This window comes from Pristiophorus japonicus, chromosome 23 (assembly GCF_044704955.1).
Source record: "Pristiophorus japonicus isolate sPriJap1 chromosome 23, sPriJap1.hap1, whole genome shotgun sequence".
Lineage (NCBI taxonomy): Eukaryota > Metazoa > Chordata > Chondrichthyes > Pristiophoridae > Pristiophorus > Pristiophorus japonicus.
The window spans coordinates 57,062,714-57,134,802 of NC_091999.1; the positions used below are offsets into that span (position 1 = coordinate 57,062,714).

The 72,089-nt window shown below is 42.0% G+C and overlaps 1 gene segment (V, D, J or C); it reads left to right on the forward strand.

The window, feature by feature from the left end:
- The first annotated feature begins 6,160 nt into the window (after nucleotides 1-6,160).
- On the forward strand, nucleotides 6,161-41,550 carry LOC139235552 (Ig heavy chain C region-like). The segment is given in 7 exon segments: nucleotides 6,161-6,254; nucleotides 28,579-28,905; nucleotides 29,376-29,420; nucleotides 36,722-37,021; nucleotides 37,668-37,985; nucleotides 39,937-40,245; nucleotides 41,159-41,550. Coding segments are annotated over 7 exon segments (1,785 nt in total).
- Nucleotides 41,551-72,089: the final 30,539 nt, after the last annotated feature.

Genomic DNA, 72,089 nt, shown 5'->3' on the forward strand with positions numbered 1-72,089 from the left:
TGATATAATGGAAAGAATGGGGAAATACTCCTTCTCGTCAGCATGTACAGCAACATCACTAATGTGATACTGGAGGTTTATGCTTAAAGGTATACCTGCCCTGGGAGTGTGTAATGGGACATAGTACAGTGAGCGTTACTCTGTATCTAACACGTGCTATACCTGCCATGGGAGTATGTGTTGGGGCAGAATAGAGGGCACTTTACTCTGTACCTGACACATGCTGTCCCTGGCCTGGGAATGTTTGATGGTGCAGTGTAGAGGGCGCTTTATTATGTAGCTAACACATGCTGAACCTGGCCTGGAAGTTACAAAGTTTAGTGCAGTAATAACTGAGACAGGGTCCAGTGGAATATAAACAGAGATATGGTCTTGTTTAATAATGTAAAAGGATGGGGCTAGTGTAATACAATCCATGTCCTGGTCTAGTTTAATATAAACAGAGACAGGGTCTTGTGTAATAGGAACAAAGACATGATATATTCCAGTAATATCTGCTCCCGGGCCGAGTACAATATTAATAGTTCTAGTGCAGTAATAACTGAGATAGGGCCCCGTGCAGGATTACTGATACAGGGACATTTCTTTATTCGCTCCTTGCATATGGGTGTGGGTGTCGCTGACAAGGCAAACATTGATGGTCCATCCCGAATTGGCCGAGCTGCCACCTTGAACCGCTGCAGTCCATGTGGTGATGGAACCCCCCACATTGTTCGGGAGGGGGTTCCACGAATTTGACCCAGCGACTATGAAGGAACGGTAATAATTTTCCAAGTCAGGTTGATGTGTGATTTGGAGGGATACATGGAGATGATGGTGTTCCCATGACCACGCTACCCTTGCCCTTCCAGGTGGAAGAGGTCGCAGGTCTGGAAAGGGTTGTCGAGGATGTCTTGGGGAGTTGCTGCAAAGCATCTTGGCGATTTTAATCATTGCAGGCATGCTGCACCGTTGGAGGAGGGAGGGAATATTTAACGTGATGGATAGGGTAAAATAAACTTGAGAATGGTCTACTGAGATGTAGTGGAGTATTTTTGTGTCCTCGTCACACATTGCTTTTTCTCCCATCTTTGTATCATCATAAAACTTGGCTATGTTACTCTCGATCCCTTCTTCAAAGTTGGTAGATTGTATACAGATGGGTTCCCAGCACTGATCCCTGCAGCACCCCAATATTTACTGATTGCCAACCCTAGAATGAACCATTGATCCTGACTCTCTGTTTTCTGTCAGTTAGCTAATCCTCTATCCTTGCTATAATTTCAGCCCCAACCCCGTCAATGTTTATCTTGTGCAGTAACCTTTTATGTGGCACCTTGTCAAATGCCTTCTAAAAGCCCAAACACATCACATCCACTGGTTCCTCTTTATCCACCCTGTGTGTTACATCCTCAAAGATTTCCAGAAAATGTGTCAAACATGACTTCCCCTTCATAAATCCATGCCAACTCTGCCTGACCGAATTTTTATTTTCCAAATATTCTGCCACTGCTTCTTTAATAATGGATTCCAACATTTTCCCAAGCACAGCTGTTAGACTAACTGGTTTATAGTTTCCAGCTTTTAGCCTGTCAATAGGTGCATTATATTTGCAGTTTTCCAATCTGCTAATCACCGTAAATCTGTGCCCTTTGTTCTCGATCTTTCCACCAATGGGAACAGTTTCTCGATATCTACTCTGTCTCGTCCCATTATGTTCTGAACACCTCTATGAAATCTCATCTCAACCTTCCTGCTCCAAGGAGAACAATTCCATCTTCTCCAGACTATCCACTTAAACGAAGTACCGTGTCACTGGAACCACAATTGTAAATATTTTCTGAATCCTCTCTAAGGCCTTATATCCTTCCTAAAGAATTGGACACAATACTCCAGGTGAGGCTTAACCAGTGTTTTATAAACGTTCATCATAACTTCCTTTCTTTTGTACTTTATGTGTGTATTTTTGATGCCTAGGATCATGTAAGCTTTTTTGACCATTTTCTCAACCGGCCCTGCCACCTTCAATGATTTGTGCACATATACCATCAGGTCACTGTGTTCATGCAACTCCTTTAGAATTGTACGCTTTGGTTTATTTTTCCTCTCCTCATTCGTCTTATAAAAGTGATTAATTGCATACTTTTCTCCGTTTCATTTGCCACGAGTGCACCCCTTTCATCAGCATGTCTATGTCCTCTTGAAGTCATCACTATCCTCCTCACTGTTCACTGTATTTGCAAGTTTTGTATCATCTGCAAATTTCGAAATTTTACCCTGTACTCCTAAGTCTAAGTCATGAATATAAATGAAGAAACGCAGTGTTCCTTGTACCAAACGCTGCAGAATATCACAGTATACCTTCCCCCAGTCCAGCAAAAAATAACTGGTAACCACTACTCTGTCATATATCATGCTGTCACTGTCCACTTTATTCTATGGGTTTAAATTTTTATGGCACTTTATCAAACAACTTTTAGAAGTCCACCACATAAACCGTATAAACTGAGACTGGGTCTAGTGCACTAAAACCTGCGACGGGGTCGGGATCTGGTGTAATGAGAGAAATAATGCCAGATAATTACGGATTTATTAACCTCCTGCCAGGTACAGGTGCACTAATCATAGAAGTATAGAAACATAGAAAATATGTGTAAGAGCAGGCCATTCGGCCCTTCGAGCCTGCAGCACCATTCAATATGATCATGGCTGATCATATATCTTCAGTACTCCACTCCAGTCTTCTCTCCATACCCCCTGATCCCTTTAGCCGTAAGGGCCACATCTAACTCCCTTTTGAATATATCCAACTAACTGTACTCAAAAACTTTCTGTGGCAGAGAATTCCATCGGTTCACATTTCTCTGGGTGAAGAAGATTCTCCTCATCTCTGTCCTAAATGGCTTACCCCTTATCCTTAGACTGTGACTCCTAGTTCTAGACTTCCCCAACATCGGGAACATTCTTCCTACTTCTAACCTGTCCAATCCCGTCAGAATTGTATATGATTCTATGAGATCCCCTCTCATTCTTCTAAATTCCAGCGAATATAAGGCTAGTCAATCCAATCTTTTTTCATAGGTCAATCCTGCCATCCCGCGAATCAGTTTTGTGAACTTTGGCTGCGCTCCCTCAAGGAGTACATCAGTGTTTTCTGGGTGATGATGAGGTGATTACAAGACGATAAAGCGCAGAGACTGGCGTCTGCATGCTCATTATCCTAGGTGTGATTTAATCCCGTTTCACACTGAATACTGCTGACAGAAATGGTCACCTGGTAACAGAATGGTCAGATTGACATTATTTTCTAAACAAGATCAAGCAAGAGAATGGGTTATCAATACATTTTAAAGCTATTAACCGACCTGTGATTGCATTTTGAATAAAGTAAAATGCTGGAAAATATTGGCTGAAGCTAATCATTTATCTTTGTGGAATGCACTTGCACACATTATGAATGTCTGCAATTGTTTTGTACACACTCACATACATCACACACACACACGCACACACACACACACACACACATTCATAAACACACAAACGTACATATACACAAACACACATACACATATACCAAACACTTTTTGTGTTCTCTTTTCAGTTGTTCATTTCACTAGGTGAGAATTTTTTTCCGGTGAATATTAGGACCCTGCGGCCGCCCATCCGGCGGTGCTCTGAGGTCACGGTTCCAGGCTCTGTCTGACACACTCAGTGGGTCACGTCACAGCTAAATAGAAAATACTGGATGAAAAACAATCGTTAATGTTAAAGAACTTGGAGAAATGGACACAGGAAAACACATTGTGATTTAGTAACCTCCAACACACGGATGTTGCCAGTAGTTCAAAGTGCACACCTTCCGTCCTGTCCCTCAATTCCAGTCCATCTCTGGGAGATTGTTACAAGGTTCACCCCATCCTCGCAACGCAAATATTACCGTCATAATACCAGATCAATTAGAGATTGCACACACGTGTTGATAGCTGTTAACAAATCTAAACATATACTTCCAAACAAAAAAGTATTGCATCCTCACACCTACACATATACACATCTTTATTTATATTAATATCTATCGATCTCTCTTCATATCGTCTGCTTATGTAACAGACGCATGTGCAAGTGCAGTAATAACTGAGGCAGGTTCTATGGTATAAGAAATAGAGACAGGATCCAGCGCACTAATAGTTTAGACAAGATCCAAAGTAACATGAAGAGAGACAGGAATTTATTATAATATATTTCAGCCATGGTCTATGGCAGGAATAACTGAGACAGTGCCTAGTATAATATAAACAGAGCCATGGTCCAGTGTAATATAAATAAGGAACGAGTCTAGTGTAATATACACTGAGATAGGGACGAGTGTAATATAAATAGAGACAGGGCCTAGTGTAACATAAACAGAGACAGGGGCTTGTGTAATATAAACCATGACTGGGTCTAGTGTAATATAAACAGAGACTGGGTAGAGTGTAATATAAACAGAGACAGGTTCTGGTGCAATATAAACAGGGGCAGGTTCTAATGTAATATAAATAGAGACAAGGTCTAGTATAATATAAATAGAGATAGGGACGTGTGTTAATTAAACAGAGACAGGGTCCAGTGTAATATAAACAGAGACTGGGTCTAGTGCAGTAATAACTGTGACAGGGTCCAGGGTATCGATAACCAAGAGAGGGACTGCTGGGAGGATGAGTAAACTGACCACAACACGGAGTTAATGGGGCCATTCAAGTGGTTGGGTAAAAATACATTTTGGGTGCAATAGCAAATTGTGATGAAGACACTAAAAAAATCTGCAAGGTGATATAGACAGGCTAATTGAGTGGACAAAAATTTGGCAGATGGATTATAACGGTGAAAATCTCAGATTATCTACTTTGGCAGAAAAAAATGAGAAAGCAAATTATAATTTAAATGGAAATAAATTGCAAAGTGCTGCGGTACAGAGGGACCTGGGTGTACTTGTGCATGAAACGCAAAATATTACTATGCAGGTAAAGCAAGTAATCAGGAAGACAAATGGAATGTTGGCCTTTATTGCAAATGGAATTGAGTACAAAAGCAGAAACGTCCTGCTACAACTCGACAGGGTATTGGTGAGGCCACAGCTGGAGTACTGCGTAAAGTTTTGTTCTCCGAATGTAAGGAAGGTTATACATGCATTGGAGACTTTTCAGAGGAGGTTCATTAGGTTGATTCCGGAGAAGAGCGGATTGATGTATGAAGAAAAGTTGAGTAGGTTGGGCCTATACATGTTGGAGTTCAGAAGAATGTGAGATGATCTTATCGAAACTTATAACATAATGAAGGGGCTCGAGAAGGTTGATGCAGAGAGGACATTTCCACTCACAGGGGAAACTAAAATTAGGAGGCTTAATCTCAGAATAAGGTGCTGCCATTTAAAACTGAGATGAGGAGGAATTTCTTCTCTCAGAGACTTGTAAATCTGTGTAATTTTCTGCAACAGAGAGGTGTGAAGGCTGGGTCATTGAATGTATGTGAGGCAGAGATGGACAGATTTTTGAGCAATAAGTGATTAAAGGGTTAGGAGGAGCGGGCAGGGCATTGGAGCTGTGTCCATGATCAGACCAGCCATGAACTTATTAAATGGCAGAGCAGGCTTGAGGGGACAAATGGCCTACTCCTGCTCCTATTTCTTATATTCTTATGTTCTTGTGTTCTAAAGTCTTAGCGTGATATATAAAAAATGCCTTGACTAGTGCAATAATAACTGCGGCAGGAACAAGTGTTTTATAAACCGAGAGGGGCCTTAGTGTAATATGAACCGAGAGATGATGTAGATATAGAATCGCAGAATGGAAGAATGATACAGCACACACCGTGCACATTCAGCTCTCTGGTGCCTATCCCTGACTGAGTTGAAACAGCTAACCAATTGGTCCCACTACCCCTGCTATTTCCCAATAACCCTGCATTATTTCCAGTTCAACTATTTATCCAATTCACTTTTGAAATTTATTACCGAAAGCAGCAGCCTATCAGATAGAGTATTCTAGATCATAACAGCACATTGTGTATTTCTTTTTCCTCATTTCGCCTCGGGCTCTTTTGCCAATTCCTTAAATGTGTGTCATCTTGTTACAGACCCGTCAGCCACTGCAAAATTGTCTTCTTATTTCAAGTGTCAGAATCATTCACGGTCTTGAACATGTTTGTAAAAGCTCCTTTTAACCTTCTCCGCTCTAATGACAACAATCTCAATGCCCCGAGTGTCTTCACTGAATTGAAGTATTTTATCCAAGGTACTATTCTAGTAAATTCCCCAAGCACCCTTTCCAAGGCCGTTCAATCTTTCCTAAATGTGGCTCTCAGAATTAAACACAATACTCCAGCTGGACTATAACCAATATTTTACAGATGCTTAGCTGTATGTTCCTTGCATTTGCACCCTATATCTCTATTCATAAAAACGAACGATAGTGTATATCTTCTGCATTCCAGATCAGAACCACTTGCTACATTAAAACATCTCCACATCTCCCTTCTGTTTTTTTGTTGCAAATGATCTTAAATATGTATCCTCTGGTTACCGACACTCCTGTCAGTGTAAACACTGTCTCACTTTTAACCGTATCAAATCCCTTCATAAAGGGAAGGCTATAACAGGCAGAGGCATTATTTTCTAATTGCTGCCAGAGATTGATTGGTAGATTTTGGTTCGGTTAGGAGATTACGGGTGACGGAACCAAAGCTGGTCGATGGAGTTAAGATGTCGATCATCCGTCATCTAATTGAATAGAGGCATGGCATAGTTCAGTACTAATTGAGAAAGTGTATCGTGTAATTTAAAGAGAAGAATGGTCTAATGCATTATTAACAGAGACAAAACCTACAGCAATATAAAGAGGAGACGTCGTTTCGTGTAGTATTAACTGTGACAGTGCCGAATGTCATATAACTAGAGAGATGGTATCGATTGTAATAACGGAGAGTACCCAGTGTAGTATAAACATAGACATTGCTTAGTGCATTATAACTGAGGCAAGGTTTCATGTAATATGAGAGATACATACCAGAGGGCAGCAACAAATGAGATAGTATTTAATATAAGACTATATGAAAAGGGGCACAGCGCAGTGCTGTAATAACTGAGACAGGGCCTAATGTATTATGAAGAGAGACGTGTTCTCATGCAGTATAACAGAGAGAACATTGTGTAATATAAACAGAGACATGGTTTAGTGCAGTAATAACTGAGGCATGGCCCAGTGTAATATGAACAGATGCAGGGCATAATGCAATATAACTAGACACCGGGTCAAGAGCAATAATAAATGAGGCAGGGCACTGTGCAATATTAACATAAGCAGAGTCTAGTACAGTACCAATAAAGGTCAACATACCATTTGTCTTCCTGATTATCTGCGGTAACTGCATGCTAACCTTTTGTGTTTCATGCACAAGGACACCCAGGTCCCTCTGTATTGCAGCACTTTGCAATTTTTCTTCATTTATATTAGAATTTGCTTTGCTATTTTTTCTGCCAAAATGGATAACATCACATTTGCCCACATTATATTCCATCTGCCAAATTTTGACCACTCACTTAGCCTGGCTATATCGCTTTGCAGATCTTTTGTATTCTCCTCATAGTTTGCTTTCCCATCCATCTTTCTATCATCAGCAAATTTGGCTATATTACACTCAGTCCCTTCATCCATGTCATTAATATAGAATGTAAATAGTTGAGGCCACAGCACGATCCCTGCGGCACCACACAACACTATTTGCCAACCGGAAAATGACCCATTTAAGTCAGTTCTCTGTTTTCTGTTATTTAACCAATACTCTATCTATGCTAATATATCACCCCCAAACCCTGTGAAATTTTATCATGTGCAGGAACCTTTTATGTAGCAGCTAATCGATTGCCTTCTGGAAATGCAAATACACTGCATTCACTTGTTCTACTTTATCCAGCCTGCTCGTTACAACCTTAAAGACATCCAACAAATTTGTCAAACATTATTTCCCTTTCATAAAACCATGTTGACTCTGCTTGATTGAATTATACTTTTCCAAATGCCCGTTCCTGCTTCCTTAATAATGGACTACAGCATTTTCCCAACGACAGATGTTAGCCAAACTGGTCTATCGTTTACTGCTTTTGTCTACGTCCTTTTTTAGATGGCGACAGGATCTAGCATGAAATAAACAGTGACAACTTCTAGTGTAATATAAACAGAGACAGGCGTTGTGTAATATAAACATAGGCAGGGTCTAGTGTAAGATAAACAGGGAAATGGGCTCGTGTAATATATAGCAAAAGACAGGGTCTAGTGCAGTAATAACTAAGACAGGGCCCTACTTTATATAAACAGAAATACCGTTGAATGTAATGTAAAAAGAAACATGGTTTAGCAGAATGGTAACTTAGACAGGGCCTAGAGGCCTTTAAAAAGAGACAGGTTCTAATTTAACATAAACAGAGACAGATTTGAGTGTAATATAAAAAGGGACATGGTCTAGTGTACTGTAAACAGGGACAGGGCCTAATGTAACATAAACAGAGACAGGGTGTAATGTAATATAAGCAGAGGCAGCGTCTAGTGTAAAATAAACGGAGGCAGGTTCGAGTTTAATACAAACAGAGGCAGGGTCTAATGTGACATAAACCGAGAGAGGATCTAGTGTAATATAAACAGAGATATGTTCTCGTGTAATATAAATACGGACAGTATCTAGTGCATTATAAACAGAGACGTGGTCTAGTGTAATATAAACAGAGACAGAAAGTCTAGTGTAATATAACCAGAAACAGGGTCGAGTGTATTATAAACAGAGACATGGTCTAGTGTAATAAAAACTGAGACAGGGTCGAGTGTAATATATACAGAGACAGGTTGTAGTATAATGGAAACTGAGACAGCATCTCTTGTAATATAAACAGAGACGTGGTCTAGTGTAATATAAACAGAGACATGATATAGTGCAATATAAACAGTAACATGATCTAGCGTAGTATAAACAGAGACAGGGTCTAGTGTAATATAAACAGAGGCAGGATGTAGAGTAATATAAACAGTGACATGGTCGAGCATAGTATAAACAGAGACAGGATCTAGTTTAATATAAACGAGACAGGGTCTAGTGTAATATAAACAGAGACAGGATCTAGTGTAATTTAACAGAGATCGGTTCTAGTAGAATAGAAACAGAAAGATCTTGTGTAATTTTTAAAAAACGGGCCTAGTACAGTCAATACTAAGAGAGGGCCCAATGTAATATAAACAGAGACACTGTTGAATGTAATATAAAGAGAAACATTGTTTAGCAGAAAGGTAACTGCGTCCGTGCCTACAGCCCTGAAATCAGAGAAAGGTTCTGTGTAATGTAAACAGAGACTGGACTAGTGCAGTAATAACTGAGACAGGGTTTAATATAATAAAAAGAGAAACAGGCTCTGATCTAATATAAACAAAGACAGAGTCTAGTGCAGAAATAACTGTGACAGGGTCTAATATAATATCAACGGAGTCAGGGCCCTGTGCAGTAATAAATGAGACAGGTCTTAATAAAATCAAAACAAAGACAGTGCCTAGTACAATATAACCTGAGGCATGGTCTTGGGCAGTAATAGCTGTGTCCTCCGGATAATAGCCCTCCTGCAAGTGTAAACATTGTCATAGAATCGTAAGAACATAAGAACATAAGAAATAGGAGCAGGTGTAGGCTGACCTAATCATGGACAGAGCTGCACTTCCCTGCCCGCTCCCCATAACCGTTCATTCCCTTATCGCTCAAAAATCTGCTGATCTCCGCCTTAAATATAATCAATGATCCTGCCTCCACAGATCTCTGGGACAGCGAATTACACAGATTTGCAATCCTCTGAGAGAAGAAATTCCTCCTCATATCAGCTTTAAATCGGCAGTCCCTTATTCTAAAACTATGTCCCAAATTTTATTTTCCCCGATGAGTGCAAATATCCTCTCTGCATCCACCCTGTCGAGGCCCACATTACCTTATGCGTTTCGATAAGATCCCTTCCCATTGTACTTAAATCCAATGTGTATATGCCCAACCTACTCAACCTATCTTCATAAGTCATCCGCATCATATCCGGAATCAACTTAGTGAATCTTCTCTGAACAGCCTCCAATGCACGTATATCCTTCCTTCAATACAGGGACGAAAACTGTACGCTGTGCATCAGGTGTGGCCTCACCTATACCCTGTACAGTTGCAGCAGGCCTCCTTTGCTTACATACTTTATGCCCCTTGCAATAAAGGCCAGAATTCCATTTGCCTTCCTGATTACTTGCAGTACGTGCATACTAACGTTTTGTGTTTCAAGCACAAGGACACACAGGTCTCTCTGTCCTGCAGCACTTAGCAATTTTTCTCCATTTAAATTAAAATTTGCTTTTCTAATTTTTCCAGCAAAAGTGGATAACCTCACATTTTCCCACATTATATTCCATCTGCCAAACTTTTGCCCACTCACTTAGCCTGTATATATCCCTTTGCCGATATTTTGTGTCCTCCTCACAATTTGTTTTCCCACCCATCTTTTTATCATCAGCAAACTTGGCTACATTACACTCTGTCCCTTCATCCAAGACATTAAAATAGATTGTAAAATTTGAGGACACAGCACCGATCCCTGCGGCACCACACTAGTCACTGTTTCCCTACCGGAAAATGACCCATTTATCCCGACTCTCTGTTTTCTGTTAGTTATCCAAAGCTCTATCTATGCTAAGACTTTCGCCCCAACCCCTTGAACTTTTATCTTGTGCAGGAACCTTTTATGTGGCACCTAATCGATTGCTTTCTGGAAATCCAAATATAACACATCCACTGGTTCTCCCTTATCTACCCTAATCGTTACATCCTCAATGAACACAAGCAAATATGTCAAACATGAATTCCTTTTCATAAAACCATGCTGACTTTGCTTAATTGAATTATGCATTTCCAAATATCTCGCTACTGCTTCCTTAATAATGGAGTCCTGTATTTTCCCAACGACAGATGTTAGGCTAACTTGCCTATAGTTTCCTGCTTTTTGCAGTCTCCTTTTTAAAATCGCACAGGATCTCGTGTATTATAAACAGAGATAGGGTCTAGGGTAATTTAAACAGTGAAAATGTCTAGTGTAATATAAAAAGAAACAGGATCCAGTGCAATATAAATCGAGACAGGATCCAGTGCAATATAAACACAGACAGGATCTGGTGTAAAATAAACAGAGACAGGGTCTCGTGTAATATATAAAGAGACATGGTCCAGTCTAATATAACAGATACAGGGTCTAGTATAATGTAAACAGAGACAGGCTCTACTGTAATATATAAAGAGACATGGACTAGGGTAATATAAACAGAGACAGGGCCTGGTGTAAAAGAAACAGAGGTAGGGTCTCATGCAATGTATACAGAGGCATGGTATATAAACAGAGTTAGGCTCTGGTATATTATATACACAGACAGGATCCAGTGTAGCATGAGCAGAGACAGGGTCTAGTGTAAAGTAAACAGAGACAGGGTCGAGGGTAATGTAGACAGACACAGGGTCTAATGAAATATAAACAGAGATAGGGTCTCGTGTAATATAAACAGAGACATGATCTGGTGTAATATAAACAGAGACGGGGTCTAATTATAATATAAACAGAGGCAGGGTCTGGTGTAATATAAACAGAGACAGGGTCTGGTGTAATATAAACAGAGACAGGGTCTAGTGTCATTATTACAGCGAGAGCATCTAGCGTAATATAAACAGAGACAGGGTTTGGTGTAATATAAACAGAGACAGGGTCTGGTGCAATATAAACAGAGACAGGGTCTAGTGTAACATAAACAGCGAGAGGGTCTAGCGTAATATAAACAGAGACAGGGCCTAGTGTAATATAAAGAGCGACAGGGTCCAGTGTAATATAAACAGAGACATGGTGTAGTGGAGTAAAAACTGAGAAACAATCTGCCGTGATTTCATAGTGTCACAGACAATTATAGCTTAAAGGAAGCTATTCGGTCCATCGTGCCTCTGCTGACCCTGAGTGAAAACCAATTCTGCACTTCTCGGCTCCTGATCTTATGCCAATGCTATAAAATCTAGGACCTCTGCTTAGTGGGAGCCGATATAATATATCATAGAATCTTAGAAATTGACAGCATGGAAGGAGGCCATTTCAGCTCATTATATAGCGCCAGCCAACCAAGAGCTATCCTGCCGTGTTCAGTAGCCTGTAGGTTACGACACGTTAACTGAACATTCAAGAATCTTTTATATATGGTGAGATTTCCTGCCTCTACCAATATTTCATATAGTGCGTTTCAGACTCCACCACCCTCTCGGTGAAGACATGTCCCCTCATATCTCCTCTACATTAGAAAACTAGTTATCATGTTGAAGACATCTATTAGGTCGCTAGTTAAACTTCTCTGTTACAAGGAGAACAGTTCTAACTTTTGAACTCTCTAATTGAAGTCCCTCATCGCTGGTAACAACCGGTTAAACCTCTTCAGTACCCTTTTTAGTGTCTGTACATCGTTATGGAAATGTGGTGCTCAAAACTGTCCATAATATTCCATCTGAGGTCTAAGGCCTAATATAAGCAGAGATAAGTTGCAATGAATTAATAACTGAGACAGCGTCTAGAGTGATTTAAATAGAGACTGGGCCTAGTGCAAGATATAGAGAGACAGGCTCTAGTGTAACATAAAAAGAGACAGGTTCTAGTGTGAAATAAATAGATATATGGGCGAGTGTAACATAACCAACGAAAGGGTCTAGTGTAATATAAACAGAGACAGGGTCGTGTAATATAAACTGAGACAGGTTCTAGGGTAATATAAACTGAGACAGGGTCTAGTGTAATATAAACAGAGACAGGGTCTGGTGTAATATAAACAGTGACAGGGTCTGGTGCAATATAAACAGAGACAGGGTCTAGTGTAACATAAACAGCGAGAGGGTCTAGCGTAATATAAAGAGAGACAGGGTCTAGCGTAATATAAACAGAGACAGGGTCTAGTATAATATAAACAGAGACATGGTGTAGTTGAGTAAAAGCTGAGAAACAATCTGCTTTGATTTTATAGTGTCACAGACAATTACAGCTTAAAGGAAGCTATTCGGTCCATCGTGCCTCTGCTGACCCTGAGTGAAAACCAATTCTGCTTTTCTCCGCTCCTGATCTTATGCCAATGCTTTTAAATCTAGGACCTCTGCTTAGTGGGAGCCGATATAATATATCATAGAATCTTAGAAATTGACAGCGTGGAAGGAGGCCATTTCAGCTCATTGTATAGTGCCAGTCGACCAAGAGCTATCTTGCCAAATCCCACTTTCCAGCTCGTGTTCAGTAGCCTGCAGGTTACGACACATTAACTGAACATTCAAGAATCTTTTATATATGGTGAGAATTCCTGCCTCTACCAATATTTCATATCGTGCTTTTCACCACCCTCTCGGTGAAGACATGCCCCATCATATTGCCTCTACATTAGAAAACTAGTTATCATGTTGAAGACATCTATTAGGTCGCTAGATAAACTTCTCTTTTACAGGAGAACAGCTCTAACTTTTGAACTCTCTAATTGAAGTCCCTCATCGCTGGTAACAACCAGTTAAACCTCTTCAGTACCCTTTTTAATGTCTGTACATCGTTATGGAAATGTGGTGCACAAAATTGCCCATAATATTCCATCTGAGATGTAAGGCCTAATATAAGCATAGATAAGTTGCAATGAATTATAACTGAGCCAGCGTCTAGAGTGATTTAAATAGAGACTGGGCCGAGTGCAAGATAAACAGAGACATGGCCTTGTCTAACATAAAAAGAAACAGGTTCTAGTGTAATATAAAGAGATATATGGGCGAGTGTAACTTAACCAGCGAAAGGGTCTAGTGTAATATAAACAGAGACAGGGTCGTGTAATATAAACTGAGACAGGTTCTAGGGTAATATAAACAGAGACAGGGTCTAGTGTAATATAAACAGAGACAGGGTCTGGTGAAATATAAACAGAGACAGGGTCTAGTGTAACATAAACAGCGAGAGGTTCTAGCGTAATATAAACAGAGACAGGGTCTAGTGTAATATAAACAGAGACATGGTGTAGTGGAGTAGAAACTGAGACAGAGTCTCGTGAAATATTAACGGAGAAAGGGTCTCGTGTAATATAAACAGAAACAGGGCCTGGTGTACTATAAACAGAGACAATATCTAGTGTAATATAAAGAGAGATGGGGTCCAAGTTAATATAAACAGAGACAGGGTCTCGAGTAATGTAAACAGGGATAGGATCTAGTGTAATCTCAGCAGGGACAGGATCTAGTGCAGTAATACATATTAAATCTCTGGCTTGTGGTTAATGTACGTCCTACCAGTGGAAAAGATTTCTAACTATTTACTCGATTAAAGCTCCTCATAATTTTGATCACCCCTATTAAATCACCCTAAACATTCTCGGATCTAAGGAGCACCGTCCCAGTTTCCTGCTGCTCGACTGATGCACCTCACGGACATCCAGATGCGAAGTCGCTAAGATTTGATATGGAAATCACATTTTACAAGTGCCGGAATATCATCCCAGGCAAGATAAGAGCATTATCCCCGGGAAATAAACCGACTGTGCAGGACTAGTCTCAGGCACTGAACTTTGGACACTCGGAACTAAATTACAACATCTAACAAATAAAGCTGTGGTGTGCTAAAGCCCCGCTACAATGGGATTACAGTAGCCTCTGAGTGAGAAGGCTGTGGGTTCAAACCCCTCTCCAAAGACTGAGCACATAATCTCGGTTGACACTCCTGGTACCAGTACCGGGGTGGCGGGGTGGGGGAGGGGGTATACTCTCGGTAGTGCAGTCTTTCGGATGAGACGTTACATCTGCTGACTCTTCCCTCACAGTTGGATGTAAGAGATTGAATGGTACGATTTTAAATAACAGTGGAGTTCAACCCGATGTCCATTACACATATTTATCCATTAACCAGCATCACTAAAATATAGATTCTGTGGTTATTATCACATTACGTTTGTGGGAGCTTCCTGTGCGCAATTTACCTCCACGTTTCCTACATTACAAAAGTGACTACACTTCAAATGTACTTCATTGTAAAGTGCTTTTGGACAGTCCGAGGACATGAAAGTCGTGAAAGTTATTTCTAAATGTCAACATTTAAATACACTTTGCAATGGGTTACTCCTCTGGTTGCAGTTTTTACTTGTTTAGTTTACATGGCTGGAATCTTATGCTAAATGGACATCCAGTGAATTACTGATCTGTTCAGAGAAGTTCCACTGACTTTGGGAGCAGAATATTCAGAATTGAATTTTTAATTTTAATATTTTCTCTTTGATATAAATCACATCTCTTCTAATTGAACAAACCAAAAACCGATGTCACTGCTGGAGATATTTCCATTTCTTCATACCAACTGTCAATATTCATAAAATAAACCCGTGCTGTGTGTTAAACTAATCAGTTAATGACTTTGTGGATCTGGTCTTGCTGCCATGAACACGTCATGGAAACCAGTGAGGTGTTTATGTAAATAAACACATAAATAGAAGTCCCAGATTAGAATAGTGAATGATAGAAACACAATAAATGTTTCCTCATCAATACAGAATAGAAATAAACAGAGAGAGAAATGCTAATGTCTCAACGGATTCCAGCAACAATTGATGTTTCGGAGATTTCTTTCAGTTATTGGTGAACAAATTAACGATGATATCCACGGTCAGAATGGGGAAAGATTCTAGTCACCGTATATAGTGACAGCTCAAATGCATTAGTGGCAATTCCCTGTTTCCCCTCCCTCTCTGCTTCTCTCTGCTATCCCCACCTTCTGCCTTGCCTCTAAAGAATGCGTCATTATCTTTACCTCACAATACGAAGTCAATGTCTATCACAAATGTTCCCTAAGGTCTATTTCCAGGCCTCAAACCAAATTGGTGGGTGTGCGGAGAGGCAGCATTATAATAAAATATATTGTGTGAACTCAATGATTTGGGGGTGTTTGATGGGACTCTGTAGCGAGACCTTTACTCTGCATCTAACCATTGATGTACCTGCCCTGGGTGTGTTTGATCAGATGGGGTAGAGGGAGCTTTACTCTGTAGCTAACTTGTGCTGTACCATCCCTGGGAGTGCTTGATGGGACAATGTGGAGGGAGCTTTACTCTGCATAGACCAGTGCTGTACCTGCCCTGGGAGAGTTTGATGGGTCGGTGCAGAACAACCTTTACTCTCTATCTAAACCGTGCTGTACGTGTACTGGGAGTGTCTGATGGGACGATGTAGAGGGAGCTTTACTGTTTCTCGACTCATGCTGTAACTGCGCTGGGAGTGTTTGCTGGGACAACATCGAGGGAGCTTTACTCTGCATAGACCCGCGCTGTACGTGCCCTGGGAATGTTTGATGGCACAGTGTGACATCACTATCCCAGAAAAATGTTATTATCAGTGCACCTTCCTGAAACTTGCATTTCGTTTTTGCCTGTTTGACATGTTCACGTCAGCAACACGTAAACAAAGGGTGACATCATTGTTCACAACAATGCAGCGTCATCAACGTGAATTGGTCGCCATAGCTACATCAGTGCGACCTATGACCCTCAGCCACTCGGATTGTTCAATTTGAACTATGTAGACACATCTATACCCCAAGCTGCAGTGTCGTAATAACCGAGACAGGTCCAATTGTAACATAGACAGAGAGAGCATATAGTGTAATATATACAGTGGCAGGGTCTAGTGTAAAATAAGCAGACACAGCGTCTAGTGTAATATGAACAGAGGCAGCGTCTAGTGTAATATAAACAGATACAGGGTCTCGTGAAATATGAAAAGAGACAGGGTCTTGTGTAATATAAACAGATACAGGGTCCAGTGTAACATGAATAATACAGAGTCTAGTTTAACATAAACAGAGGCAGTGTCGAGTTTATTAAAAAAAATACAGGTTCTAGTATAATATAAACTGAGACAGGGTCTAGTGAATAAAAATAGAGACAGGGGCTAGTGTAATATAAACAGAGACAGGGTCTAGTATAATATAAACAGAGGCAGGGCCTATCTATTATAAAGAGACAGGGGCGAGAATAATATAAACTGTGTCAGGGTTCAACATAACATAATAAAGGATATCTTGCTGTAATAATAACTAATACATGATCTATTGTATTATAAACGTTGACATTTTCTATTGCAATGTAAACTGAGACAGAGTCCAGTGTAATATAAACAGCACAAGGACTAGTGAAATATTGACAGAAATAGGGTGTATGGTAATATAAACAGAGGCAGCGTCTAGTTCAGTAGTAACTGTGACAGAATCTAATGTATTATAACGGACGGTCAGGTACTGTGATAACTGATACAGAGCCTTGCATAATATGAACAGGGACAGGATCTAGTGCAGTGTAACTGAGACAGGATCTACAGTAATAAAATAGATCCCGAGACTAGTGCAGTAATAACTGAGACAGGGCCTTGTGCAATCTGAATAGAGAGATGGTCCACAGCAGTTATAATTAAACAGAGTCTAGGGTAATTTAACCACGCAGAATGTCTAGAATAATTTGATAGCAACATTCCAACCTTGCAAATCTTCATGTCTTTCTGACTGTCTATCCGTCTGTCTATCTGTCGTTTGGTCGGTCGGACTGTCCGTCTGTCCATCCGTCATTCGATTCGTACTTCTATCCATCTATCTGTACTTCTATCTAATATTGCACTAGACCCTGTTCCTGTTTATATTACATTATAACCAGTCACTGTTTATATTACACAAGATCCTGTCTCTGTTTATATTACACTAGACCCTGTCCCTGTTTATATTACCCTAGACCCTGTCCCTGTTTATATTACCCTAGACTCTGTCCCTGATTATATTACGCTACACCCTGTCTCTGCTTATATTACACTAGACGCTGCCTCTGTTAATATTGTACTAAACCCTGCCCCAGTTTATATTACACTAGACCCTGTCTCTCTTTTCAATTACACTAGATACTGTATCTGTTTATAATTATCTAGACACGATCCCTGTTTATATTACACTAGACCATGTCTCTATTTAAATTACAGTAGAATTTGTCCCTCTGTATATTATACTAGACCCTGTATAGAAACATAGAAACATAGAAAATAGGTGCAGGAGAAGGCCATTCGGCCCTTCTAGCCTGCAACGCCATTCAATGAGTTCATGGCTGAACATGCAACTTCAGTACCCCATTCCTGCTTTCTCACCATACCCCTTGATTCCCCTAGTAGTAAGGACTTCATCTCACTCCTTTTTGAATATATTTAGTGAATTGGCCTCAACAACTTTCTCTGGTAGAAAATTCCACAGGTTCACCACTCTCTGGGTGAAGAAATTCCTCCTCATCTCGGTCCTAAATGGCTTCCCCCTTATCCTTAGACTGTGTCCCCTGGTTCTGGACTTCCCCAACATTGGGAACATTCTTCCTGCATCTAACCTGTCTAACCCCGTCAGAATTTTAAACGTTTCTTTGAGGTCCCCTCTCATTCTTCTGAACTCCAGTGAATACAAGGCCAGTTGATCCAATCTTTCTTGATAGGTCAGTCCCGCCATCCCGGGAATCAGTCTGGTGAACCTTCGCTGCACTCCCTCAATAGTAAGAATGTCCTTCCTCAGGTTAGGAGACCAAAACTGTACACAATACTCCAGGTGTGGCCTCACCAAGGCCCTGTACAATTGTAGCAACACGTCCCTGCTCTTGTACTCAAATCCCCTCGCTATGAAGGCCAACATGCCATTTGCTTTCTTAACCGCCTGCTGTACCTGCATGCCAACCTTCAATGACTGATGTACCATGACACCCAGGTCTCTTTGCACCTCCCCTTTTCCTAATCTGTCACCATTCATATAATAGTCTGTCTCTCTGTTTTTACCACCAAAGTGGATAACCTCACATTTATCCACATTATTCTTCATCTGCCATGCATGTGCCCACTCACCTAACCTATCCAAGTCGCTCTGCAGCCTCATAGAATCCTCCGTGCAGCTCACACTGCCACCCAACTTAGTGTCATCCGCAAATTTGGATTTACTACATTTAATCCCATCGTCTAAATCATTAATGTACAGTGTAAACAGCTGGGGCCCCAGCACAGAACCTTGCGGTACCCCACTAGTCACTGCCTGCCATTCTGAAAGGTCCCCATTTACTCCTACTCTTTGCTTCCTGTCTGACAACCAGTTCTCAATCCATGTCAGCACACTACCCCCAATCCCATGTGCTTTAACTTTGCACATTAATCTCTTGTGTGGGACCTTGTCGAAAGCCTTCTGTAAGTCCAAATATACCACATCAACTGGTTCTCCCTTGTCCACTCTACTGGAAACATCCTCAAAAAATTCCAGAAGATTTGTCAAGCATGATTTCCCTTTCGCAACTCCATGCTGACTTGGACCTATCATATTACCTCTTTCCAAATGCACTGCTATGACATCCTTAATAATCGATTCCATCATTTTACCCACTACCGATGTCAGGCTGACCGGTCTGTAATTCCCTGTTTTCTCTCTCCCTCCTTTTTTAAAAAGTGGGGTTACATTGGCTACCCTCCACTCCATAGGAACTGATCCAGATTCAATGGAATGTTGGAAAATGACTGTCAATGCATCCACTATTTCCAAGGCGACGTCCTTAAGTACTGACCCTGTCTCTTTTTACATTAAACTGAATGCTGTCTCTGTTTTTTTACACTCGGCCCAGTCTCTGTTTATATTACGCCAGGCACTGTCTCTGTTTATATTATCCTCGACACTGTCTCTCTTTTTATTACACAGATCATCTTTCATTTTCAAATATATATCATTTCCCGATTTGAAAGTTATAATTGAATCTGCTGCCATCACCCTTTAAGACAATACATTCCAGGTTATTACAACTCGCTGCATAAAAAATCTCCTTATCTCCCATCTTTTATTTATTTTATCAATCATCTTAATCTTTGTCCTCTGGTTAGTCCTGCCGATGGAAACCCTACCTTCCTATCAACACTATGAAACCCCTTCACAATTTTGAAAACCTCTGTTAATTCCGCCCTAAGCATTCCCTGCTATAATAAGAATAATCCCATCCTCTCTCGTGTCTACATAATTGAACTCCCTCATGCCTTGCAGCAATCTCCTCTGCATCCTCGGCAACAGCCCGACAATCTTCCTAAAGTGTGCATTGAAATAATGCTATCTTTCTTTGCCCTTCAGATTATTTCGAAGGGTACATGCTCCTTTCAAATTTGACTAACTGAGAAGTAATCTGAGCATTAATTATATTGTTAAAATGCTATTACTTGTGTTGACAATGCAGACGGTGACTGAAATGCTCAGCAACATCCGTCTCCACATGACTCATCTTTCAATATGATCACTGACGCCACCTGCTGATAAAGGATATCAGCTGTAGGCCCCAGAGCTTAATTTAAACATGATTCACAATTCCAACCACTATAACGTACTTGAACGTTTACGCAGAGGATTTGTTTTTAGAGCGAACCACAAGAGGTGCAGATGATCAAAAAGTATCAAGGGCGGAATTTGCAAAATGATTTTGCAAATTCACCTTCAGTTCATAATACAGAGCCGTCAGATTAGATAAACTTCCATAATGAATAAAAACCTGACAGGAAAAATGGTGCAAATGTGGCTAACAAAGGAAATTAAAGATAGTATTCAATTAATTGAACTTGCGTAGAATGTTGACAAAACCAGTAGTAATCCCGAAAATTGGGAAGATATTAGAATTCTGCAAAAGATGCACATGCAACTGATAATATGGGAGAAAATATAAAATTAAATAAGCTATCAAAAACCTAAAAACAGACTGTTTGTACTTCTACACGTGTATAGAAAGATGACTTAAATTAGTGTACTTTACAAAACAAAGTTAGGTAGGACAGTAAACAGTGAGGAGCAAGTAAGGAGGCCGCAAAGGCATATTGACAAGGTAGGTGAGTGGGCAAGGACATGACAGATTGAATATAATGTGGAGAAGTGTGAAGTTACGCATTTTGATAGGACAAATAGAAACGCAGAATATTTTTTGGATGCTGTGAAAGTGGGTAATGTTGCTACTCAGAAAGACCTGGATGGGCTTGTACACGAATCACAGAAAGCTAACATAGAGACAAAGTGACCAATTAGGAAAGCAAATGGTAAGCAACATTTTATTGCAAAAGGATTGGAGTATTAGAGCAAAGAAGCCTTTATGCACTTCAATAGGGCGCTGCTGAGACTACACCTGGTGTATTGTGTGCAGTTTATTTCTCCTAAACTAAGGAAGGATATACTTGCCTTAGAGGGAGTGCATCAAAGGTGCATCAGCCTGATTCCTGGGATGGCGGAGCAGGGGTCGGGGGGGTGGGGCGGCGGCTGTCCTATGAGGAGAGATTGTGTATCTAAGGACCATATTTTCTAGAAAATCAGAACATAAGAACATAAGAATTGGGAGCAGGAGTAGGCCATACGGTTCCTCGAGCATGTCCCATCATTCAACGGGATCATAGCTGAACTTCTACCTCAACTGCACTTCCGTGCACTATCCACATATCTAAATGGAAACATATGCAGGGCTTCGGAGAAAGGGCGTGGGTTTGGCACAATTGTACAAAGTACTTCAAATGTGGTATCACCAAGTTTAGCATAACTTTTGCACTTTTCAATTCTATCCCTCTAGAAATAAACCCGCGTGCATGTTTCCTTCTTTTTATGGTATTATTAATTGTGTTGCTACTTTTAATGATGTGTGTATTTGCACTCTCAGAGACTTTGGTTCCTCCATCTCACTAGGATTCTTATTTTATAAGTGATAAGTGACCTTATTTTTCTTACCAAAACATAATACCTCATAATTATCTGTGTTGAAATTAATTAGTCAATTCATGCATTCTTGCAATTCGTAGCAGTGTTCCACAGTATTTAAACCCCGACCCGCCCCCCACTCGTGCATTTGAAAATTTAGAAATTGTGTTTTCGACTCCAAAATCTAAATCATTAATATAAAATGTGAACAGTCGTAGACCCAGCACTGATCCATGTGGGATCCCCCTTTCTTTCTTTCTTTCTTTCTATCTATCTATCTATCTATCTATCTATCTATCTATCTATCTATCTATCTATCTATCTATCTATCTATCTATCTATCTATCTATCTATCTATCTATCTATCTATCTATCTATCTATCTATCTATCTATCTATCTATCTATCTATCTATCTATCTATATCTCTCTATATATATATCTCTATATCTCTATCTCTCTATCTATTACAGGGTTATGTGCGGTACTGATACTCCAGCTGACTGCCACTACTGACATTGTATCTGAGACATTGGATATATTTCCTTTCCTGGGATATGGGAACAGTTACACACATTTACATGTCGAAAAAAATTAAACTTAACTCCAGTACTGTTACTGGGCAGATGTGTATAAAAATGTGTATTTTGATAATGTAAAGGTTTTAAAGTTGGCTTCCAGGTATGCGGTCAGTAGTGAGAAAACAGACCTTTGATGGACTGCACAGAACCCCACATGCTTCATGTAAATGACACTGGTGTTCGATGCTCGCTGACGGCAGTCGGTTGGGTTACTGCCAAAAGTTGTGTGATTCAGATTAGCGTGAACAAGAATGGGAGAAAGATCGTATTTAACTGTTTGAACATTAAATTATTCAGTAGCACTTTTAAAACAAGAAACATTTTACATGGTATAACATCTCGAGAATGATTGTCCGTAAATTTCATGCTCACCATTTTATAAAATAGGATTGGAAAATAATGAATTGATCCACACGGTATCGACTGTAAACTATTTCCAAATAAAGACCATTCTAGACATCCAGTCCCGTTAATCAGTACAGCATGAAGTACTGGAGTGAGGTTTAATGGCCCCACCCTACACTGCAGAGAGATGAGTGAGATTCGCAAAGTAACTAAAACAGATTTAATTGCTTTGAATATTCTCACAGAGAAGTGCCAGCTGCACTTCTTTAATATTCTCACAGAATTCTGCGCCTGGTCTAAACTAATGTCTCCATTATTCCTCATTAGTAGCCGCGCAGTGTGCGGTGTAATTTGAGCTGATTTGGATCCCTGAATAACCCCTCTCATAGCCCGGCTACCATTGGGTTGTGAAATGCCCAGATTGTGATCTGTTTCTGCTGGAGATGAAGCATTTGTTCCTGTGATATTCTGTAACATACCGCTATGTCCTGATACACCGTGTTCCTGTTACCCGTGTCTGTTACACATTCGGTCGCTGTTAAAGTTAGCTGCAAGGGTTTGGATGTCGAGGTTTGCTGATCACATTATCGGTTCTGATTCACAAGTTTCTCTCATAAAACACTGGTCAGAAGCGGGCACACCTTTCTTATGTGTCTCCTTCAACATCTGTGCTTAGTGATCAGGCAAGCGGATTCATTTTACAGCTAATTTTATAAAGGACTGTCTGGGGTTCGCAGACTAATGGGCAGTTAGTGAAATGCAATGAGAATAAATTGTATAATGTGAGAAGTATGATCTCATCTCCAGACCAAAAGTGTGTAGCTTTAGCCAAGTGCACCGTAAATAGAATCACATTACATAGAAACATAGACACATAGAAACATAGAAAATAGGTGCAGGAGTAGGCCATTCGGCCCTTCTAGCCTGCACCGCCATTCAATGAGTTCATGGCTGAACATTCAACTTCAGTACCCCATTCCTGCTTTCTCGCCATACCCCTTGATCCCCCTAGTAGTAAGGACCTCATCTATCTCCTTTTTGAATATATTTAGGGAATTGGCCTCAACAACTTTCTATGGTAGAGAATTCCACAGGTTCACCACTCTCTGGGTGAAGAAGTTCCTCCGCATCTCGGTCCTAAATGGCTTACCCCTTATCCTTAGACTGTGACCTCTGGTTATGGACTTCCCCAACATTGGGAACATTCTTCCTGCATCTAACCTGTCTAACCCCGTCAGAATTTTAAATGTTTGTATGAGGTCCCCTCTCATTCTTCTGAACTCCAGTGAATACAAGCCCAGTTGATCCAGTCTTTCTTGATAGGTCAGTCCCGCCATCCTGGGAATCAGTCTGGTGAACCGTCGCTGCACTCCCTCAATAGCAAGAATGTCCTTTCTCAGGTTAGGAGACCAAAACTGTACACAATACTCCAGGTGTGGCCTCACCAATGCCCTGTACAACTGTAGCAACACATCCCTGCCCCTGTACTCAAATCCCCTTGCTATGAAGGCCAACATGCCATTTGCTTTCTTAACCGCCTGCTGCACCTGCATGCCAACCTTCAATGACTGATGTACCATGACACCCAGGTCTTTTTGCACCTCCCCTTTTCCTAATCTGTCACCATTCAGATAATAGTCTGTCTCTCTGTTTTTACCACCAAAGTGGATAACCTCACATTTATCCACATTATACTTCATGTGCCATGCATTTGCCCACTCACCTAACATATCCAAGTCGCTCTCCAGCCTCACAGCATCCTCCTCGCAGCTCACACTGCCACCCAACTCAGTGTCATCCGCAAATTTGGAGATACTACATTTAATCCCCTCATCTAAATCATTAATGTACAGTGTAAACAGCTGGGGCCCCAGCACAGAACCTTGCGTTACCCCACTAGTCACTGCCTGCCATTCTGAAAAGTACCCATTTACTCCGACTCTTTGTTTCCTGTCTGACAACCAGTTCTCAATCCATGTCAGTACACTACCCCCAATCCCATGTGCTCTAACTTTGCGCATCAATCTCTTGTGTGGGACCTTGTCGAACGCCTTCTGAAAGTCCAAATATACCACATCAACTGGTTCTCCCTTATCCACTCTACTGGAAACATCCTCAAAAAATTCCAGAAGATTTGTCAAGCATGATTTCCCTTTCACAAATCCATGCTGACTTGGACCTATCATGTCACCTCTTTCCAAATGCACTGCTGTGACATCCTTAATAATTGATTCCATCATTTTACCCACTACCGATGTCAGACTGACCGGTCTATAATTCCTTTTTTCTCTCTCCTTCCTTTTTTAAAAAGTGGGGTTACATTGGCTACCCTCCACTCCATAGGAACTGATCCAGAGTCAATGGAATGTTAGAAAATGACTGTCAACGCATCCACTATTTCCAAGGCCACCTCCTTAAGTACTCTGGGATGCAGTCCATCAGGCCCTGGGGATTTATCGGCCTTCCATCCCATCAATTTCCCCAACACAATTTCCCGGCTAATAAGGATTTCCCCCAGATCCTCCTCCTTACTAGACTCCCCGACCCCTTTTTTAACCGGAAGGTTGTTCGTGTCCTCCTTCGTGAATACCGAACCAAAGTACTTGTTCAATTGGTCCGCCATTTCTTTGTTCCCCGTTATGACTTCCCCTGATTCTGACTGTAGGGGACCTACGTTTGTCTTTATGAACCTTTTTCTCTTTACATATCTATAGAATCTTTTGCAATCCGTCGTAATGTTCCCTGCAAGCTTCTTCTCATACTCCATTTTCCCTGCCCTAATCAAACCCTTTGTCCTCCTCTGCTGAGTTCTAAATTTCTCCCAGTCCCCAGATTCGCTGCTATTATTGGCCAATTTGTATGCCACTTCCTTGGCTTTAATACTATCCCTGATTTCCCTTGATAGCCACGGTTGAGCCACCTTCCCTTTTTTATTTTTATGCCAGACATGAATGTACAATTGTTGTAGTTCATCCATGCGGTCTCTAAATGTCTGCCATTGCCCATCCACAGTCAACCCCTTAAGTATCATTCGCCAATCCATCCCAGCCAATTCACGCCTCATAACTTCAAAGTTAGCCTTCTTTAAGTTCTGGACCATGGTCTCTGAATTAACTGTTTTATTCTCAATACCAATGCAGAATTCCACCATATTATGGTCACTCTTCCCCAAGGGGCCTCGCACAACGAGATTGCTAATTAACCCTCTCTCATTACATAACACCCAGTCTAATATGGCCTCCCCCCTAATTGGTTCCTCGACATATTGGTCTAAAAAACCATCCCTTATGCACTCCAGAAAATCCTTCTCCACCGTATTGCTTCCAGTTTGGTTAGCCCAATCTATGTGCATATTAAAGTCACCCATTATAACTGCTGCACCTTTATTGCACGCACCCCTAATTTCATGTTTGATGCCTCCCCAACATCACTACTACTGTTTGGAGGTCTGTACACAACTCCCACTAACGTTTTTTGCCCTTTAGTGTTCTGCAGCTCTACCCATATAGATTCCACATCATCCAAGCTAATGTCCTTCCTACCTATTGCCTTAATCTCCTCCTTAACCAGCAATGCTACCCCACCTCCTTTTTCTTTTATTCTATCCTTCCTGAATGTTGAATACCCCTGGATGTTGAGTTCCCAGCCCTGATCATCCTGGAGCCACGTCTCCGTAATCCCAATCACATCATATTTTTTAACATCTATTTGCACAGTTAATTCATCCACCTTATTGCGGATACTCCTTGCATTAAGACACAAAGCCTTTAGGCTTGTTTTTTTAACACCCTCTGTCCTTTTAGAATTTTGCTGTACAATGGCCCTTTTTGTTCTTTGCCTTGGGTTTCTCTGCCCTCCACTTTTCCTCATCTCCTTTCTGTCATATGTTTTTGCCTCCTTTTTGTTTCCCTCTATTTCCCTGCATTGGTTCCCATCCCCCTGCCATATTAGTTGAACTCCTCCCCAACAGCACTAGCAAACACTCCCCCGAGGACATTGGTTCCGGTCCTGCCCAGGTGCAGACCGTCCGGTTTGTACTGGTCCCACCTCCCCCAGAACCGGTTCCAATGCCCCAGGAATTTGAATCCCTCCCTGCTGCACCATTGCTCAAGCCACGTATTCATCTGAGCTCTCCTGCGATTCCTACTCTGACTAGCACGTGGCACTGGTAGCAATCCCGAGATTACTACTTTTGAGGTCCTACTTTTTAATTTAGCTCCTAGCTTCTTAAGTTCATTTCGTAGGAACTCATCCCTTTTTTTACCTATGTCTTTGGTACCAACGTGCACCACGACAACTGGCTGTTCTCCCTCCCTTTTTAGAATGTCCTGCACCCGCTCCGAGACATCCTTGACCCTTTCACCAGGGAGGCAACATACCATCCTGGAGTCTCGGTTGCGACCGCAGAAACGCCTATCTATTCCCCTTACAATTGAATCCCCTATCACTATCGCTCGCCCACTCTTTTTCCTGCCCTCCTGTGCAACAGAGCCAGCCACGGTGCCATGAACTTGGCTGCTGCTGCCCGCTCCTGATGAGTCATCCCCCTCAACAGCACTCAAAGCAGTGTATCTGTTTTGCAGTGGGATGACCACAGGGGACCCCTGCACTACCTTCCTTGCACTACTCTTCCTGCTGGTCTTCCATTCCCTCGCTGGCTGTGGACCCTTCTCCTGCGGTAAGACCAACTCGCTACACGTGATACTCACGTCGTTCTCAGCATCGTGGATGCTCCAGAGTGAATCCACCTTCAGCTCCAACTCCGCAACGCGGACCGTCAGTAGCCGGAGGTGGACACACTTTCCGCACATGTAGTCGTCAGGGACACTGGTTTTGTCCCCGTGTTCCCACATGGTACAGGAGGAGCATATCACGTGACCGAGCTGTCCTGCCATGACTCAACCCTTAGATACACTTAAATTGCCGACAACAATGTTAAAAGTTACTGACTAAAAAGAAAAAGAAAAACTACTCACCAATCAGCAGCCAATCACTTCCCACGTTGGCTGTGACGTCACCTATTGATTTCTTTCTACTTCTTTTTTGACTTCTCTCAGCTGGAGCTGCACAAGTACGCCTCTCTCGACTCCCGCCTCTCTCGACGCTCCCCGGACTGCTGAGCCTTTTATAGGCCGCTGCCTCTCTCGACTCCCGCGTCTCTCGACGCTCCCCGGACTGCTGAGCCTTTTATAGGCCGCTGCCTCTCTCGACTCCCGCGTCTCCCGACGCTCCCCGGACTGCTGAGCCTTTTATACCCATCTTTTATACCCATCTCCCGCACTCGGTTACATAGAGTGATAACAATTCAGATTATAGGGGATACTTTATTGGTACAGATGCATGGATATATAGCAGGATATGGAGAAACACAAACTGGCCGTGTCTTTAGAACCTGATAATGTATTTCAATCTCAGAGATTCACGACCCTGTGAAGCAGTGAGGAAATAAATTGATTTTATTTACAGTCCAGATGTGAGTCCATTCTGTTGGTGATGTGGAAGGAGTGACGTGGACCCAGAATCCGCCTCTATCAGGGAATCAACGGGCGGCGCCTGTAACCTCGCCCCCACCTCCCGGGTATTTAACTGCCGGTCACTGGGACCGCAATACAACAGTCTGGGAGTGCGTTTGCCCAGTGAGTTCTTGCCGAAATCATTCACCACACATTGCCAGGAGGATGAGGTCGGCTATTTCTCTCAGTCTGTTGCTGGCTTTCTTTTCCCGTGAGTAGTTTTTATTGTCCAAGTCTTTCATTGTTCCTGTCTCAGTGTTAGTCTCTCTGGAATGTTACAGAATTAGGAATCGTTTCACCAGGATTGATCCTCGGGGTTTCTGATTATTTCTACAGGTGTCCAGTCGGATATGGTGTTGACTCAGCCCGAGGCAGAGACCAGGATTCCCGGGGGCTCCCTGAGACTGACCTGTCAAACCAGCGGCTTAGATCTTGGTGGCAGCTACATGTACTGGGTCCGCCACGTTCCCGGACAGGGGCTGGAGTGGCTGATTAGATATTACAGTTCATCGGACAAGCATTACACCCCGGGGACTGAGGGCCGATTTACTGTGTCCAAAGATACTTCAAGCAACATCTTCGCGTTGGACATGAAGAAACTGCGGAGCGAAGACACCGCCATCTATTACTGTGCAAGGCACCACAGCGAGAGGAACCAGGGCTGGACCCGTACAAGAACAGATCGAGGGGGAATTCAATAACGTCCATCATAACCTGACGGTCAGTAATTGTGTCAAATGCAATGATAACGGCATTGTTCAAAACCAGACCACAAACCGCTTCTTACAAAACTAAGACACTGATAATTCAATGGTGAAAATATAACACTGTAACCAATGTACTGAGGGAGGTTTCGGTTGTGCTCCTGCTTAATGTTAACAGTGTCAACAATTGCCCAGCTGGACATGATGCTCGATTCACTGTGCCTGATACCTGCAGGGAGCTGGTGAGAACTGTGTTCTCCTTCTATTTGTTCTACAAACTGTTGGCTAAATTCTAAACTTGATAAGAAGCGAATTTGTATTTGAAGTGCATGTGTATTTCGAATGAATGTTGAGAATCAGTACTGAGCAGAGACTGAATGCAATATTTGTACGGGTTCCTATCACTGTGGGACCACGGGAATAAGGACGCCATGGGCTACTGGGGACCAGGGACCATGGTGACGGTGATTGCAGGTAAGGAACATTCCTACATTCTGCAACTGTTGTATTTGTGCCTTTATTTTACATTTCTCTTTATTTTAATAATTATTTCGTTCACTGAAACTTGGGTTCGGTGGGTTCTCTATTGAGATTTTTCAATGTTTTATGTAATTCTGCTACAAAGTGATTATAGAATTCAACTGTTTCTCCACATAAGTTGTTGTTGAAGTGATTTGGTGTTTATCTGCTAACGAGTTTCTGTGCTTGAGTTACGTTAAATCCTTTAAAGTTGTTACACTGTTTGACACTTCTGCAATGTTTAATCTCGGTGACCTATGATTGCTGCAATTTTTCTGATCGAATACAAACATTGTGTTTAAATATTTTTGAAAGAACATTTTAAACACATAACATAAATCTTAGCGCTCAATATATATTCTTAAGGAATTTAAAGATTTTAGTGAAAATTACATTTGTCATCTACTGACCGAATGTTCCCGAATGCACAGATTCAATACGTGAAGTGTTGCTGTAATTAAGGACTGAAAAATTAACACATTTCCAGATGGACCTGATTTAAATTAATATTACTAACATTATAATGATGTAGTAATATCACCCGTTATTATTAAAATATGCTATAATATTAACATTAATGTATTTTACATGATCCATCAAATCACAATTCTGCTGTCATTATTTTATATTTCAGTTGAAGTCAATCATAAGTTATTTTAGTTTTAGGCGGCTTCGGTGATTCTGTAAAGAGACTTTTTGCAATGATACATTTAATTCTGCTGAAATGGTTTAGAGAATGAAGGATCTGTTCATGAAAGGTTCTGTCCGCCCCTCAGTGATGTGATTTAGTATTGATCTGCTGAGGAGAGTTTGTGCCGGTGTTATTCAGAATACCAAAAATTTGTGAAACTATTTCGCGTTTCTACAATGTTTAATATCGGTGACAGCGGGCAGCAGCAGGTTCCTGATCGAATACAAACAAGATATGTGTTTGAAACTGTTTGAAAGCAGATTGTAGGCAGAGAACAGGAAGGTTTTAGGAATCAGAAATCATTGAAATATATTTTAACATAACAATTATTGGTGATAATTATATATTCATCTATAAATTTATGTTTACGATGCTGATATTTACTGAGTGAAACGTAACTGTAATTACCAGCTATATAATTAGCAATTATTCAGGTTGTAGCTGAAATAAATTACGATTAACAAACCGATTATAATATTATAATGCGATAATATCTTCCAATGTTATTAAAATATGTTATAATATCAATATAATTTTCTTAATATTATTTGCCTTCCAAAATCCTGCTGTACACTGGGCTCCATTAAGAGGAGCAGAAACTTTTAGAGGCTGGATACAATTATTAATTATGCCTGCAATTAGTTCACTGACAACATATTGATTCCACCGTGTGTTCAGTTTGAGTCGGGAGTTCAGTTACTTTTTACCTCCTGTTTACAGAGATGATTGGCAGTGTCTTTAATTATAACTCAAAGCCGTGTTGTAAATTGCATTTTGTCAATTTAACATGAAATTCTTACTGTGCAACCGAAATTTGTTATTGAATCACTATTGTGTTTTGTTTGATACCGATAGAATTATCACTAAACTAATCTTAAACAGTTTGCAAGATCAGCGGCTGTGAGTCAGGCGTCACCGGCAGTCAAATAATTATTCATGTGATTATATTCAAATTCAAGACTGCATAGGCTGGAGATAGGCAAATAATCCATTGAAATTCAAGCAGATTAATTTACTTAAAAAATGTTCATCTTGTTTAGAATTTAACACAACTTCCTTTCTCCCAAAGCGGTGCTATATAAGGGATAGAACGGTAGACATAGCACAGGTCATATCTGAGAATTATGTTAATTATTATTAATATTAAATTGATGAACAAAGTCTCTCCTCCATTTTCTCATTCAGGTTCAGTGTGGCAGATGGCCTGAATGATTTGTTATCCTACAGTTTTACACTAACCATTCTGGAAATTAGTTTCAAGAAATAGCAGAATGTATTTAATAATTAATTTGGGGGCATTGTGTGAATAATGGGAGTGAACTGTAAATGATTGTCTGTGTTATTAAATAGCAGAAGTTCTGCTACTGACTGCAAACTGGTTTTAATTAAGAAAACCATTTTTGGGAAGTTAAGATTGTGGAGAATATTTCAGCTCGAGAGTCCAGTTTAGTAAACAAGTGGTTTACAGCACATCGGACTTGTGACCCGGGCCGGACAGTGAACTATTTAAAATAGTCCACTCCTCAATCCATCATGTGCAATGTACTCTGAAAATAGACGCAGTTTTTGTTATGTCAGAATATGTAGAATTTAAAAATGTATCGGTAGAGAACGGGACAGAAGTAGAACTGCGTAATTAGCGTCAATTAGTCAAATGTGATTTGAGTTAAGTAAAAATAATTTATTTTTCTGATTGTATTTATGTATTAATATGCTGCTTAATATTTTACTGTTGATGAATTGTTATGGTAAGTTGAGTAAACCTTAATATATCACAAGTTGCCAGGCAGAAAAGGTTTTTAAATTATTATTCATTAATTGTATCAGTAAGACTGAAATTCAAGCACATTAAGTTAATTTCAAAAGTTCCAGGTACGTGTGCTTCTGAGGAGGAAGTGCCAGACAGGTACTCAGAGTATTTCCAATAATCAGCTAACACGAACACAAACTTAAAATGTAATATTCGTTCTAATTCATTAAACATAAATGATCTCTTGCAATTGCATTGCATACTGGTCAACATTACAGTTATTACACTAACACAAGGGTTGGAGAGAATGTTTAATTAATTCCTAAATTAATTTAGAAGATAATGCATGTATAACTCGGCTGTGCTGAGTTCGATAAGCTATCGCTTAATATTTTAGTTGATTTTGCCTCGATGATTTTACAGGTTATATTTACTATTGCAAATATGTCAAATCAGTGGGTGATCAGGTTTCAATGTATATGTCTCCTGGATTGTGACATTCTTACGCTGTTAGCTAGTCCCGTTTAACGCGCAGCACTTTCCGTGGAATGAGAATTATTTCCAGATACTTATTTTCAGGGAAATTAATTTTTACACGGTTTACAAGATAGTCGACCGAGAGGGAGGAATGGCTGGATGTTGAATAGTTTCTCAAATAAAGATCAGTTTAATTTCAAAAAATCTGCAGAGTTGAGGTGGTTGGTAATTGACAAGAAATAAATTAGAAATCAAACAGCTTCATTGAAATTAACAGATAGAACTGGTCTCTCTCACTGGAGCACCGTTGTTGCACCGTTTGTGTCAGTTCTGTTCCTGTGCGACTGCTCACTGTGTGAGAATCATCAGTCCTCCTGACGGGTTGCAAAACTTCTGGATTGTGATCGTGTATTGCGGGGGGTGTCATTTAACTCAGTTATTTAAAAAACTGGTATATGTGAGAAACGTAAAAGATTGACTTTAAGGTTGAGGAGTCGCCGCTGAAATGAGATCAGTAACCCAGCTTTTGACAGTCAGAAGGAGCAGTTCCGAAACACCAAGGGGGGACAGTAGAAGAAGCTTTAATCAGTTTCTAACCCGGTTGTAACTACCCTGGAAGTGTTTGATGGGACAGTGCAGAAGGAGCTTTACTCTGTATCTAGCCCATGCTGTACGTGCCCTGGGAGTGTTTGATGGGACAGTGTAGAGAGAATGTTACTCTGTGCTGACCCATGCTGTACCTGTTCTGGGCGTGTTTGATGGGACAATGTAGAGGGAGCTCAACTCTGTATCTTGACCGATGCTGTATCTGCCCTGTGTGGATTGATGGCACAGTGCAGAAATAATTTTACTCGGAATCTAAACCTTGCTATATTTGACCCGTCTTACAGGGTAGTGCAGTTTAATATGCATTCATCCTTTGCTTTACATGACCTTACAGCGCCAGACAGACCAGTGAAGAGGGAGATTTACTCTATCGAATCTGTCCTGTATCTGATTCGAGTGATTTTCGAAAACAAATTGAAGAAACCTCAATCTGCATCTAACTAATACGATATTGAATTAGTTATTGTTATACAGTTGAGCATCAGCTAATTATTGCATGAGATTGGTCTGATCCTAAGCTTACTTTCAGAACAAACAGTTTCAGGAAAGCAGTGCCTCGTCTGATCAGATGGATGCTCCAATTTATTTTGGCAATTTTGTACCTGCACTGGGACTGTTTGATGGGACACTGTAGAGGGAGATTAAGTCTCTATCTACCCATGCTGTACCTGCCCTGGGAATGTTTAATGGGACATTCTAGAGGGAGCTTTACACTGTACCTGTATTGGGAGTGTTTGATGGGACATTGTAGAGGAAGCTTTATTTTTTATCCAAGCCGTACTGGACCTGTCCTGAATGTGTTTAATTGGCAGTGTGGAGGAAAATCTACTGTTTATCTAACTCGTGCCGTAACTACACTGGGAGTGTTTGATATGACAGTGATGAAGGAGCTTTACTCTGCAACTAACCCATACTTTACCTTATCTGGCATTGCTTGATGGGACATTGCAGAGATAGCTTTAATCAACATTTAACCTTTTATTTAGAAGGACGTGGAGCTTAATTGGGTCCTTCAATATAGATTGATCTTCTATTTAATCAGAGCTATAGGTGAGCTGGTGTGCTTTAAAGGGGAAGTGTATGGGAAGCTTTTCTTTGTACGTGTGATAATTGTGCTGAGTATAATCGGTCAATTTGATAATGCATTTTATGGGGAGACATTTCGTAGCACATCTCTGCAGTACTTGAGCTGGGAATGTTTGACGGGATAGTACAGATAACATATTACTCTGTGTGTAACCCTTGCTATACCTGGCCTGACCCACACGACAGCATAGCGGGAGCTTTGCTCTTGTATCGTGCTGTATCTGACCTGAGAGTGCTTGGTCAGGCAATGTTCAAGGCACCGTTATCTGCCACTAACAGATAGCAGATAAACTACTCGTGCCAGATATAAACAATAAATCGTCCGATTGCCCAGATTAAACAACGCACATTCATTGATGTTTATATTCTTTCTGAAAAAATGCCAAATTTTTAATGAGTTATTCATGTTTGAACATTCTGAGCATCAGATTTCTATTGAACACGATTGGCCTGATCCTCAGCTCACTTTCAGAACAAACCGTTTCAGGAAGTGAATAACGCTCCAGAAAGCAGCGGCTGTTCTGATCTGTTGGGAGGCTGTAAGTTATTTTCACAATTTAAATGGAGGATATCGAGAATCCCGCTTCAAATAACAGTCATGAGGACCTCGTGTTTAGAAACATTATGTTGTTCAATTCATCTTGAGCAGGTTAAAGGTAGGGACAAACTATGAGAGATGCAGCTATTGGCCTGGGTCACAACACAAGGTGCACAGTCACTGAGCTGCAATTCTGTGAAACATTTAAAGAGATAGAGTCAACCTGCAATAAGTCATCATTCGCAATGAACTTTAAGCCTTTATAACAGCATGCGATTGACTAATATGCGTCAGATTTATAAGATCCCTTTATTTTAAATATCCTCTTTCATTATAACGAACAGTAAAAATAGATCTGGTAGAGGTGTCCAAAATATGAAGCGTTTCCTTCCATTAAATCTAGAAGCACTATTCACACTGATTCGTGTAGAATGATAGCATCTCACAGCACTGAAAAGGCCATTCAAGCATCGTGCCTGTGCCGGCTCTGAAAGAGCTGTCCAATTTAATCCAACTCCCCTGGGTTTTCCTTGTAAACGTGCACATGTGTCCTCCTGACATACAGGAGGATCTGCTTGGAGCATTCCTGAAATTACCAACCCTCTGTGTGAAACAATTGCCCCAATTTTCCCTTTTGATCTTTTGCCAATTATTTTAAATCTGTGACCTTTGGTTACCCACCTACTTTCCAGCGGAAGCAGTTTCTCCCTACTTGCTCTATCAAAAACTATCATAATGTTCAATATCTCTCTTACGTTTCTTCTTAACCTCTGTTCTAAGGAGAACATCCCTGCTTTTCCAATCTCTCCACATAACTGAAGTCCGCATCCCTGGCATAATCCTGGTAAAAGCCTCCCCTCTACACTCCCCAAGGGCTTGACATCCTTCCTACATTGTTGTTCCAGAATTGTGCACAATACTCCAGCTGAGGCCTAACACGTGATCTGTATGTTTAGCATAACCGCCTTGTTTTTGTAGTCAATTCCCCATTTAGAAAGTCAAGTATCCCATAATGTTTCATAACTGTCTTACCAGTTTGCCCTGCCCCGTTCAAAGATTTGTAAATATGTACATCTACGACTCTCTGTTCGTGCATCCCCTCAAAACAATACTATTTAGATTACACTGCCTCTCCATCTTCCACCCAATGTGCATCGCTTCTCAATGATTCGCATTAAATTGCAATTGCCATGTCCCGGCCCATTTCACTGGTCCATCTGTCTCCTCATGGAGTCTGCTGCTTTCATGCTCACTATAGGCTACGTTGCCAGGTTTTGCCTCATCTTCGAACTTCGAAATTGTATTCCCGATAACCAAGTCCAGGTCGTTGTTATATAACAAGAACAGCAATGGGAACTGAAATGGGCCATTTAAGGAGAAACTTCCAATTAACCGGATTTTGGAATGGTATTTTATTCGGATTATTAATTGAATGGGATGGAGGAGGAAACTCAAGAGGCATGCATTCAATAGGATGGGATAGAGCCCAGATCACATTGCACTGAGTGACATCGCTCTTCCTCAAATGCTGAGGAAATAAGGGAGAAATTCGACTCAATCGCGATTCATCTCCAGCTTGAATCTTAGAAACTAGACTATGGAAATGCTATCTGTTGAATTATGTGGTAGGCAAATTTAGAGGGTTTTTTGCTAACGTCCGAAGCAGGAATTCCGCTGTTACTTTGAAGTGCAGTCACAATTGTTTTGTTGGGATACACTGCAGGCAATGTGCACAGAGCGAACTTCCCCAAACTGCAATTAAATAAAGGACCAGAAATGGTGCTGATTGAGAAATAAATGCAGGCCGAAATAGCAGGAACATGCCTCTGTTCTTCTATTGTATGAACCAATGAAGGATTCTTTATTGGCGAGTTGTGTAAAGGTTCTTGTTGTGTAATGTGATAGAGCTCGGGGATAGAAAGGTGTGTTCCTGACCAGGGCATCGACAGGTGCTTATAAAGGAACTGACAGAAGCTCAAATGCCCGTGTAGTCTTTGATGGGAAAATGGTGGAATTAGTTTATTCTGCAGTCAAATTTCGAGTTGTTTCTTTCTTTTATAAGCATGGATTACAGTGTCTAACTTGTTCAATGGGCCATTCTTTCTCAGTAACACCGTTTCCCCCCAATCTCTACGCCCTGCTCTCCTCCTGTGAACAACCCAGCACCGATGGCTCCATCACATACGGCTGTTTGGCGATGGACTACTCCCCCGATATCACCAGCCTTTCCTGGAAGAAAGATAAAGATCCTATCACCACTGCATTGAAGACCTACCCGTCAGTGTTCAACAAGAAAGGAATCTACACCCAGAGCAGCCAGTTAACCATCACCAAGTCAGATGTGGGGAGCAGCACAATCTTCTGTGAGGTTCGACGTGGTGTGTCGGTCTGGGCCATCACAATGCCAGGTTAGTGATGTGGGTTACAGGGCAAACAATGATAAGATGACAAATTATGCTCAACTTGTATAGCAATTTGGTAAGACAACACCTAGAGTACTGTGTACAGTTCTGCTCTCCCTATCATACTTAGAATACTGTGTACAGTTCTCGTCTCCAAATCACACTTAGAGTATTGTGTACAGTTATGATTTCCACATAATACTTAGAATACTGAGCACAGTTCTAGTTTCCTTATCACATTTAGAATATTGGTCACAATTCTGGTTTCCATCTCATACTTAGATTAGTGTCTAAAGTTCTGGTCTCCATATCATACTAAGAATATTATGCACAGTTCCGGTCTCCATATCACAGTTAGAATATTCTTTAAAGTTCTGGTTTCGATCTCATACTTAGAATACGGCATAAAGTTGTGGTCTCCATATCATGCTTAGAATACTGTGCATGGTTCTGGACCTCATATCGCACTTAGAATATTATGCACAGTTCTGGTCTGCATATTACACTGAGAATACAGTGCACAGTTCTGCTCTCTGTAAATGCCTGGTTAGTGTTAGTCTGATAGCAAAGAACCTGTTAAAATATAAGGACACTTTGCATTTCTTAATCATTTATTTTACAAGCAATGTCAGTAATATGTTTTTTTTTGAAGATCCTGAACCGGACATCGGTCCTCCAACTGTTGTCCTCACGCTGAGTTCCACTGAACAAATCACCACCAGCAGATATGCAAGCGCCGTGTGTTCAATCATCGATTTCCGGCCAAAGTCACTGACCGTGAATTGGCTGAAGAGTGGACAACTCCTGGATTCGGGTTTCGTCACCTCTCCCGTCTTTGAGGTGAACGGGAACTTCTCGACGGCCAGTCGGCTGACAGTCCCCGCCGAGGAATGGTTCACCGGCTCGGTCTACACCTGCCAAGTCACTCATGAAGGGGTCACGCAAAGCCGTAACTTCAGCAGATCTCAGGGTAAGAGGCACAATCCCGGGAGGTTCCAGACCATTCTGAGCGCTGACCTAGTCAGGTGTTTCATTGGAATTAGTAAAAAGCAGAGGACTGTTCCAAATTTCCAATCATGCAGTCTGTGTATTCTTGCGATACAAACTTGCCTTTATACAGCGCCTTCAGCGACCACAGACTGAACCAAAGCGCTTGCCAGCCAATGAATTAAGTTGTGAAATGTTCTCATAGTTGTAATGTACAAAGTTCGGCAGTCATTTAGTGCACAGCAAGCTCCCAAAAACAACAGTGTGATAATGACCATTTTTTTTTGTTGAGTGATATTTCTTGAGGGATAAATATTCCCAGGCTACCAGGGAGAACTCCTCTGCTTTTCATTGAAATAATGCCAAGGTATCTTTTACCTCCACCTGAGAGGCCAGATGGATCCACGGTTTAACACCTGATCCAACTGACGGCACCTCCGACATTGCGCCATGCTCCCAGTACTGCACTGGGAGACTCAGCTTACATTTTGTGATCAAGTATCTGGAGTGTGAATTCAATCCACTATCTTCTGGTTCAGGATTCCTCATTGCTCAGCTTTATTAACCTCGCCAAAGAAGTTTTCCCCTTGCTCTGATGTCAGGCAGTGAGTGAAGTGTCCTTAGTCACAGGTTTATCCTGAGTTGGCTGATCATATACGGAGTGGCAGTAGGAGTCTGGAACCCTTTCCTGCCAACTGTCCAGGAACCCTGCTAGAATGAGCATCTACCCTATTCAGAGCACTGAGCCCAGTTCTGCGCTCCGCACCTCAGGAAGGATATACGTGGATGCGCTAAACTGCACGTTTACCCGAATTAAACCGGGCCTATAATGTAAAATGATCTGGAGACGAGTATAGAACGTTAAGAGATGATCCAATTGAGGTGTTTAAGTTTATCAATGGAATTGATCGAGTAGATATAGAAACATTTATTTAGTTTGATGGGAGAGTCCAGAACAAGTAGCAGAACCTTAACATTAGAGTTAGGCCTTGCAGAGGTAATGTCACAAAGAATTTCCTCACAGGAAGAATAGTGCAAGTCGGGATTTCCCTCCCCAAAAGCTGCTGATGCTTGCTTTCAATTGAAAAGTTGAAAATTGAGATTGATAGATTTTTGTCAGGCAAGGTTATCAAGGCGGGAAGATGGTGTTGAGTGTTGATCAGCCATGATCTAACTGGTTGGCGGGATAGGATGGATAGGCTGAATGGCCACCTACTGTTCCTATGTTGCTATTAATGCCCTGAGGTCATATTTCACTCTGACTTTCTCTCACCAGACATGATAAATATTCAGTACTTACAGAAATTAAAAAAACTACTTCACACCATTACAAATGATGCCCCACCATAAAGATTCCTTGGAACTCCATTCTCCCGACCTTGCACTTCTCCTCAGACGGGGGCTGTGACTGGTTACTGCACATTTTCACCGCAACAAAAAACGCAGCAAGATACCAGAAACTTAACATTGTTTCCTGTTGTCCCATAAATCTTGAAATTAATTTGACACTGGTTTTGAACCAGTATAATGCTGGTGTCGACCTCTTGAACCTCGGGCTATTCGGGCTTCAGCTATTATAACCAGCAGAGATGAATTTGGGTGCAAGTATCTATAGACGGGTGTAAAGGAGCAAGGGATTTCAGGAAGAGCGCTATTCAATGCCTAACATAATTGCGCCCTAAAGAATTCCCATTTTACTCCGGGTATTTGCTTCACAGCCCGTTACAGGTGTCTCTGGCTGCAAATACACAGGAAATGTTACAGTTCTCCTGGAATCGTTGCCAATTAATTGTCCTTCCAATAACGGTGTTAAAGCAACAGCGGGAGGTTGATACCTCAAATGTGATATATTCCCCTTGAAAGAGTTAAGGCTAAATATTGGTGTCCTGATTCTGAAGCTGCAGCTTTTCCTGACTTTCATTCCTGTTTCGCAGTGGATGTCCCATGCAGTGATTCAAAAATCACTCTTCGCCCACCGTCACTGGAACAGGTCTTACTGGAGGCGACGGTGACCTTAACCTGCGTCGTGTCTGACGCTCCTTATGGGCTCACCGTGTCCTGGACCCGAGAAAAGGAGGCTTTGAAATCAGAGATTGCCGTCCAACCGGGAGAGGATCCCAACAGCGTGATCAGCAACTTAAACATCTCGACACAAGACTGGCTGAGTGGGGATAAGTTCTACTGCGTTGTGAGCCATCAGGATATGCCGACTCCGATCAGAGATTCCATCCACAAGGAAAAGGGTGAGCGGGGCGATTGTTGCAATAAGTGAGATACTGTGACTAAGGCATGTGCAAGAGCCAATCATTATATAAAATGTTTAATGGGCTACTTTGATCATTCAGTTTGGTAATTCCACGAACTCTGCACTCTGTGACCTGACATTATGTATTTTAGGGGAAAGTGGATAAGTCCATGAGTGAGAAAGGAATAGAAGGGTATGTTATTAGGATTAAATTAAGTGAGCTAGGAGGTGGCTTGTGTGGAACATACACACCGGCATAGACCAGTTGGCCAAATCTCCTCATTCTGTGCAGTAAATTCTATGTAATTTTCCAGACCAATCCTTCAAGATTTCAGAGAGAAAGATTGTGTTCCCTCTGCTGCGGGATGAAAAACCAGAAAGGCCCCAGAGGGGAAAAGGAAAAGCGTTAAAATTCAACGCAGTGTCCATTTCTCTCACATCTAACCACCTGAAATTGGCTAAATTTAAATAAGGAAGGCGAGTTGTGGGCGGTGGTCTCACAGGCCACCCGGGAGAACGGGAGGATTGGAAGCCGAGTGAGGAGGTCTCGGATCGCGGGTGGTGGGTTAGGCAGGGACCCTGGATCCAGGGGTAGGTGTAAGGGCAATTACCACCTGGGTGCAGCAGTCCCCGCCTCGCTGTAACTGCAGGGATTTACACAGTGTGTCAATCTGGACCAGCGACTGTTAAACACCAAATGGTGGTTAAAATTGAAGATTCCATTCTCATTTAAATATTTTACTCAACTATAATATTACAACCGGGAGTGGGCGCGTTGAGGTCGGGATATCGATTTTTACCAATTTAGCCACCTCCACGACCACAATCCGCCCGCTCCGTTAGGTTAAAGTTCACCCCCATTGTCTCTGGAACTGTCCAGTTCATTGACCTTTATTCTAACTGTTCTACAGCAAAAGATCGGCGGGAACCGGCCGTGTCTGTCCTCCTGCCCTCGGTAGAAGAAGTCTCCGCTCCGAGGTTGGTCAGCCTCACCTGCTTAGTGAGAGGTTTCTCCCCCCGAGAGATCTTTGTCAAATGGACCGTCAATGACAAGCCGGTGGATTCCGGCAACTACAAGAACACCGAGGTGATGGCGGAGAACGGCAGCAGCTCCTTCTTCATGTACAGCCTGCTATCCATTGCAGCCGAGGAGTGGGCCAGCGGCGCTTCTTACTCCTGTGTGGTGGGACATGAAGCGATCCCCTTGAAGATCACCAACAGAATCGTCAATAAATCCAGCGGTAAACCCAGTTTTGTGAACATTTCCCTTGTTCTGATGGACACCGTCAATTCTTGTCAATGACAATCTCTCGATTGCCTTTCAGTTCTTAAATAGAAACCAATAAAGTGTTCTCCTTCCAACAGTGAGCTAAACACACTGCCGCTCAATTAATTGTGTTTCCTATTTTGGCCAATGTGAGGGCGAAGTAGGGGGTTTGCTGTTCTCTGGTCCAAGGCTTGTACAGCCAGAGCTCCCAGTGCAGAAACACCATGGGCTAGAGACAGCGTGAAGCTCTATCTTTACAGGATTCATGAAAGTAACTTCACAAACTTCCTACCTTTCCTATTTCCGATAAATAAAGGCAGCACATTTATATCTCGGTGTCCCTATTTCTCGGTTGTCTACCGCAAATTCAGAATTGAAGTCAGTTTCATATTGCAGCCACGGGGAACTGAAGTGAGTGCCACACACGAACACGAACTGTACCTCCACTCCCCACCTGAGAGAGGGGAAAGGGTAATTGTTAACCAACTTTAGAACCACTTCCCTAACTAGAGAGAGGGGGGGGGGGGAACGGTAATTGTTGGGCCACTTTAATACCATTCCCCCAACAGCGAGTGAGAGGAACAGCAATTGTTAACCCACTGTACACTCCCTCCTCCACCAGAGATAGGGAAATGGGCAATAGTTAACCCACTGTATCAGGCACTCCCCCAGCAGAGATTGTGATGGGTAATTGGTAATCTACTGTCGCTCCCCACTCCCCCAGCTGTGAGAGAGTAAAGGGTAATTATTAGCTTACTGGACCTATCACATCCACCAGCGAGAGGGGAAAGGGCAATGTGTAATTCATGTAATCACCACTGCGCCCCCTGCAGGGACATGGGAAGTGAACCAACCTATTTTATATGGACTAAGTTGGCATCAGTACAATGTGAGATTCTAAACCATGGTCTAAATATTTTAAATTTGCCACATGAGTATTATATTCTGAAATAACTATTTATTCCACGTAATATTTTTAAATAGGGTTGGGGGTGCAGCAGTCCCTGTTAATTGTAAACAAACATGTTGAATTCTAATGGGCCATATCTAAACTGGTGATTGAATCCACTGCGGGTTTCTCACAGTTGTGTCCCTGATGTTTCTGAGGCCCATCGGTTGAATCGTTGCATTCTTTCAGCTGACGTCACATAATTCCTCAAACAGAACACATTTACACAGAGCCAGGGAGAATAAATGTGAAAGTGAGTTTGTGTGTGTTCACATGGAAGTATGTTGATGACTTTGTGTAAGTGTGTGTGTTTTTGTGTAAGTGCACAATTACACATAAACACACATAGACTTACATATAAAGACATACATTAACACTCTGACACATAATATTATACATAACTAGAATATAATGAAAACCATCTTTGTAAAATCCAGTTATTGATACTCTCTGAAACTTCGAACAGTAGCAATAATAGATATCAATCCAAACACACACTACACAAAACACAGTTACACACACTTACACACATAAAAACACACGTCAATCCACACACACACTTACACAAAGCACACTTACACAAAACACACTTACACACGCATAAACACACACACCAATCCAAACACACACTTACAAAATGCACACTTGCACACACTTACACACACATAAATACACACATCAATCCATACACGCACTTACATAAAACATACTTTCACACACATAAACACACACATCAATCCACACACACACTTACACCAAACACACTTACACACACATAAACACACAGACACCAATCCAAACACACACTTACAAAAACCACACTTGCATATACTTACACACACATAAATACACACATCAATCCATACACGCACTTACATAAAACATACTTTCACACACATAAACACACACATCAAGCCACACACACACTTACACCAAACACACTTACACACACATAAACACACACACACCAATCCAAACACACACTTACAAAAAACACACTTGCATATACTTACACACACATAAATACACACATCAATCCATACACGCACTTACAAAAAAGATACTTTCACACACATAAACACACACATCAATCCACACACGTACTTACACCAAACACACTTACACACACATAAATACTCACATCAATCCACAGACACACTTACACAAAACACACTTACGCACACATAAATACACATATCAATCCACACACGCACTTACACAAAACACACTTACACACACAAACATACACATCAATCCACACACGCACACACACATAAACACACACGTCAATCCACACACACACTTACACAAAACACAGGTGCAAACACTTACACACACTTACAAACACTTATACACATTTACAAAAATCACATTTACACACACATAAACACACTGTGTACAATGTGAGATTCTAACCCATGGTGTAAAGATTTTAAACTTGCCACATGAGTATTCTATTCTGAAATAACTATTTATTCCACGTAATATTTTTAAATAGTGTTGGGGTGAAATTGTACCTGTTAATTGTAAACGAACATGTTGAATTCTAACGGGCCATATCTAAACTGGTGAATTAATCCTCTGCGGGTTTCTCACAGTGTCCCTGATGTTTCTGAGGCCCATCGGTTGAATTGTTGCATTCTTTCGGCTGACGTCACATTATTCCTCAAACAGAACACATTTACAGAGTCGGGAGAATAAATATGAAAGTGAGGTTGTGTGTGTTCACATGGAAGTGTGTTGATGATTTTGTGTAAGTGTTTGTGTTTTTGTGTAAGTGCACAATTACACATAAACACACATAGACTTATATATAATGACATACGTTAACACTCTGACACACAATATTACACATAACTAGAATATAATGAAAACCATCATTGTAAAATCCAGTTATTGATACTCTCTGAAACTTCGAACATTAGCAATAATAGACAATAATCCAAACACACACTACACAAAACACAGTTACACACACATAAAGACACACTTCAATCCACACACACATTTCACAAAACATACTGACACGCACTTACACACCCATAATTACTTCACATCAATCCACACATACACTTACACAAAATACACTTACACACACTTACACACACACATCAATCCAAACACACAATTACACAAAGCACACTTACACACACTTACACGGAACACACTTACACACACATAAGTACACACATACCAATCCAAACACACTTACAAAAAGCACACTTGCACACACATAAATAGACACATCAATCCATACACGCACTTACACAAAACACGCTTTCACACACATACACACACACATCAATCCACACATACACTTACACAAAACACAGGTACACACACTTACACACACATTAACACACACATCAATCCACACACACACTTACACAAAACACACTTACTCACACATAAACATACACATCAATCCACACACGCACTTACGCAAAGCACACTTACACACACATAAACATACACATCAATCCACACACGCACTTACCCAAAACACACACACACACACACTACACACACATAAACACACACGTCAATCCACACACACACTTACACAAAACACACGTGCAAACACTTATACACACTTACACAAAACACATTTACAAACACATAAACGCACACATGAATCCACACATGCACTTACACAAAACACACGTACACACACTTAAACACACATAAACACAAAAATCAATCCAAACACACTTACAAAAAGCACACTTATACACACTTACACACACACATTTTCACACACGTCAATCCAAACACCCACTTACAAACACACACTTCCACATACATCAATCCAAACACTCACTTACAAAAACACACTTACACACACTTACACACACATAAACACACACATCAATCCACACACACACTAACATAAAACACACACACACAAACACACACAAACTTACCTGCAAACCCACTGTTACATGTAAACACGCACACGCTTACACCTAAACATAAACGAACACTCAGACATAATCACACACTTACACTTACAGACAAACACACACATGAACTTACATACATATACACAAGGATACACATACACTTACACAAATGCACACACGTGAACACACTTGCACACAAACATACACACACAAACATCAATACACAAACCCTTAGACATGGACGTGCTTATACATAAACTTACCTGCACCCAACTACACCAAATCGCACACTCATAATTACAGATAAGCACACGCTTCCATATAGACACAGGCCCACTTACACAAAATAACACAAAGATTTACACAGGCATACTCAATCTTACAACTGCACACGTGCACAAACTTACACATCAACAAACACAGTTACACATAAACACACACACACACACACTTTTACACATAAACGTACACACACAGAGAAAAGCACGCACACAATTACATAAACACACACAGTAACACCCTCACAGAGACACGGAAACATGAACTAATCCAGAACAAGAGATAGTCATGCACTCACATAAACAGTAAAGAGCACAAACAAAAACGTCCGGCTATAGACGAATGTCAATTAAAATGCAGTTTTTGGCCGGACAAAGTACCAATGCTTGGCCAGAATAAATAATACCTGATACCATAATATCTCACATTTCACTATTCTATCCTTACACATACACTGGATCAATATAGTTCTTGCAAACCGATATGTTAATTATGGACAGAGCATTGTCTTAACAAATAAATAAACAAGGTAAAAACTCACAACTGATCTCTTAAATAGCCCCTTTGGCAGGCTCCAAATAATTAACTACCTTAACCTACCGGTAAAGCGATAGAGATCCAGCTGTAATCCTCACTCGATATTTCATCATATTATTCTGGAATGATCAAGCGTAACGAAGTCATCCAAAATCAATTAGCCTCTGAGATTGAAGAAAAACTATCATATTTTCCAAAACGGACGAAAAGAGGATCATAAAGAAAGAACGACTGTGGAGTGAGGCACAGAGAGAGGTTGCTGAGAGTGATTAACTTAACACAAGGTATACATTCAAAGTTAAATTAGAGTATAAACTAATACCTTACGGGAAAGAAAAGAGGAAATAAATTAATAGTATGACATCCCGCATTAAAAACGATCTGAATATATTTCCTCCCCTACATCCCCGTAGATTCCTCAGACCACATCTGGAGTGAAGAGTACGAGGACGAGAGCGACAAAATCTGGACAACCGCTTCCACATTCATCATCCTGTTCTTCCTGAGCATTTCCTACAGCACTGCCATCACTCTGGTGAAGGTGGGAAGATTCAATCCGCTCACACTTCCATCTGACGGAAGCCGTTTGACAAATCCTGAGATAAATGCCCTAGAGCACTAAACCTCAGCTTCATTCTTTTATCTCTCTATTACAGTCAAGTGATGGTCTGACTTTCGGCCGCCGTGGATTTTCTTCATCTGTTTATCATCTCTGTGTCACTAAAAATAAACTATGTCCTCTTGGTGATTCTCAGAGTAAAATGCCTCAAGTTACTAGATCCGAATCAGTAGCTGAGAAATATATAACTGGGATTTCCGGCTTTGAGTTTGAAATATGTACGATAATTGTGGCTGTAATGTAACTGTATCTCGGGATTTCACCGTGCCTTGAATATTTCGTTTGCAAATAAGTAACTTTACTCATTTTATTCACAATTTTTCCCTTCCCTTTATGCTGAACCCCTGTTTTCTCTCCCTCTGGTGTCTGTCACAACAGTACAGATAGCTGGCAGCTCCGACATAAGAACATAAGAAATAGGAGCAGGAGTAGACCTAATGGCCCCTCGAGTTTTCTGCGCAATTCAATACATTCAGGGCTGATAATCGACCTCAACTCCACTTTCCCGCCCGATAGCCATATCCCTAGTTCTTCTTGAGCCAAAAATCTATCTATTTGGGTCTTGAATATATTTAGAGACTCAGCATCCACAGCCCTCTGGGGCAGAGAATTCCAAAGGTTCAGAACCCTCTGAGTGGAGGAATTCCTCCTCGTCTCTGTCTTAACTGGCCGATCCTTTATCTTTAGACAGTGCCTCCCTAGTTCTGGACTCTCCAGCCAGGGAGAAACAACGCTTCAGCATTTATCCTGTCAATCGCTCTCAGAATCTTATGTTTCAATCCGATCACCTCTCATTATTCTAAACTCCAGAGAGTACAGGCCCAATCCATCTGAGTTCGGTTCTCAATGTTCTGCTCAGTTGTATTCACTTTGTGTTCACTTTTTTAAACTTCCCTGTAAATTGTTTTCTATGACATTGTTAATAAATCTGGAATCACAAATAAACTAACTTGGAAATTGCTCTGTTTATTTCTCCATGGCTCCATTTTCCCTGTCACACTGTGTTTTATTTACCTGAATGGTATGTTTCACCCGTCCTGTCTGGGTTGTGATTGAAACCAAGTCTCATTGGTGAAAGACCCACTGCGCCACCCAGTGTCCCTGGAGTAAAGACACCTCTACCGCTGCCTTGTTGTATCCGGTCCCAGAGGCGCAATTACTGCACAGCGACCAGATGCACCATGCAGCCTCCTCGAATATTATGGTCTGTCGCAGTCACATGGCAGGTTCTATCAAAGAGCAGGACTCTGCTCCATCACAGCTTGTCACATTTCAGTACACGACAGAGTAAGTTTCCCTCTACAGTATCCCATACAAATCTCCTAGGGCAGGTACAGCATGGGATTGATATAAGGTAAATGCCCCTATACACTGTCCAATCAAATACTCACAGGGCAGGTAAAGCACGCATTAGATACAGAGTACAGCTCCCTCTACACCGACCCATCAAACATTCCAAGTGCAGGGAGAGCACGGTTAGATATAGAGTAATGCTCCCTCTACACTGACCCATCAAACTCTCCCAGGGCAGGGAAAGCATGGGTTAGATACAGAGTAAAGCTCCCTCTACACTGATCCATCAAACTCTCCCAGGGCAGGGACAGCACGGGTTGGATACAGTGTAAATCTCCCTCTACACTGACCCATCAAACTCTCCCAGTGCAGGGACAGCATGGGTTAGATACAGAGTAAAGCTCCCTCTACACTGACCCATCAAACTCTCCCAGGGCAGGGACAGCACGGGTTAGATACAGTGTAAAGCTCCCTCTACCCTGACGAATCAAACTCTCCCAGGGCAGGTACAGCACGGGTTAGATATAGAGTAAAACTCCCTCTACAGTGTCCCAGCAAAAGTCGCAGGGCAGGGATAGCACTGGTTCGAAATCTGACACAAACACCGTGCACAACCTTGGGGAATCATTCCCAGAGCTCGGTGGTTTTCAGACATACACACGCTCTCTCGACCTTTTTCTGTTATACACCGCGACTCTCTCAATTTTCCAGCTGAACAGCTTTTAGACAGTATTTCAGGCAGATAAGATCCGGCACGGCACGGTGCCCATGGGTATTATGGAGCCCTCTCCGCCGGTGTGCTAGGTGGGGGCAGAGTGTGTGATCGCCGGGGAAAATCCAATTCTGATCTAATACCATTTTAGTTTTGACCAGGCTAAGTATGCGAGTGGAGCCCTCCTCTCGGGGAGAGCATTTGTACAATGAATTTTGGTTTTGGACTGTCCTCTTTAAATGACTCCCGAGTCCAAACGTTTTAAACAGAACGAGGAGCAAAATAACCACCTGCAATCCTGCTCTAATCTCAGCAACGCCCATTAACACTGGCACTCTGTCTCCTGTTTCCAGAATGCAGTTAGCCCTACTGGAATTAGTAATGGGGAACATGGAGATGGCAGAAACTCTGAACAATATTTCGTATTAGTCTTTACAGTCGAGGACGCTAGCAATATTCCGACAGTGGATAGTAAAGGGCCAATAGGACGGGTGGAACTTAACACAATCACAATCACTAAGGCGATGGTACTCAGTAAGATAATGGGAATAAAGGCGGATAAATCCCCTAGACATGAGGGATTGCATCCTCGGGTCTTAAAAGATGTAGTGATAGGGATTGTGGATGTATTGGTTTTAATTTACCAAAATTCTCTGGATTCTGGGGAGATCCCAGGAGATTTGGAAATTGCAAATGTAATGTGCCTATTTAAAAAAGGAAGTAGACAAAAAGCAGAAAACTATAGATCAGTTAGACTAAAATCTGTGGTTGGGAAAATGTTGGAGTACATTATTAAAGAAGCTGTAGCAGGACATTTTGAAAAGCAAAATTCGGTCTGGCAGAATCAGCATGGACTTATGAAGTGGAAGTCAGGTTTGACAAATTTGATGGAGTTCTTTGAGGATGTAACGAACAGGGTGGATAAACCAGAAACAGTGGAAGTGGTGTATTTGGACTTATGGAGGCATTTGACAAGGTGCGACATAAACGGTTAATGCACAAGATAAACGTTCACGGGGTTGGGGGTAATATAGTAGCATGGATAGAAAAGTGGCTAACGAACATAAACAGAGAGTAGGGATAAATGGGTAATTCTCTCATTGGCAACCAGTAACTAGTGGGGCGCCGCAGGGATCAGTGCTGTGACCCCAACTATTTACTATCTATATTAACGACTTGGAAGAAGGGACTGAGTGAAACATATTCAAGTTTGATGACGTTACAAAGATGGGAGGAAAAGCAATGTGTGAGGAGGACACACAAAATCTGCAAAAGGACGTAGACAGGCTAAGTGAGTGGGTCAAAATTTGTCAGATGGAGTATAATGTTAGAAAGTGTGAGGTCATGCACTTTTGCAGAAAAAAATCGAAGAGCACGTTATTATTTAAATGGAGAAAAATTGTAAAATGCCGCAGCACAGCAGGACCTGGGGTATTTGTGCATGAAACACAAAAGGAGAGTATGCAGGTAGAGCAAGTGATCAGGAAGGCCAATGGTATCTTGACTTTTATTGCAAAGGGGATGGACTATAAAAGCAGGGATGTCTTGCTAATGCTATATAAGATATTGGTGAGGCCAAACCTGGAATACGACGTGACGTTTTGATTTCCATATTTACGAAAGGATATACTTGCTTTGGAAGCAGTTCAGAGAAGATTCACTAGGTTGATTCCGGGAATGAGGAGGGTGAGTTATGAGGAACGGTCGAGTAGGTTGGGCCTCCACTCATTGGAATTCAGAAGAATGAGAGGTGATCTTATCGAAGAGTATAATCTTAGGGGGCTTGTCAGGATGGATTTAACGAGCATGTTTCCACTGAACTAGAGGGCATGATCTTAGAATCAGGGGCCGCCCATTTAAAACAGAGATGAGCAGAAATCTCTTCTCTCAGAGGGTTGTAAATCTGTGGAAATCGCTGCCTCAGAGAGTTCTGGAAGCTGGGACATTGAATAAATTTAAGGCAGAAATAGACGGTTTCTTAAACGATAAGGGGATAAGGGGTTATGGGCAGCGGGCAGGAAAGTGGAGCTGAATCCATGAACAGATCAGCACTGATCCTATTGAAAGATGGAGCAGGCTCGAGGGACCGTTGTGTCTACTCCTGTTCCTATTTCTTATGTTCTTATGTTCTTATGTTCTACTCTGCTCCATTCCCTCTGATACCATCACCCCAAACTCAGTGATCATCACCCCAGGGATCCTGTCTCGCTGCCCTGCTCCATTCCCTCTGATACCATCTCCCTGAACTCACTAATAATCAACTGGGGATCCTGTCTGCCTTCTCTGCTCCTTTCCCCCTGATACCATCTCCACGAACTCACTGATCATCACCCCGGGGATCCTGCCTCGCTGCTCAACTGCATTCGCTCTGTTACCATCTCCCTTAACTCATTGGTCATCATCCCAGGGATTCTGTCTCCCTGCTCTAGTCCATTCCCTCTGATACCATCTCCCTGAACTCACTGATGATTACGCAGAGTTCTACCAGTGATATTCGCTCCCTGTTTCGCTGAACTTTGTGTACACTGTCCTTTACCGTCTGAACTTTCATTCGGAGCCCCCCGACCAAAAAACACCTCCCACGGTTTGTGGTCACACCAGAGTATCTTCCCCCGTGTTCCTTCTGTTGCCGCGCTGCTCTTTCTCTAAACCCATGCGGTCTAGGCCTGAAGCCTCCTGCAGTAGAATGACACTTAGCGTTGGCGGGAGAGAAGATTCATCGGCGCTACTGAAGGGGCTTGGAAGTTAGTTTGGGAATGGATGGAGTTGCTGCCTAATCTAATATACCTCCTATTGACAGATGTTCGAAGTTAGAATTAAGAAGCTTATTTTACACGTCTTTAATTAATGAATAATTTTTATGTTTGTAATTTCCAGTAAAAGTCTGGAAAATTAGTTTATAAATGATAGAAAATGGCCGTATAGCTTAAAACGCGTTTTAAAGTGACCAAAGGCTGAGAAGCAAAGCATCATGCTAAACTGAGCCATTATTATGTTATCCATTTTTGTAACTGCTGATAGAACTTAATTTAGAACTAGAAGGATGGAGGCCAAAATTATTAATCAATCAGATAAAGGTATGCAGCATGTACCAGTTCTTATCATAATTTTTTAAAGCCAAGCTCTGTAATGCATTCTGTGTGACATGGTCCGTATAACTGTTCTCAGAGAAGTGATTCCTGCCGCAGAGATGGAGGGGAGATAGAGATAACATTAAAGGTCAAAGGCAGTAGACAATATGATCTATTGTAAGGGTGAAACAGCAGCAGATTTTCATAGCATTTGAATGGGACAAAAATGGTATAAATTAACAGCTATTCTACTCAGAATGCAGTGCGAATCAAGAGAACAGGAGATAAGGAGACGGCACCACAGTCATCTCGAGAGGTCACTATCGAGAAGTAGGCTGTGACTATAATTTGTTAAGTATTACTTTTTGTAACAGAACATAATTAACTTTATAAAGCTCTGTTTTTTTATCCATTATACCTGTAGTAAAAGCATTTGTTATGATTTGAACAAAGTCTCCCAGTTTGAATTAAAGATAAACCCTGAGAATAGTTGAATTGCTATAGTTAGCAAGCGGCAAAAAGCTGGTCAGTATTTAAAAACTACATCTGGCAACCACGAAGGGACAAAACAAAGAGATATTTAAAACAAAATACAATATATTCTTTTCCAATTTCATTGGGGACTCTTGTAATTTTTTCTCTCCATTTAAAATCAGGTTGTTGTGTATAAACAGCAGACGCAAGGCAGATAGTTTGATCACCGATCAAACCTTATGGTGGGTTAATTTACATCAACCGATAATGACTATTATTTTCGATAAGGAAGCTTAATTAAAATAATTAATTTTAAATTGCCAGAGGAGTGTCTTTGGGAAGTGCATCAGAAAAAGTTAGAAAAAAGATGTGACGATACGCAAGTGCAGACACTGTTGGTAGATTGCCTAGGGGAAAACCCGAATGTGTCGCTTAAGGATACGGTCACTTTTACTGATGAACAGATTAAAGCTAAGAAAAAGAAGCTTGGTAAGGCGCTGAGTCTAGTTACCTATGCACCTTCATACTTCGCAGAACATGAATCAAAGGTCAAGAAAGAATTAGAGGATAAAATATCGGATTGGAAAAACAAAATTCGGCTAAGAATGAAGATTTGCAAAAAATAGATTCAGACAGTAAACAGAAAACTGAGATTTTGCAGAGTCAATTTGCATTAGCTACTGAGTAATGCAACAGCTGAGTATCAATGCAATTCACGTAGGCACTGCAATGGAAAAATTAGGAAATCTTCAGATTTAAAACGAAGATCTAAGCAGAGTGGATAACCGTCTCACCAAACAATTAGAGGACTCATAGAGAGCACTGAGGGAGGCTTTGCATCGACCCCTGTAAAGGATAAATTATAAAGTTGCACATAGGGGCTCAGAATTATGATGAAGGTAGTGAATTGCTTATGTATGTAATACTTGCTGATGTAGGTATAACGCAAATGTACAGACCTCCAAACAGTAGTAGTGATGTTGGGGAGGGCATCAAACAGGAATCCCACGCAAGAGATTATATGTGCAAAGTTAAAGCACATGGGATTGGGGGTACTATGCTGACATGGATTGAGAACTGGTTGTCAGTCAGGAAGCAACGAGTAGGAGTAAATGGGGACTTTTCAGAATGGCATGCAGTGACTAGTGGGGTACCGCAAGATTCTTTGCTGGGGCCCCAGCTGTTTACATTGTACATTAATGATTTGGATGAGAGGATTAAATGTAGTATCTCCAAATTTGCGGATTACACGAAGTTGGGTAGCAGTGTGAGCTGCGAGGAGGATGCTATGAGGCTGCAGAGCGACTTGGATAGCTTGGATGAATGGGCAAATGCATGGCAGATGACGTATAATGTGGATAAATGTGAGGTTATCCACATTGGTGGTAAAAACAGAGATACAGACTACAATCTGAATGGAGACAGATTAGGAAAAGGGGAGGTGCAACGATACCTGGGTATCATGGTACATCAGTCATTGAAGATTGGCATGCAGGTACAGCAGGCAGTTAAGAAAGCAAAGGGCATGTTGTCCTTCATAGCGAGGGGATTTCAGTACAGGGGCAGGGAGGTGTTGATACAGTTGTACAGGGTCTTGGTGAGGCCACACCACGAGTATTGTGTACAGTTTTGTTCTACTAACCTGAGGAAGGACATTCTTGCTATTGAGGGAGTGCAGCGAAGGTTCACCAGATTAATTCCCGGGATGGCGGGACTGACCTATCAAGAAAAACTGGGTCAACTGGGCTTGTATTCACTGGAGTTCAGAAGAATGAGAGGGGACCTCATAGAAACGTTTGAAATTCTGACGGAGTTAGACAGGTTAGATGCAGGAAGAATGCTCCCAATGTTGGGAAAGTCCAGAACCAGGTGACACAGTCTCAGGATAAGGGGCAAGCCATTTAGTACCGAGATGAGGAGGAACTTCTTCACCCAGAGAGTGGTGAACCTGTGGAATTATCTACCACAGAAAGTATTTGAGGCCAATTCACTAAATATATTCAAAAAGGAGTTAGATGAAGTCCTTGCTACTAGGTGGATCAAGGGGTATGGCGAGAAAGCAGGAATGGGGTACTGAAGTTGCATGTTCAGTCATGAACTCATTGAATGGCGGTGCAGGCTGGAAGGGCCGAATGGCCTACTCCTGCACCTATTTTCTATGTCTATGTCCCGTCAGAGATTGGATTCTGTCTCTGTATTAATCTGTGCTTGAACTCCACCCCCACAGACACACACAGACACATAGGTTTTCAGGGAGCATTTTCGAACATTTTTCCTAATATTGACACGGGCACAACTCTCCTATTCTTTTTCGAGTAAGGCTCTGGGACCTTTCACATCCACCCGAGGATGGAGATGAAGCTTCAATTTAACATTTCATCCGAAAGTCAACTGCTTCAACAATCCAAAATTCCCCAGGTACTGCATTTGAGTGTCAGCCAAGATGACGTTACCAAGTCTCAGAGTGCGACTTAAACACACAACCTCCTGATTCAGTCGAGAATGGAGCCACTGAAAGAAAGCCGATACCAAAGATCACAACCGTATTATTTTCCCCAAGCTTTTTAAAATTTCCAGGACGCACCAAATTCATGGTGATGATTTCCATAGACAACTGCACATACACAGAGACATACATACAGGTAGACATACACAGACACACACACAATAACCAAAAATATACACGCATCAACATAGAAACAAAAAGAATATTTGCAGGAGTAGGCCATTCGGTGCTTCGAGCCTGCAGCATCATTCAATAAGATCATGGCTGAACATTCAACCTCAGTACCCCTTTCCTGCTTTCTCTCCATACCCCTTGATCCCTTTAGCCGTAAGGGCCATATCTAACTCCCTTTTGAATATAACTAACGAACTGGCCTCAAGAACTTTCTGTGGTAGAGAATGCCACAGGTTAACCTCTCTCTGAGTGAAGAAGTTTCTCCTCATCTCGGTCCTAAATGCCTTACAACTTATTCTTAGACTGTGACCCATGGTTCTCGAACTCACCAGCAATGGGAACATTCTACCCGCCTCTAACCTGTCCAATCTCTTCAGAATTTTATATATTTCTATGGGAGCGCCTCTCATTCTTCTAAACTCCAGTGGATACCAGCTAAGTTGATCCAGTCTCTCCTCATATCTCAGTCCTGCCATCCCGGGAATCAAGCTGGTGAACCTTCACTGTACTCCCTCAATAGCAAGGACGTCCTTCCTCAGATTAGGGGAAGTCGACAGGCACATTGAGAGACAGAGACAAACCGACAAACAGGGAGAGACAGAGAGCGAGATAGAGACAACGAGAGACATAAAGTGTGAGACTGAGAGGGGGGTTCAGACTGAATGAGACATACACAGAGATGTGTTTGCGTGCTCCAGAAAGAGAGGGAGGCAAATGGTGATGGAATGACAGAGAAAAACACAGGGACAAAGATAGAGACAAAGACGGAGACAGATAGAGAGAAAGACAGATAGAGAGAGAGGCATAGAGACAAAAACAGAAAATGATGAAAATACTCATCAGGTTGGAGACAGGGAATAACAGCGACATGGACAGGCAGATCATGGCAAAGAGAGAGCCAGTCAGACAGAGAGACTGAGAGAATCCCATTGGAACAGAACTGGACAGAGTGAGAAAGAGACAGAGACAAACAGAGTGAGTCAGAGACTCAAACACACAAACAGTTCTCTGAAGAGAGAAAGAGGCAGAGACTGAGCGACGCAGATACATTTCACAATCGGCTCAGAGTGTCATAGAAAAATGCTGATTCAACAGGTGAAAATCGGGTACCACTGAACAGGATGGGAGGAAATCTGTGTTAAATTAAGGAGTTGAGTTCGAACCCACGCGGGTTTAAATCAATTACATTTTAAATCCAATGCCTTAACCACTCGGCAATCCTGGTCCTGTCAGCATTCGGATTCTGTCTCTGTGAGAATCTGGGGTGGAACCCCACCCTCACGGACACAAAGGGTTTCAGTGCGCATTTACGAACATTTTTAGTAATAGTGACACGGGGGCAGCTCTCCTATTCTTTTACGAGTAATGCTCTGGGAACGTTCACATCCACCCGAGGTTGCAGACGGAGCTTCAATTTAACATTTCATCCGAAAGTCAACAGCTTCGAGAATGCAAAATTCCCCAAGTACTGCAATTGAAAATCAGCAAAGATTATATGCTCAAGTCTCAGGAGTGCGACTTGAACACACAAACTCCAGATGCAGTCGAGAATGCTGCCACTGAACCAAAGCCGATACCAAAGTTCACAACCCTATTATTTTCCGCAAGTTTTTTAAAAATGTTCAAGCACATACCAAATTCATGGTGATGATTTCCACAGACAGTTGCACATACGCAGAGACATACATACAGATAGACAGACAGAGAGAGACACACACACACAACCAAAAATATACACGCACCAACGGACATGCACAGAGAGCCTTCGACATTTCGAGGGAAAGACAGGCTGAAGCAATGTCGCAAATTTGGCTGACTTTTGCGTTTTTCTATCCGTATGTATCGTGAATATTGCAGATTAATAACAATGAGTAAAAATGTGTCAGTGTTGAAAGGTGTGGCACATTATTCCATCTATCACAGGATCAGTTTTGCAAAGACCTGGTTAAATTGTGAAATGTAATGAAAAATGCTTAGAACCATAGTCGGCAAGGTTCGATCTTTCGTGATGAAAACCCAATGGATTATCTCGTCTATTGCCTTAAAATCTCGGCCACGGCTACTGGCTAACTGGCTTGTTAAATGTTACTCAGATAAAACTCTGTGCAACTGATGGCCACAGAATCCTGAAACAGTCTCCGTTTGTGAAAGATCTGGAAGAGACAATCCCCTCTTGCTGTATTTTTCGTGTTCGAAATTGCTCTTCAACTTTTTAACATTAATCTATACCAGGAAACAGAAGTAAGATTCAACATTTTGAAAAAGTTTCATCCTATCGGGGCATTGAACCCCACATCTCACGCTTGACAAGCAGGGATACTGACCACGAAATTAACAAATATGAATTCTATCAGAGCAGGAATCGAGCTGTGAACAGAAATGGACACCATGAGAAGTCGACAGGCACATTGAAGGACAGAGACAAACCGACAAACAAGGAGAGACAGGCAACGAGATAGAGACAACAAGAGACGGAAAGTGTGAGACTGAGAATGAGAGGCAGACAGCTTGAGAAAAAGACTCAAACGCAGACATATACAGAGATGTGTGTGTGTGTGTGTGTGATCCATAAAGAGAGAGAGGGAAAGATTGAGAGAAAGACAGTGATAAAGACAGTAACAAGGAGAGAGACAGATAGAGAGAGAGCGGCAGGTAGAGAGATAGAGAGACAAAGATATAAACAGAAAATTATGGAAATACTCAGCAGGTTAGAGACAGGAACTACCAGCGACAGGCAAAGAGAGACAGACAGGCAGAGACATAGACAGACAGAGATGATGGGAAAGAGTGAGTCAGTCAGACAGAGAGACTAAGAGAATCCCATTGGAACAGAACTGGACACCGTGAGAAAGAAACAGACACATTGAGAAACAGAGACAAACATGGAAACAGGGAGTGACAGACAGCGAGATAGAGACAAAGAGAGACAGAAAGTTTGAGACTGAGAGGGAGGGTCAGACTGAATGAGACAAAGACTCAAATACATACATACACAGAAATGTGTTTGCGTGCTACATAAAGAGAGGGAGGGAAATAGTGATGGAATGACAAGAAAAAGCCAGGGACAAAGAGAGAGAAAAAGAGGGAGACAAACAGAGAGAAAGACAGATAGAGAGAGAAACAAGTAGACAAAAACAGAAAATTATGGAAATACTCATCAGGTTAGAGACAAGGACGAACAGAGACAGGCAAAGACATGGGCAGACAGAGATGATGGGAAAGAGAGAGACAGTCAGACAGAGAGTCTGAGAGAATCCCTTTCGAACAGAACTGGACACCGTGAGAAGAATACAGATTGAGAGACAGAGACAAACAGAAAAATAGGGATAGACAGAGTGAATCAGAGAGAGGCGGACTGAGAGAGACAAAGACTCAAACACAGAAATACATACACATCTCTCTAAAGAGAGAGAGAGAGGCATAGACAGATACAAATACAGCGAAACAGATACATTTCACAATTCATTTCAATATCTGCTCAGAGTTTCACAGAGTTACAGAAAAATGCAACTGCAACACATGAAAATCGGGTGTCACTGAGCAGGATGGGAAAAATCTCTGTTTTAGTAAGGAATGGTATACGAACCCACGCGGGAAAAAGCCACGGAATTTTAAGGCCAACGCTTTAACCACTCGGCCATCCGGGTCCTGTCATCAGTTCGACTCTGTCTCTCCGAGAATCTGGGCTTCAACTCCACCCCCATAGACAAACACACACACGTGGGTTTCAGGGAGCATTTCCGAACATTTTTAGTAATAATGACAAGGTGGCAACTCTCCTTTTCTTTTTCGTGTAATGCTCTGGGAACTTTTCCATCAAGCCGAGGGTGCAGACGGAGCTTCAATTTAACATTTCATCCGAAAGTCAACAGCTTCAAAATGCAAAATTCCCCAAGTGCTGCAGTTGGGTGTTAGCCAAAATGTATATGCTCCAGTCTCAGGAATGCGACTTGAACACACAAACTCCTGATTCAGTCGAGAATGCTGCCACTGAACCAAAGCCGATACCAAAGTTCACAATCGTATTATTTTTCCCTAAGTCTTTTTAATAAGTTCCAGGACATACCAAATTCATGGTGATGATTTCCACAGACAGTTGCACATACACAGAGACATATATAGAGATAGACAGACACAGAGACACAGACAAACACATAACCAAAAATATATACGCACCAACGGACATGCACCGATGCCTCAGACATATAGAGGGAGAAGCAGGCTGTATCACTGTCGCTACTTTGGCTGATTTTTGCGTTTTTCTATCCTTATGTATCGTCAATATTGCAGATTAATAGAAATGAAAAATAAATGTCAGTCTTTACAGCTGTGGGATATTATTCCACCTATTTCGGTATGTGTTTTGCAAGACCTGGTTAAATTGTGAAATGGAATGAAAAATGCCAAGAATTGCAATCAGTAGGTTTCGAACCTGTGCGGGGAAACCCCAATAGATTATCGAGCTCATCACCTTAACCAGTCGGCTACGACTGCTGGTTTGCTGTATTTTAAATTTTACTCAGATAAAACTCAGTCATCTATTTCTGTGCAGCAGCCGGCCACAGAATCCTGAATAAGTTTCCGTTTGCTAAAAAATCTGGAAGGCAATCTCCTTTTTCAGTATTTTTACTCTTCTATATTGCTCTCGAACTTTTTAACATGAATCTATACCAAGAAACAAAAGTAAAATTCTACATTTTGAAAAAGCCTTCTCCCCATCGGGAAATTCAACTCTGGTCTCCCGCGTGTCAGGCGGTGATATTCACCATTGTACTAAAGAGGTACTGACAGGTGCAGCTTTTTAGACAGCAGGAATCGAGCTGTGAAAAGAACTGGGCACCATGAAAAAGAGACAGACACAATGAGAGACAGACAAACAGAGGAACTGACGGGTATGTGCTCTCTCAGAGCAGGAATCGAGCTGTGAACAGAACTGGACACCATGAGAAGTCGACAGAAACACTGAGAGACAGAGACAAACAGAGAAACAGGGAGAGACAGACAGCGAGATAGAGACAAAGAGACAGATAAAGTGTGAGACTGAGAGGGAGAGACAGACACAGTGAGAAAATAACTCAAGCACACACATACACAGAGATATGTGCATGCTCTATAAAGAGAGAGAGGGAAAGAGTGATAGCAATACAGAGATGAAGACAGGGACAGAGAGAGACACAGAGATAGCCAGATAGAGAGAGAGACAGATAGAAAGAGAGATAGAGATAAAAAGAGAAAATTATGGAAATACTCAGCAGGTTAGAGACAGGTACGAACAGAGACAGGAAAAGAAAGGCAGACAGGCACAGACATAGACAAATAGAAAGAGACGATGGGAAAGAGAGAGACAGTCAGACAGAGAGGGATGATGGGAAAGAGAGAGCCAAATAGACAAAGAGACTGAGAGAATCCCATTGGACCAGAACTTTGACACCGAAAGAAAGAAAAAGAATGAGAGACAGAGACAAACAGAGAAACATAGAAAATAGGTGCAGGTGTAGGCCATTCGGGCTTTCGAGTCTGCACCACCATTCAATAAGATCATGGCTGATCATTCACCTCAGTAACACTTTCCTGCTTTCTCTCCATACCTCTTGATGCTTTTGGCCATATCGGCAATATCTAACTCCCTCTTCAACATATCCAATGAACTGGCATCAACAACTCTCTGCGGTAGGTAATTCTAGAGGTTAACAACTCTCTGGGTGAAGAAGTTTCTCCTCATCTCGGTCCTAAATGACCTGCCCCTTATCATTAGACTGTGTCCCCTAATTCTGGACTTCCCCAACATCGGGAATTTTCTTGCTGCATCTAACCTGTTAAGTCCCGTCAGAATTGTTCATGATTCTATGAGATCCCCTCTCATGCTTCTAAACTCCAGTGACTACAAGCCACTGTAGATCCAGTCTCTCCTCATATGTCAGTCCTGTCATCCCGGGAATCAGTCTGGTGAACCTTCGCTGCACTCCCTCAATAGCATGAAAGTCCTTCCTCAGATTACGAGACCAAAACTGAACACAATATTCCAGGTGAGGTCTCACAAAGGCCCTGTACAACTGCAGTATGGCCTCCCTGCTCCGATACTCAAATCCCCTAGCTATGAAGGTCAACATTCCTTTTGCCTTCTTCACTGCCTGCTGTAACTGCATGTCAGCTTTCAATGACTGATGTACCATGACGCCCAGGTCTCGTTGCACCTCCCCTTTTCCTAATCTGTTGCCATACAGACAATATTCTGCCTTCGTGTTTTTGCCACTAAAGTGGATAACCTCACATTTATCCACATTATTCTGCATCTTCCATGCATTTGCCAACTCACCTAACCGGTCCAAGTCAGTCTGCAGCCTCTTAGCGTCCTCCTCACAGCTCACATCGCCACCCTGTTGGCATCATCTGCAAACTTGAAGATATTACACTCAATTCCTTCATCTAAATCATTAATGTATATTGTAAATTGCTGGGATACCAGCACTGAGCCCTGTGGCACCCCACTAGTCACTGCCTGCTTTTCTGAAAAGGACCCGTTTATTCCGACTCTCTGCTTCCTGTCTGCCAACCAGTTCTCTATCCACGTCAGTACATTATACCCAATACCATGTGCTTTAACTTTGCACACCAATACGTCTGTGCGACCTTGTTGAAAGCCTTTTGAAAGTCCAAATACACCACATCCACTGGTTCCCCTTGTACACTATACTAGCTACATCCTCAAATAATTTCAGAAGATTTGTCGAGCTTGATTTTCCTTTCATAAATTCATGCAGCTTTGACCAATCCTGTCACTGCTTTCCAAATGCGCTGCAAATTCATCTTTAATAATTGATTCCTACATTTTCCCCACTACTGATGTCAGGCTAACCGGTCTATAATTATCCGTTTTCAATCTCCCTCCTTTTTCAAAAATGTGGTTTTACATTATTTACCCTTCAGTTCATACGAACTGATCTAGAGTCGATAGACTGTTCGAAAATGATCACCAATGCATCCGCTATTTCTAGGGCCACTTCCTTAAGTACTTTCCAATGCAGACTATCAGGCCCCGGGGATTAATCGGCCTTCAATCCCATCAATTTCCCGAACACAATTACCTGACTAATAAGGATTTCCTTCAGTTCCTCCTTCTCGCTAGATCCTCGGTGCCCTAGTATTTCTGGAAGGTTATGCGTTCCTTCCTTCGTGAAGACACAACCAAAGTTATTGTTCAACTGCTCTACAATTTCCTTCTTCCCCATTATAAATTCACCTGAATCTGATTGCAAGGGACCTACGTTTGTCTTCTCTAATCTTTTTGTCTTCACATATCTATAGAACTTTATTAGGTCCCCAGCAAGCTTCCTCTCATAATCTATTTCCCCCCTGCTAATTAAACCCTTTGTCCTCCTCAGCTGAATTGTAAATTTCTTCCTGTCCTCAGGTTGCGGCTTTTTCTGGACAATTTATATGCCTCTTCCCTGGATTTAACACTATCCTTAATTTCCTTTGTTAGCCACGGTTGAGCCACATTCACCGTTTTATTTTTACTCCAGACAGGGAAATATAATTGTTGAAGTTCATCCATGTGATCTTTAAATGTTTGCCATTGCCAATCCAAATTCAAACCCTTTAAATATCATTCACCAGTCTATTCTAGCAAATTCACGTCACATACCATCGAAGTTACCTTTCCTTAAGTTCAAGACCCTAGTCTCTGAATTAACTGTGTCACTCGCCACCTTAATAAAGAATTCTACCTTATTATGGTCACTCTTCCCCAAGGGGCCTCGCACAACAAGATTGCTAATTAGTCCTTTCTCATTACACATCACCCAGTCTAGGATGGCCAGCCCTCTAGATGGTCCCTCGCTATATTGAGTGAGAAAACCATCCCTAATACGCTCGAGGAAGTCCTCCTGCACCGTATTGCTAACTTTTTGGTTAGCCCAATTTACATGTAAAGTAAAGTCGCCCTTGATAACTGCTGTATCTTTATGGCACGCATCCCTAATTTCTTGTTTGATGCTGTCCCCAACCTCACTACTACTCTCTGCGGATCTGTACACAACTCCTCTTGCGTTTTCTTCCCTTTGGTATTCCGCAGCTCCACCTATTCATATTCCACATCATTCAAGCTAATGTCGTTCCTTACTATTGCCTTAATTTCCTCTTTAACCAGCAACACTACCCGATCACCTTTTCATTTCTGTCTATGCTTCCTGAATGTTGAATTCCCAGCCTTGGTCACCCTGGAGCCATGTCTCCGTGATGCCAATTATTTCATATTCAGTAATTGCTGCTTGTGCAGTTAATTCGTCCACCTTATTACGAATACTCCTCGCAATGAGGCACAGAGCCTCCAGGCTTGTTATTTTAACACACTTGGACCCTTTAGAATTTTGCTGTAAAGTGGCCCTATTTGATATTTGCCGTGGGTTTCTCTGCCCACCAACTTTACTTTTATTCTTTCACTTCTGCGCCCATTCTACTTCCCTCTGTCTCCCGTCGCCCTGCCATATTACTGTAAACCCTCCCCAGAAACTCGAGCAAACACTCCCCCTTGAAATTTGGTTCTGGTCCTGCCCAGGTGCAGACCGTCCGGTTTCGTTCTGGTCCCACCTCCCACAGAACCGGCTCCAAAGTCCCAGGAACTTGAATCCCTCCCATCTGCACCACACATTCATCTGAGCTCTCCTGTGATTCCTGCTCCGACTAGCAGGTGGCACTGGCAGCAATGCTGAGTTTGTGACCTATGAAGTCCTACTTTTTAATTTAACTCCAAGCTCCCTGAATTCAGCTTGTTGATCCTCAGACACAGTGAGTCAGAGACTCAAACACGTAAAGATATATAGAGCGCTCTAAAGACAGAGAGTGAGAGGCACTTCACAATTACATTTCTTGGTCAGTTGAGAGTGTGACAGAGTTACAGTTTCAACAGAAGGCATTCGGGTATCACTGAGCAGGATGGGAGAAAATCGGTGTTAAATTCAACAGTTACTAGAAGTGGGGTTCGAATCTACGTGGGTATAAAACCATTTGATCTTAAATGCAACGACTTATACACTCGGCCATTCTGCATTTGTGAACCATCACATTCTGTCTCTGTGAGAATCTGGGCTTGAGCTCCACCCTCACAGACACACGCATACACACAGGTTTTCAGTGAGCATTTCAGAATATTCATATAAAAGTGACACGGGGACAACTCATTACTCTTTTTCGAATAATGCTGTGGGAACTTTCACATTCACCCGAGAGAGCAGACGGAGCTTCAATTTAACATTCATCCAAAAGTCAACAGCTTCAACAATGCAAAATTCCCAAGTACTGCACTTGAGTGTCAACCAAGATTACAAGCTCAAGTCTCAGGAGTGGGACTTGAAGTCGAAAATGCTGTCGCTGTAGCAAAGCCGATATCAAATGTCACAACCGTATTATTTTCCCCAAATCTTTTTTAAAACTTCCAGGACATACCAAATTCATGGTGATGATATCCACAGACAGTTGCGCATACACAGTGACATATACACAGATAGACAGACACAGAGACAGAGACGCATACATAACCAAAAATATAGATGCACCAATGGGCATACACAGAGTGCCTTAGACATATAGAGGGATAGACAGGCTGAATCACTGTCGCTAATTTAGCTGATATTTGCGTTTTTCTATCCGTATGTATCGTGAATATTGCAGATTAATCAAAATGAGAAAAAAGTTTCAGTGTGGAAAGGTGTGGGACGTTATTCCACCCAACCGTTTTGCAGGGAACTGGTTAAAGTTTGAAATGGAATGAAAAATTTTGAGATTCGTAGTTGGCAGGATTCGAACCTGCGCTGGTAAACGCCAATGGATATCGAGTCAATCTCCTTAACCACTCGGCCACGACTACTGCGTTGGCACGTTTTTAAATGTTACTCAGACAAAACTCAATCATTCATTTCTCTGCATCAGAACATCACAGAGTCCTGAAAAAGTCTCCGATTCCTAAAAATCTGGAAGAGCCAATATCCTCTTGCTGTATTTTTACTCTTCCATGTTGCATTTGAACTTTTAATATGAATCTATACCGAATAACATAAGTACAATTCTACATTTCGAAAATGCTTCCTCCCACCTGACAGGTGGGGATACTCACGACTATATTAACGAGGTACTGACGGGTGTGGATTTTGAGTCAGCAGGAATTGAGCTGTGAAAAGAACTTGACACCATGAGAAAGAGACAGACACATTGAGAGACAGACACAAAAACAGAAACAGGGAGAGACAGACAGCGAGCTAGAGATATAGAGAGCAAGTGTGAGACCAAGAGAGATAGGCAGACTGAGTGAGACAAAGACTCAAACAGACACATACACAGAGATGTGTGTGTGTGTGCTCCATAAAGAGAGGGAGGCAAATAGTAATGGAAAGCCAGAGACAAAGACAAAGCTATGGACAAAGAGAGCGACAAAGAGAGAGAGAGAGAAATAATGAGACATAAGATAGAGAGAGAGAGAGAGATAAAAACAGAAAATGATGGAAATACTCAACAGGTTAGAGACAGGGTCGAACAGAGACAGGCAAAGAGAGACAGACAGGCAGAGACATAGACAGACAGTGATGATGGGAAAGATAGAGACAGTCAGACAGAGAGACTGAGAGAATCCCATTGGAACAGAACTGGACACTGTGAGAAAGACACAGGCAGATTGAGAGACCGAGACAAACAGAAAAACAGGGAGAGACAGAGTGAGTCAGAGAGAGGCAGAGTGAGGGAGACAAAGACTCAAACACGCAAACACATGCACAGATCTCTAAAGAGACAGAGATAGAGAGTGAGGCAGAGACTGAAAGACACAGATACATTTCACGATTCCATTTCTTTATCGGTTCAGAATGTCACAGAGTTACAGTAAAATGCAGATTCAACAGATTCTTCCTGTAGTTGTACAGTGCCTTGGTGAGGCCTCACTTGGAATATTGTGTTCTGTTTTGATCTCCTAATGTGAGGAACGACGTTCTTGCTATTGAGGGAGTGCAGCGAAGGTTCACCAGACTGGTTCCCGGGATGGCTGGAATGTCATGTGAGGAGAGACTGGATCAACTGGATTTTTATACATTGGAGCTTAGAAGGATGAGAGGGGATTTCATAGAAACATAAAGATTCTGACGGGACGGGACAGGTTAGATGCAGGTAGCTTGTCCCGATGTTGGGGAAGTCCAGAACCAGGGGACAGAGCCTTAGGACAGCCATGTCAACGTGGTGCAAATTATATCATATTCATTAATTGCTGCCTGTGCAGTTAATTCGTCCACCTTATTACGAATACTCCTCGCATTGAGGCACAGAGACTTCAGGCTTGTCTTTTTAACAACTTTGTCCCTTGAGACTTTTGCTGTAATGTGGCCCTTTTTGAAAGGAATGACAAGGGTGTATGCTGTTACAGGAGGATGTGAGGGGAAACAAACATAATACAAGGGGAAGAGTACATCCGCGATGGACCAGTACGAGATCAAAAAGAATGGAAATATAAGGGGAATATCTTTATCCGTGTGCTGGAGAGAAGGAAACCTAACTATAGGCCCTCACCCAGTGGGAGACGGTAGCAAGGATAGCTGCGGGTTTGACAATACTACGAAAGGATGTGTCATTGGAATAAACCCTGCCCGAACCAAACCCACACATTACACCTCTGAAGTGCGAGGAGAATATTGTGTGATAACTAGCCTGGGATCTTATGTTACTCCAGGAATGTCGGTGGCAGTGAGAAGAGCAAACATGACATGCCAGGAAGAAAATGACATGAAATATAAGCGATGAGATTGAGCAAGATATTGATGTTTACATGGAAGAGCAATTCCCCTGTTATTTGAAGATTTAACTGAGCTCAAGAAATAACATTAAAAGATATCAAGAGCTGAAGGATAAAGCAAAAGATCTGGACAGTGAAATAAAGTAAAACTTGAAAAACCCGCCTTGGTACAAGAGATTATACATCCCTGGATAAGGCTCCTTTCCCTTACCCTAGTGTCAGTAAAGATAGTAATAGCCTTGAGTTGGTTGGTGATGTTATGTAACAAGTGCAAAGATAGGCAAGGCTTACCCGAGCAAAGTTACAAGATAGGGATTAGAATTATATCCCATGTGTTAGTCCTAGTGCTGCTGATAGTGGTGTTGATGCTCCTGGGAGATTGTGCAGGCAGATACAAGAGATACAGGAAGAAGAGTTTGGCCAAGGCCCGTAACCAAGAATGCAGAAAGCCTTTGCTTAAACCAAAGAGGGTTAATCAAACAAAAAGACGGCATGAACACATGAACTGAGTCGTGAGTGTCCCAATCCTATCGCCTGATAAACGAAACCGAGGCGGAAGACATAGGAATCAGGACAGGATAAGGCAAGGAAAGGAAGATTATTGTTCATGGTGGGATATTTTTAAGGTCTGGTCACCTGAAGCCTACGCAGTCCTCAAATCGATGTGGCATTTAATTGAGGTAGTAATGGTCGTGGAAGGGATATGTATCGTGATCCAACTATATGAAAAGCAAACAGCTTTGTTAATTATGTAATGTAGGCATGATAGGGAGGCGAGTGACTTTGGAACGCGTTAGGGAAACAACCTAGACCCCAGAGCTTATGCACTGTCTGTACAAAAAGAAAGATGAGTGGCGTGCCAATATCCCAGGGAAATGGTCTGGGGCAGTATGTAAAGACTCCGCAAAAGATGGAACGACAATTGATCCCAGGGATATGGACTTGATATCATCATTTCGAGCAGATGGCTCAGAACATATATATGGTCAGCAGATTATTTAGAAATAATCAGGGATCAACAGGAGGGACTAAAAGGGCAGATTACAAATTGTAATTTCAATTAATAATAATAATTGCGATATTTTAAAATGGAATTAACAGGTTTTTAAATTGGAAACCACAGCCTGTTTTTCAGACTGTGGGAAGCATGTGTGGGATGCCTTCCACAGAGGAGCAGATGTTCCAATTCATAGACCAAAGGCCTTGGGAGCTGGGCACGGACACAAATAACATAGAATTTCAATTGTATAACAAAATAAGAGTTAAATAAAAAGAATCATCACAACATGTATTTGGAATTGCCAATTAAGGCATATAGAAGCCAGATTGGAGGAGGCGCTGTACCAATCAATCATGTATTAATCAATCAGCATGTATTAAATGTAACTTTCGTAATTACTGAATGCTATCATCTGAAACTGTATAAAGTAAGATGTCTCTGGCTCTAGTTCGAGCGTTCCTTCAAGAATAGCTTCCCTGCCGGCTTGTATTAATAAAATTTGCATTTACTTTAAGGCTAACAGAATCCTTGTGGTGGGTTGAAGTTAACCCTAACAATGTTAGAGAGAAAGGGAGAGGTGGAGGGGCTCGACGAGGTTAGAGAGATAGGGAGGGGTGTCGGGCTGGAGGAGGGTACAGAGATAGGGAAGGGTGTAGGGCTGGAGGAGGTTACAAAGATATGGAGAGGTGTAGTGGCTCAAGGAGGTTAGAGAGATAGGGAGGGGTGTAGGGCTGGAGGAGTTTACAGAGATAGGGAGGGCTGTAGGGCTGGAGGAGGTGACAGAGATAGGGAGGGCTGTACGGCTGGAGGAGGTCACAGTGATAGGGAGGGGTGTAGGGGCTGGAGGAGGTAACAGAGATAGGGAGGGGTGTAGGGTCTGGAGGTGGTTACAGAGATAGGGAGGGTGTAGGGGCTGGAGGAGGTTACAGAGATAGGGAGGGGCGGGGCCATCGAGGGATGTGAACAGGAAGCTGAGAATTTTAAAATCAGCGCCTCACTGGGGCCGAGGAGGGGGGAGATGTGCAGGAACACAACCCCCTCACTACCTACCCTGCACTAATACCCATCACCTGTTATATCACCTGGAGTTCCAGCGACACTCCTCACCCTCTCTCTTGGTATTTATCCACTCACTGCCTCACTCAAAACTTATCTCCCATTGACAGTCCATGTGAGTGCCCTCGTTGTCCCAGAATTGCTCCCCGTGGACACCGACTGACCTTCCCCGTACCTCCGCCGCCCTCCTCCTGTTCTATGATGGCTGACAAATTCAGGTTGTGTTTCAGTCAGCAAGTGAAAGATCGGGGCGGGGGTGGGGGGTCGGTGGGGAGGAGTCATATAAATTAAAACATGTGGCGGCCGGAGGAAGGGGCTTGCGGGACCATGTCCGGCCCGCGGGCCGTATGTTTGACACCCCTGATCTACACTGTCAAGCCCTGTAAGAATTGTGTATGTTTTAAATAGAGATCACCTCTCATTCTTCTAACCTGTACAGAATATAGGCCTCGTCTACTCAATCTCTCCTCACAGGACAATCCCTCCATCCCAGGAATCAGTCTGGCGAACCTTCGTTGCCATCCTCAATGGTAAGTACATCCTTCCTTACGTAAGCAATCAAAACTGTACACAATACTCCAGGTGTAGTCTGACGAGGGCCCTATATAATTGCAGTAAGATGTCGAGGAGCAAGTTATTATTTAAATGGAGAAATATTGCAATGTGCCGCAATAGAGCAGGCCCTGGGGTTACTTGTGCATGAAACACTAATGGATAGTATGCAGGTATAGCAAGTGATCAGGAGGGCCAATGGTATTTTGACCTTTTTTGCAAAGGAGATGGAGTATAAAAGCGGGGAAGTCTTGCTGCAGCTATATAAGGTTTTGGTGAGGCCACACCTGGAATACTGCATGCAGTTTTGGTTTCCATATTTACGAAAGGATATAATTGCTTTGGAAGCAGTTCAGAGAAGGTTCACTAGGTTGATACAAGGGATCAGCAGGTTGACTTATGAGGAAAGGTTGAGTACTTTGGGCCTCTACTCATTGGAATTCCGAAGAATGAGAAGTGATCTTATCGAAACGTATATGATTATGAGGGGCCTTGACAAGTTGGATGCAGAGCTGATGTTTCCACTGATGGGGGATGACTCGAACAAGAGGGCATGATCTTAGAAGAAGGGGCCGCCCATTTAAAACAGAAGAGGATCAATTTCTTCTCTCGGAGGATTGTAAATCTGTCGAACTCGCTGCCTGAGAGAGCTGTGGAAGCTGGGACATTAAATAAATTTGAGACAGAAATAATTTCTTTCAATGATAAGGGGATAAGGGGTTATGGAGAGCGGGCGGTTGAGTGGAGCTGAGTCTATGATCAGATCAGCCATGATCTCATTGAATGGCGGAGCAGGCTCGAGGGGCCGTATGGCCTTCTCCAGTTCCTATTTCTTATTTTCCTGTTCTTATGTTTACTATTATCCTCAACTACTCTTGTACTAAAGGCCGACATACCATTTCTTTTCTTAATTGCTTTCTGTGCCTGCATGTTAACTTTCATTGATTCGTGTACAAGGACACCAAGGTCCCTCTGAACAGCAACATTTCCCAATATCTCACCATTTCAAGTAGCTGTTACCAGTCTATTTTCCTGGTCTATCATTGTCCTTTTCCATAACTACGCTAAATCTAAGAGAATTACGATCAATAGCACCAATGCTCTCCCACTGATACCCCTTACACCTGCCCAGCTTAAGTCCCTAATACTAAGTACAGAACTTCCCCCTCTCTTGCTGGGCTTGCTACATACTGACTAAAAGGTTCAGCTGGTTGCTGACCCCTCTGCGAATGGAAATAGGTCCTTCCTATCCATTCCATCTAGGCCCCTCATTATTTTATATACCTCATTAACGTCTGAGCTCAGCCTCCTCTGTTCCAAAGAAAACAAACTATTAAGAGGATTGGTGTGCTGGAGAAGGTTACAGAGATAGGGAAGGGTGAGACCCTGGAGAGATTTGAACACGAGAATGTGTATTTTAAAGGTTGATGCCACCAGCCATCTCGCCCAGCACAGAATTTAAACCACTACCAACAGGAAGGATGTTATATTTACTACTACAAATGCATAATGAGAGGAAATCAATCTCTGTCCATTAACTAACAGCGACATGGAAAGAGGGAATGAATGATCTTTAAATACCTGGTCCACTTGGCACTGAAGTGTCTGTTGACAGATACTCACGCGATAGGCCGACTCAGGATCCACCCCTCAAGCACCGTGATTGGTTGCAGAATACGTTGCTCCCTGGACCCTCCGGACTCTGGCCTCTCTTCCTGTTGGTTCCCAGGGCAATCAATCACCACTCGCCAACATGACACTGCCACATTAATTTGAGGGGCTCGGAGGAAGAAATAAAATGAGGCCGTGAATCTGAGTTGAGAAATAAAATTAGAAAAGCATGATTAAATGAACAAGGAGAGACAATATAAACTAAAGGATACAATCCTAAAGAGTATGCATGAACAGGGTGATCTGCGGGTATATGTGGACAAATCGCTGAAGATGGCAGAACAGGTTGGGAAAGCAGTTAAAAAAGCTTGCAGGATCCTGGGCATCACAGAGTACAAAAGCAAGGATGTTATGATGAACCTTTGTAAAACACTGGTTGGGTCTCAACTGGAGCATTATTTCCAATTCTGGGCACCGCAGATTAGGATGTGATGGCCTGAGAGAGGGTGCAGAAAAGATTGACAAGAATGATTCACGAGATGAGGGACTTCAGTTACGTGGATTGACTGGAGAAGCTTGGGTTGTTCTCGTTGGAGCAGAGAAGTTTGCGAGGAGAGTTGATCGAGGTGTTCAAAATCATGAGGGGTACGGACAGAGTAGATAGAGAGATACTGTTCGCATTGGTGGAGGGGTCGAGAACCAGAGGAGACGGATTTAAAGTGGATGAGCAGAAGAACCAAAGACAATGAAAGAAAATCTATTTTATGCAGTGAGTCTTTAGGATCTGGAAAGCACGGCCTGGTTGGTGGAGGCAAACTCAATCACAGCTTTCAAAAGCCAATTGGATAAGTATCTGAAAGAAAACATTTGCCGACCGGGGGTAAAGGGCGGGCAATGGGACTAGCTAGGAGCCGGCAAAAGCTCGACGAGCCGAATGGCCTTCCGTGCTGTAACCATTCTCTGATTGTGTGAGCAGAACCATTCTGTTCGCTGACTCAATCTAACGCCTTCCTAAGTTTGAGCACCTCTGTTAAACCTGTCTACCTCAGCCTTAATTAAATTCAATGAC